This window comes from Schistocerca gregaria, chromosome 2, assembly GCF_023897955.1.
Source record: "Schistocerca gregaria isolate iqSchGreg1 chromosome 2, iqSchGreg1.2, whole genome shotgun sequence".
Classification (NCBI taxonomy): Eukaryota; Metazoa; Arthropoda; class Insecta; order Orthoptera; family Acrididae; genus Schistocerca; species Schistocerca gregaria.
In genome coordinates, this window is record NC_064921.1 from 12,325,976 (window position 1) to 12,394,189 (window position 68,214).

The 68,214-nt window shown below is 55.9% G+C and overlaps 6 protein-coding genes across 6 annotated transcripts; all 6 read left to right on the forward strand.

Annotated features, from left to right (window-relative positions):
* The first annotated feature begins 13,416 nt into the window (after positions 1-13,416).
* LOC126330310 (formin-2-like) lies at positions 13,417-28,833 on the forward strand. The gene is made up of 3 exons (XM_049996347.1): positions 13,417-13,601; positions 15,406-16,548; positions 28,170-28,833. Exons 1-3 carry the CDS (start codon positions 13,417-13,419, stop codon positions 28,831-28,833), a joined length of 1,992 nt encoding a protein of 663 aa, XP_049852304.1.
* A 303-nt stretch (positions 28,834-29,136) lies between these two features.
* LOC126330368 (uncharacterized) lies at positions 29,137-29,994 on the forward strand. Its single transcript, XM_049996352.1, has one exon. The coding sequence runs from the start codon at positions 29,137-29,139 to the stop codon at positions 29,992-29,994; it is 858 nt and encodes a 285-aa protein (XP_049852309.1).
* Positions 29,995-36,001: 6,007 nt separating this feature from the next.
* Positions 36,002-37,318, forward strand: LOC126330464 (polysialoglycoprotein-like). The gene has a single exon (XM_049996359.1). The coding sequence runs from the start codon at positions 36,002-36,004 to the stop codon at positions 37,316-37,318; it is 1,317 nt and encodes a 438-aa protein (XP_049852316.1).
* A 216-nt stretch (positions 37,319-37,534) lies between these two features.
* LOC126330481 (uncharacterized) lies at positions 37,535-40,380 on the forward strand. Its single transcript, XM_049996360.1, has 4 exons — positions 37,535-37,883; positions 37,990-38,271; positions 39,154-39,487; positions 39,570-40,380. Exons 1-4 carry the CDS (start codon positions 37,535-37,537, stop codon positions 40,378-40,380), a joined length of 1,776 nt encoding a protein of 591 aa, XP_049852317.1.
* A 6,024-nt stretch (positions 40,381-46,404) lies between these two features.
* LOC126330732 (uncharacterized) lies at positions 46,405-47,979 on the forward strand. Its single transcript, XM_049996393.1, has 2 exons — positions 46,405-46,620; positions 46,807-47,979. The coding sequence occupies exons 1-2, from the start codon at positions 46,405-46,407 to the stop codon at positions 47,977-47,979; spliced, it is 1,389 nt and encodes a 462-aa protein (XP_049852350.1).
* Positions 47,980-58,131: 10,152 nt separating this feature from the next.
* Positions 58,132-58,767, forward strand: LOC126331050 (seminal vesicle secretory protein 2-like). Its single transcript, XM_049996438.1, has one exon. The coding sequence runs from the start codon at positions 58,132-58,134 to the stop codon at positions 58,765-58,767; it is 636 nt and encodes a 211-aa protein (XP_049852395.1).
* The last annotated feature ends 9,447 nt before the right edge of the window (positions 58,768-68,214 follow it).

Sequence of the window (68,214 nt, forward strand, 5' to 3'; positions counted from 1 at the left end):
AGACGAAAGGAAAAATAATCTTATATAAACATTCTTCATCATTAGCATTATATACAGAGAGAGAGAGAGAGAGAACAGAAATTTGATGGATATCCATAGTATTTTCCACATTTCAAAGCCAGAAGCCACATCAAGCATGTGCCCAACTGTGCAGCTTTTCTTTGAAGGCAGATTATGACCAATCACATTCCTTAGTAGCTATTGTTGGTACATTGCATGCTGTCTGCATGTTAATAATTATGAATGATGCCATTTCTACAATTCACTCTTGGTTTCTACCTTGATCAACGAATTGTAGAGTTTGACAATATTATAATAGGAGTGTTGCTACACACTGCAACAGTGCATGGTGGGAGAAGCAAACTGTGTGATGTGTATAAGGGGGGGGAGGCTGGGGGGGGGGGGGGGGGGGATAGCAGGGTAGTGGTGGGGGATGTTAAAGTGCTGCTTGTGGGAACATTCAGGTACCAGGTGAGGAGATAGTAGGGCAGCTAGGTGGTGTCAAGAGATTAGACAGCGGGAAAGTGTGGGTGTATGTATCGAGGGGGGGGGGGGATGGGTGGAGGCAGCACAAAAGGGTAGAAGTATAAAGACTATGGGTCTGTTAGTGGAATAGAGGGCTGTGTGGGGCTGGAATTGGAAGAGGGAAGTGAATAGAAGTGCAAACAACAATGACTGTGGATGAAGCCCAGAGTTTTACAGGAACATGGGATGTATTGTAGGGAGAGTTCCAACTGATGCTGTTCAAAAAGGCTAGTGGTGGTCGGAGGGATCCAGGTGGCACAGGCAGTGAAGTATTGCAGCCACTGAAATGAAGAACATGGTTTTGGACAGCATACTCAACAACTGGGTGGCCCAGATAATATCTAGTCTCGGTTTTTTGTGAACAGACAACTTGTTGTCATGTCCACATAGACTGCAGGTAGAGGCTGCTATTTACCTTGTAGATCACACGACTGGTTTCACATGTAGCCCTGCCTTTGATGGGATATGTGATGCTTGTGACCAGATTGGAGTAGGTGGTGGTGGGAGGATGTATAGGACACGCCTTGCATATAGGTCTACTAGTGATGAGAGCCTTCAGGTAAGGGTTTGGGAGCAGGGGTTTTGTAGGGATGCAGATGACACATCTATATTAATTGAAAACCAGGAGCCAGAAAACATCCCTCTTTACATAATAAACACAATGAACAAACTAGAAACATGATTCCAACTGAATGGATTAAGACTGAACGTCCCCAAAACCCACATGGTCCAATTCAGAACAAAACAGCCAAAGCCCCAAGAAATTAAAATAACCCATAAAAATCAGGATATAGAAGAAGTGGATTCTGTGATGTTTTTCGGGTTAAACCTAGATAAAAATTTAAATTGGAATAAACATGTTGACCACCTGTTAAACAAATTATGTAGCTTTGCATTTGCTATGCAAATATTAACTGGTGCAACAGACATGAATACAAGGAAAATTGCATTCCACAGCTACTTTCAATCAGTTATAAGGTATGGTATTATTTTTTGGGAAAATTCAAGCAATATATTGCGCATACTAAAGTTACAGAAAAGAATAATAAGGAGCATGTGTACTGGCCATCCAAGGACATAATGTCACCCACTATTTGAAAAACAACAGTTATTAACAGTTCCCTCCTTATACATCTATGATATTATCATCTTTCTACACAGCAATTTAGAGTTATTAGAGAAAAACTGTTACAATCACATGTATAACATGAGAAAAAAATGACAATTTTATGCTTCCCACCCATCGCTTAAACCTATATGTGCAGTCTCCTCAGTATATGTCAATGAAAATTCATAACAAGCTAGAAGGGAAGAATGTTCTGAGTATGAACCTAGAGACACTGAAAACAAAGCTATATGATATACTTCTCAAATGCTGTTACTACACTGTTGAGGAGTTCATAAAGGATGAACTGAACATTTGAGCAGAATAAATTTACACATAGTCTAGTGTGTAAATGTAGCTGTCCTTCAAAATGGGAGGAAAGAAAAATAAAAGTTAATATTAATATTAAAATTCTTTGTACCAATTAGTCTTTAAGTTATGTTATCCATTTTTTTATGTGTCTCCTGTACACTAATTATATGATTACTAATGGTATGTTATGAGATGAATAAAACACTATTCACTACGTTCCAAGTTGCTCATGCCCATCCACCCCCACTTGCCCATTCTCTCACTCATTCAACCCAACTCACTGTCTATTATCTCTGTGTGTATCTCTAAATGTCAATGTCTCCTGTCTTACAATCACAGCCTCCTTCACTCTATCCTAAAACTACAGTTTTCCCTTGCTGTCACAGTATCCCTCTTGCTCTCTCTTACTACTGCTATTTCTTTCATTCCTTCCCACTGCTGCTGTATCTTTTCACTATCACTGTCTCATTTCCCTTTAGTGCCATTGTTGTAGACTATGTGTTGCATTATCACTGGCTCTTGATTAATGAAAAGAACTTTATGGGGCAGGAAAATTTTGGTTATTTACTTGTGTGAAACTGAATAACTCAAATAGTGGAGGTGCTGACTTGCAGATAGACAAGCAGGAGTCTGTCAAACAAGCTAGTTTTCAGTCAACAATGGTGTGTGTTTCCAATGAAGGTCTTTTGGCTGAAAACTTTCTGCTTTGACGATCTCTTTGTTATGCCTATCTGCAACTCACCATCTCCACTGCAAGGTGAGTAGTAATCTATCCTTTCCATAATATTGTTCTTATTCCATCCTGGATTTTCCATTGTTTGAAATAACTCAAAAGTAATTTTACACCATTAATTTCACTGGAATTTACCTACAGATAAATTCTGAATGTGCTTCAGTACAACACATGGTTCCCAGAACCCTTCCAATGATAACTGAGAATCTATGCAGCATATTTCTTGATGCTATGTCACTTTATAAATTACATTTTCAATTCATGCTTGATATTCTGTGGCTATTTAACATGCTCACGCAGGGTATCTGTGAAATTCTGTATGCCAGAAACTGATCAAAATTTGTGTGGCTATTTGACATCCCAAATAGCAAAACTCCTTTCCTACTTTAAGTGTCTCATTTCCTAATCTAATTATTGGTCTGTCACGTTATTTATACTTTACCATATAAATAGCATGACGGGCCATAATTCACAAAATACCAATATCAAACCCCTATCAGACTCACTACAAGCAAAAAGTTTTATGTTAGAAAATAGTTTCACAATTCATTCATATGTTCCAGTTTCTCATGCATGAGATTGAAAAGTAGAAGTATGAAATTTTTATATAAATGTGGAATTTTTTTATTCTTCTGTATTATTTGTTTAATGTTCCTGTTTCTTCTCCTTCCTCATTCCAACTGTGTCATCACTAATCCCTTAAATATTCCTGTCATTGTCAAAACTTATTCTCCTGTTAAATTCATTAATCCTGACAGAATCACAGGTTCAGTTATCCTGCCTTTATTCTCTGGTGAGGCATTATTGGGTGATCATGTGACCAGTTTTCCATACTATTTCTAGAATAAAACCTAAGCTTCTGCTAACCAGGGACTCACTCTTAGTAGTGTAGAGATCTGACAAAAATTTTCTGCCAAAATTACATTTTCTTGGATACACTGAAAAGATAATACCATGTATACTCGAAAATCCGGGCATGTTTTTCCTGAATTTTAGGTTGAGAAACTGGGGTGCACCGATTATTCAAGACATTGTTCGTACTGCTCCACATCCAAAAATACATCCCATTATACTATTGCATTGTTGTGGCCTCGGCCTGTGATGCATCAGTAGCACGTTAAGAGTGAAGCATTAACATCTTGTTAATTATGGCTACATGTTCTCATTATTGCTCAGACACTGCTGAAGAAGAAGTGAAAATTATTGAAGAAGCCAAGAATACTGGAAACCGTGCAGCAGGAAGAAAGTACGACATGAGTGAGAGTTGTATTCGCAACTGGTGAAAATATAAAACAGCTTCAAGAAACTAATAGTAAATGCTGGGTATTTTGCGGCCAAAAAGCAAAGCATCGGGACATCGAGAAAAGGCTCTGCGATTATGTAGATCAGAAGTGACAATACGGATGTGCAGCAATGAGTGAAATGGAACAACTTAAAACATTGTCTTTAGCCAAGGAACTAGGCATTACCAGTTTCAAAGCGAGCCAGGGCTGGCTATCAAGATTTTTCAACCAAACTGGTTTAGGATTCTGGATGAAAATTACTATTGCTCAGCGGCTTCCAGACGATTACAAGAGAAAAAAAGTGAATTTTCATTGTTATGTGATAAATCTAGACCATAAACAGTCCTATATATTATTGCAAATTGGTAATGCGGAACAAACACCAGTCTATTTCGAATAGCCGCTCAACAAGACAGTGAACAGGAAAGGAGAATCCAGCATCATAATATGAACTGGCGGCAGTGGGAAACAAAGATGTACAGTGATGATGTGTGTAACTGACAATGGACAAAAGCTACCACCTGCATGATATTTTAAAGGAAAACAATTCCAAAAATATCAATAAAATTCATACTGGTATAAGTGAGAGTGAATCCAAAACAATGGATGGACAATGAACTTATAATTGACTGGGTAACACATGTTTGGCAATGTCGTTCTGGTGCATTACGGAATTTACACAACATGTTGGTCCTGGACAGCTTCTGCAGACATACAACTAAGGAAGTGCAAGATAAATTACAAAAAGGGAAAACTTACTTGGTCATTATCCCAGGAGGCTTATCATCCATCCTACAATCACTAGATGCGTGTATAAACAGGCCATTCAAAGCTACACTTGAACAGTGATATACGCAACGGATGGCTGATGAAAACCATAAACTCACGCCTAGTGGAAAATTCAAATGGCCGGATTTGTCCCAGCTTTGTGAATGGGTGAAGAGTGCATGGGGCTCCATTCGCAACTACTGGTGGAAAAATCCTTCAAAAAATGTGGAATCGCAAATTCACTGGATGGAACAGATGAAGACACTCTATGGAAAGATGGTGAAGATGACAATCGTTCTCCCACTAGTGATGACGATGAAAGTGATGAATTGTGTTGTAAGAGAGGAAACGTACTGGTATTGACTAAAATAAGTTATTGCACATACCTTATTAACAAATTCTTAAACAAGATAATTCATCTTTTTTTTTTTTTTTTCTATTGTAGGTATGCGTAGAGTCCTGGCTGGCAGTGATAATATTCCCCGGCCACCCGCTCATCCAATGGGCCAGCCGGCCAGCTACACTCTGCTTGTCTCCCGCCTGCCGGCTGGCCAGCTGCATTTTAATGATGTATCAACCTGTACAGCAGCGTTGCTTCAAACCAGTAGATATTTTACACACTTTTGAACACATCGTAACCTTGGAACTAATTTTTTCCTTGTAAATAAAACAAACTAAAACAAAAAATAATTTTTTGTACTCTTCCTCAAAATTGGAGTATGCAGATTATTCGAGCGTGCGGATTATTTGTGTATATATGGTATGTAATCTTTGCTACCTGTTAGGCATTTGTTTCCACTCTGATAATCTGGTCCTATGAATTCTGCTAATAATTATGACAATGCTGATATCCACTCACCCTGTCAACCTTGTGAAACAAGGTTTTTTACCTTCAACAATATGAATATGTCGCACCCTGAAATTGCTGCATGCGGCAGATACCCCAGTCCACCTGCCCCCCACCCTCAACTTCCCCGTACATGCAGCTCTGATTACAGAAAACATATAATGCCAAAAGAACCGACTCTTGTGATTCATCATTACAGTGCATGACATTAGCACTTTGCTGAAAGCCAAAAAAAAACTTCTTCTAAAGGCACTTTCCAGACAGCAATAACAGACTGAATAGTACTGTAATGACTGTATAGTGAGTGCTTTTGGGGTTCCATTTTGTGAGAAATAGAACAACAACTGCTTTTGTTGATGTTTTATGTAATACATAATTGCAGCAATAATGCAAGGTGATAAGAGCGATGGCAGTGGTGAAAGAATCACAGTAAGCTTTAGAGAGAGCCTGTATGGGTGGACACTCAGGTGTGTGACCCTGTGGTAGGGTGAAGGAGGTCAGAAAACAGCTGGTTACATTAGTCTTAATGGTCTCTTCAGTGGATGGACGGGAGAAGGAAGTGAAACCATCAAAGGTTGATTAAGGCCCACATGCCACAATAAATTGAGTGGGAACACCAGTAATCAAGAGGCCATGATTGAGCTCTACAGTGAAGTTTTCAACAGCTTGACCATAGACAGTGATCATAGTTCCACCTCACAAGTCGAGATTATATGTGCAAACAACACCAAACATTCTTTTATAGTCAGTGCAATAGTTAAAATAGCTCTGATAGCTGCAGATGGAATTGACCCACATTGCCAAGAAAAATGTCTCCAGGAGGGCAATGAAAAAGACAGGGGAGATGCATAAGAGAGTTTGTAGTTCAGCCAGGTGGCAGAAAAGTGCTACACTTCCACTGGAGTACTACGCTATCAGTGTTCCATGGAGGCATGAAGGAACCAAGGAGACAGGTCATGTTGCAGGGCTGCCTGCTCCCTCTGGTTGTGAGGATGTGTCATCAATACACATTTGTTTTGAATCATGGTTTGTAGAGGTGTCCAGAAACACATAGTCCACCATGGACGCTATGAACATGCACAGTCTGGCTCCATGGTAGCCATCTGGATGTCCACTATTTATTGTCCTTGTCCTTGTCCTCACCCTCCTAATCCTCCTCATGGTACTCATGTTACTCATCCTCCTCATTCTCAGAAGGTTTTGCCTTCTTCAAGGGCTTGTATGCCCCAGTTTATGGGACAGAGGAGGAACACAAAGTCCTACAACCTGCAACATGTGGCTCCTTCAACCACTGACTGGCTTCTGGTTGCAGGTCAGGAGAGTCCTGGGAAGGGAGCATCCAAAGAGATCCCTCCCTTACAGGGAATGCTGGAGGAGAGTGTTGTTTATCCAGCCAAGGGTTGGAGACTGATGTTCACAGTGGGTAGGAAGTCAGCACTCCCAAACTTAGTGTGGGCAGCTGTAAGAGGAGGACCTCGAGCCTCATGGCGAAGTAGAAGACATGGAGAGTGAGAGTACGGGCATAACAGAGGATGAAGTTATAGTCCTAGCCTACAAGCTAATCACAGTCTTACATGTAGGATGTATAGCACCATATTTCTTCTTGGCATCTTGTCAGTTTGTAAGTAAATCTAAGGGCTCGTATTCTGGAATTTTCTTTTCCCACTGGACAAATATAGAGCCCAGTGAACAAAGGGAATCATGCTCCCCATAAGTGACACAGCCACAGTGATAGCACAAAGTGTGCTCGAATCTAACTTACATCGACGATCAGTATAGATGGAACTGCCACTGCAACACAAAAACATTTGTTCAAATTGCAAACATTTGTTCAAATTGCAAACATTTGTAGCACCTTGTGGGAGGAGGAACATACACCTTGTCACTGCAGTGATACACCATCAACTTTCTCAGGCAACAAATCGACTTCAAAAGCAAAGATGAAGTTTCCAGTATCCACTGTGTTGTCTTACATCCTCCACAACCAACATCATAGGTATACTGCAGTGAAGACTAGACATCAATATCAGTTTAATGTGTGGGCTGGAATCTTAGGTCTGGTAGGACTGTATGTTTTCCTAGTACAGCTTACAGTTGCTGCCTACTTGATGACAGGCCCTGGCTAATGAGGAACATTTGCCTTATGTCTGATGGAGCACCATTACATTCCAGTCTCAGTGTTCTGATTGTATTGAATGGATGGACAGGTGGAGAGAACCAGTTCTGTGGTCTGCACTTTCTTCAAACTGTAATCTTTTGCAGTATTATCTCTGGGGATAGCTTAAAAACTGGTTCATCCACCTGATCACAATGCACAAATGATACATCAAGTGACACAGAAGACCACAAAAGCATTCAAAACTATTTGAAATTGTGCAACAGTTCACTATTTGATGAGTACATACATGTTCAGAAAGAAGCAGATGATATTTAAGCATTTATTATAAGTCTCTATTTTGCTACAAAAATTTCGTTAGTAACTCAAAAACAACAGTTGTTTGATATGTGTATACATAACCTGTTTTATTTCTTTTTCCATAATACACCTTTCCCCAAAGTTTTTGGAAGTAGCTATGCAGGTAAGTTAAAGACATCAATACAAATATATTTTGCTGCAGATAGAGAATAGAATAATTTTTACTAAGTATGTAGGTAAACTGAATATATTTAAGTACTGAATTGGAATAGTGTAGTTTTTCATGTGGTGTTATGGTGTTGGGTAGTTGTACCAAGTTCCTGAGGTCATCAATACCATTTCTTTTCTTTGTAGGGTTTCTATATTGTATAATTTTCTGAGGGATGTTTATCATTCTTATGTTAGTTTGTCTCCATCCAAAACTCTCAGTCCCTTGTGGCAGTCTCATACATTAAATTAATGGATATTATGGACTGAAATGATTTTCAAGTGGACAATATTTGTTTCTTCATGCCATAACAGCGAGGGTGTGATGTACCTATCACAGTTTTTAATTTGTTTTCTCTTCCTTTGCGAAGTTTATGTGTCTGTATTCCTTACAGAAATGTGTCACATAGGTATCATATGACCTGTCAGAATGAGTTTAATGCTTAAGAACTAATTATGTGATTAAGAGGGTGTCCTATATGTAGGATGTCTGTCGTGTATCATAATTACATTTGTGGGACACACTTATAGGGAAATTGAAGACATTTCAAAGTAAATAGAAGTTAGCGATACATCAAACAAACGTTTCAGCAATCACGTAGTATTATATATCATGAACACTTTTACATGTACACCACGTTTCACTTTACATATCTTTTGGTTTTTGCATGGGAAAGGTTGCAGTCAGACTGTTTCTCGTGGACCATCACACAGTGATCTCTTCTGTGAATTCTGGAGTCTTGATGCTCTGTCTTTGATGGCTTCCTTTTACACATGCATATTTAGGCATTTGTTTCCAGGGAGGAAGTTACAATATGGCATCAAAATTCAAGATGCACCAGTTTCTCGTTATCTATGTACATGTCACGCATTTTGTTCAGCTGTATGACTGCAGTGCACTATTAAAGTGAAGTATCATTTTTTTCCCTCTGACAAATGTTCTGTACAGGCTTATGTTATCATCAGCACAATTAACTCCTCCTGCATTTTCATAGCAAAGATAAATCATTTGAGGTTGTTAGATCATTATTTTTTCTTTTCACTCTTCAAAAATATTTTTCACTATGTGAAGTGGTTTTACTGTTGTGGAGCTGGAAAAATTGTGACCACGCTATTGCAATTTCATCTGGTAACTACTATATTGCTTGGCTTGTGACTCTCGAAATTAATTGTTTCCAGAGCTGATTTCTTCATCTTCTTCTTGTTCAGTAGGGGCATCTGAGATCAGCTTCCATTCAATTGTCCATGCATCTTGGATTCCTTTATCATATAATTTAATAAGGAAGGAAAATGATGTGATGCAATTGTCAAAACCAGGGGAAAATAGTATTTCCCCAAACTCAGCAACACTGAATAATACTGACAAATGATACTTGCTCCTAAGCCCAAGTGTTTGTAGTTCTGCAGTATGGTGGTACTTTAATTTGGGCAAGGATACATATTTTTAAAGTATCAAGTCCTCGCAGCTTCAGTCCAAGTTTTGTAGCCACACTATACTTTTTTTTCTACAATGAACTGCCTGCACCAATTTTTACTGAAATATGGCACCATTCTTTTATCAGTGCTCTGATTTCCTTCATGGAATGTATTGATTGTTTTGGAATCATTTGACAAGCATGTGAAATAACTGCCTCATGTCAGTCAGCCTGTTTGGCTTATTTAGATCATCGCTGTCACGTAAGTAATAAGTCTACTTTAGTTACTATAATTTTGAATCCACAATGGGAAAAAAGATGCAGCAACTTGTTCTGCCGCAATTCTTCAGTATAACTGCTAACTGAAATTACTTCAATAAATGACCTAATTTCAATTGAAGTCACATCACTAAGTCTAATAAACTGGAAACATATTGGTATGTGACTGTAACAGTCATTATTAAGAAATGACCAGTCATTTGAAAAGGTCTTGAATTGTTGGGAACATAATATTGTTGACACCAATCTTAATTAAACTCAGCCAAGTTACCTTTCTCCCAGTACCACTATTTTCATTCTGTCTGCTTTCCCTTGCACTTACCATTTCTCCTCTTGCTCTGTTCATTCTCAGTGTGTTCACATTCAATGACTAGTTGTTCTCTTTTAACACATTCAATTACTCGATCTTCTTTACCAGTTCTCAATTGTTTCCCTTGAAAATTATCTAAATCTGCAATAGTTTCATCACCTGAATCATCACCAGTCACACCATTTCAGGAATAAGCCAGACAGAGTGCTGTTAGTGAAAGTTGCCTGATGCTGTTCATAGTGTCATCACTCTATACATCATTTCCAAGGATTCTCTCAAACTGATCCAAATTGAAACACATATATAACAAAAATTATAGTACATTAACATTTACTATAAATGAACTCCCTTTTTGTGACTGGCACACTATATATAGTAGGGCAATATATGACACTGAACGCTGTGTATCACTGTTGGCAACATACTGTTTTAACACAACATAATAAATTGTTTTGTTTTCAGGTTTTGGATATAAAACTAACAGATTCAAACAAATAAAGTGTTTATTACACAAATGTGTTTGTACAGAATGAGGTACGATTCTGCCTGTTTCGAAGCATGACACACACACACACACACACACACACACACACACACACACACACACACACGGAAATTACTCAAATATGATTTATGATGCCAGTGAACTCCACTGGAACAAAGCTACATGTAAAACATTGCTATGAAATAGAGGAACACAAAATACTAGATCCAAAGGGAATGACAAACTTACCTAAGATAACATGTAGCTTAAACAACAGATGTCCGTGCACTACAAGTTATCATCAGGTGCCACATTCATGCCACAGGTAAGGTCTGGTGGGTATGGTGGCAAAGCTGCGGGGCCAGCCGTACCAGGTGCGATCGGCCAGTCCACTCGGGTGCAAAAAACTACTGGGGTCATATTAATCCAAGTCAGAACTACGAAAAACAGACAAAGAGAGGAGTTAAACAACTATATGTCAGCCCCAAATGGTCAGAATAAGAGACCACTAGAAATGGACATGTAAAAAAGGCTAAAAAACACCATACAGAAATGTATGTCATAAACTAAAAATTAAATGGTCTTCGACTTATTGCTTTGCAGATAAAATGTAAAAGGCAGTTACAGCCCGCAAACAACGATGGCTAAAAAGGCATTAATGATATGCAGCTGAATTACAATAATCTCATCCCCACTGGTGAGATGGTGAGAAATCACCATCCATGATGCTGGGAGAGGCTTCATAAACTGAAGAGTGTTCCCATGAAGCGAGCACCATTTGTGATGGAAAAGGGACACCACTGCCCGACAAACGACAACAAACACCATCGGAGGGAATATAGTAACTAGTGGGCTGATGTATGAGGACTGCAGCTGCCACTAACACGTGCAATTAGCTGGGCGCAAGGCATTTCACTCGCAAGGACCTGTGTTCACAAGGCACAGTGCTCATGAGGTACTGCGCTCCCAAGGCAGTGCAGTTTGCCAGAACCATCAGGTGTGGTTGTGAGGCAGTGTACTCGGCCAGACACAAGAGATTCAGTGGAGATGCTGTGCAGGAAGCCATGACATTCAGGGTGGGTCGTGAGGCTGTGCAGTCGAAAGGCCTTACGGTGCGGTTGTGGCAGTGTGGTCAGCCCAGACAATGGGGTGGGGTCAAAGGCAGCGCAACGGCCATGCCCTTCCGGTGTGGTTGTGAAGCAGTGGAGTCCGCCAGTCCCTTCAGGTGCGGTCATGAGGCAGTGTGATCAGCCAGGCCCATCAGGTGAGCTTGTGAGGTGATGCACTCGACCAGCCCCATCAGGTGGGGTCGTGAGGCTGTGTGGTCATGTGGTCAGGCTAGGCCCATGTGGGGGAGCACAGTGAGATGGTGCACTCAGCACAGCGCATCATGTGGTGTATGAGTTAATGCAGTAAGCATGGCCCATCTGGTGGAGTCTAAGGCGGTGAAGCCAACACGGCCCATTAAGTGAGAATGTGGAGCAGTGGGGTTGTGAAGCAGTGGGCTCTGCCAAGCCCATAAAGTGAGGTTGTGAGGGGGGCATTTGGTGAGGCCCATCAGGTAAGGACATGATGATGCACAATTGGCCAGGTCCATCAGGTGGGATCATGACAAGGTGCAGTCGTCCAGACCCATTAGGTGGGGTCGTGAGGTGGCACGGTCGGCCAGGCAAATCAGGTAGGGACAAGAGGCAGTGCGGTCGGTGAGGCACATCTGGAAGGGTTGTGACGCAGTGTGACCAGCCAGCCCCATCAATTGGCATCATGCTTCAGTGCGGCACTGCAATCAAACAAGTATATAGGATGAAGTCATGAGGCGGTGCAGTACTGCACTCATCTAGGCCCATCAGTTGGGCCCGTCATGTGGTCTGGCAGTGTGGACGGCTGGGCCAATCATGTGGGGTCGTGAGGTGAAGAGTTGGCATGGCATATCAGGTGTGGACATGAGGCAGAGCAGTCAGCATCGCCCAACAGGTATAGTTGTGGGGCAGTACGGCAGTGTGGTCTGCAGGCACATCAATTGCGAAATGAGGCACAGTGGTCGGCCAGGCCCATCAGGTAGGGTTGTGCGACTGAGTGGTTGGCAAGGCAAACCCTGTGCAGTACTGTGGCAGAGTAGTGGGCCAGGCAAGTTCAGTGGGGGAACTAGGCATAACGGTTGGCCAGGCAAAGGAGATGTGGCCGCTAGGCAAAGTGTTCGGCAAAGACCATCAGGTGGGGTTGCGAGGACGTGCATTTGGCTTAGCCCATCGGGGGGGGGGGGGGGGGGGGGGGCGTGAGGCAGGGTGGTCAGCACGGCCCATTAAATAGGGTGGTTACATGGAATGGCAGTGCAGTCAGGAGACCCATCAAGAGTGGTCGTGAGCTGGTGACACAGTGTGCTTGGCCAGACCCATCAGGTGGGGCAGTGAGTCAGTGCTGCAGTGCAATCGGTCAGACCCATCGTTTGTGGTCTTGAGGTGGAGCAGCAGAGCGGTGTCACAGGCCCATCAGGTGTTGTCTTTATGTGCTACTGTGAACGAGGGAAAACCGGAGGTGCGCCAAGGCAGATCACTCCTACAGGACCATCAGGAGCGGTCGCAAGTAACAGTGATCAGCCATGCCCATCAGGTGAGGCAGAGAGACAGAGCAGTCAGCCAGTCTGATCGAGAGGCATTGTGATCAGCCAGGCTCATCAAATGTTGTCACAATCCAGACCAGTCAGCCTGGTCAATCAAGTACGATTCGGAGACATGGCGGTCAGCCAGGCCCAACAGTTGCTGTCAGGAAGCAGAATAGTCAGCCAGGCCCAACAGTTGCTGTCAGGAAGCAGAATAGTCAGCCAGGCCCAACAGTTGCTGTCAGGAAGCAGAATAGTCAGCCAGGCCCAACAGTTGCTGTCAGGAAGCAGAATAGTCAGCCAGGCCCAACAGTTGCTGTCAGGAAGCAGAATAGTCAGCCACGCCCAACAGTTGCTGTCAGGAAGCAGAATAGACAGCCAGGCCCAACAGATGCACTCATGAGGAGGTGCAACAGTGTGGTATGCAAGGTCCATCAGGTAAGGCCGTATGGCAAACCGTTCAGACAGTCAAATCCCACGAGTTGGGAGGCTGTACGGTCGGCGGGCCGTGTCCTGACGCAGTGCGGTCAGCGAGGCCCGTCGGGCCGTGTCCTGACGCAGTGCGTTCGGCGAGGCCCGTCGGGACGTGTCCTGATGCAGTGAGGTCGGCCAGGCCTGTCGGGCATCTGATTGTGGATGCCACCTGGCCCTTAGGCTGTATTGTTGCACTGTGGAGTTCCCACAGACTAAATGGGCGTTATACGCCTCAGGGCGGCGAGAAGCAAAAGAAAGCCGTTTTTCTATCGCACGGCGTTTTAGCGCGTGAAATTTAGGTGGGTAATGCCCCGATGCAGAGGCCCGAAAATAGTGCTGTGCAAAATGCTCGGCGATTGCATTGGCATCGGTAGATAGCGCCCCGTTGATGGTAAGCTCTGGAACACCTGTAGAGTGTTGCAATTCAAAGATGCATCCAATGTTCATCCACACCTGGGAGGCCTTTTGATCAGCTGCCGGGCCTGAGCACGGAGAAGTTTGAATAAAATGAGGTTCTCCAAAGATGGGTACCGCTTATGTTGCTGAAGAGCCTGCCGACGTTCTGTAATGGCTGCAGCGACCACCGGAGACCATGAAGGCACTGACTTTTGCTGGGGGCACCCTAACGAGCGAGCAATGGCATGTTCCACAGCGGAAACAATCGCAATCGCTGCAGTCAGTGCCCCAAGCGCCACATCGATGGTACCCTGGGGGAGAGATTCAACAGCGGCAGTAGAGGAGAATGTGTCCCAGTTTGCCTTGCTAAATACCCATCTAGACAAGCGTTCATGGGAGCGACGCTGGGGTAGTGAAAGGGAGTTGGGAAAAAGGTCACTACCACACAAGTCGTCATGGACTCTCCAGTGGACCGATGGTACAAGCCCTGGGCTGCACAAAGACAGGTCTATGGCCAAGAACATGCCACGCGCCACACTGAAATGTATGGCGGCGCCAGTTTTTAAGAGGTAGAGGTCGAGTTGGGAGATGAGATTCTCAACCTCTCTGCCTCGGGCAGTAACCTTTGTTCCAACCCAAGGGCGATTGTGGGCATTAAAATCCCCCAGGAGATGAAAAGGCGTGGGGAGTTGGTCGACAAGTGCAGCCAATACAGTCAGGGAGACTGTACCACCTGAAGGGAGATAGACACTGCAGACGGTTATGACCTGGGTAGTCTTTACGTGGATGGCCACAGCTTCCAATGATATTTCGAAGGCCCCAGAGCACTATATAAACAGGTAAGGACATACATGCAGGATCCACCTGACACACTATTGTAAGTGCTATGATTGCAGTAATAACCCCTTTATCCACGAGGACAGGGGTCCGCATTGCTGGGAACCATGTTTCATTGAGGGCAATGCAGAAAGCAGGTGTCATGCTTAGAAGCTGCCGTAGCTCAGAAAGATGGCTAAGATAACCGCCACAATTCCATTGGAGGATTGTACAAAGCGTGTGCTGTAGGGGCATCAAGGCACAGAAAAAGCAAATTACTTCACAGAGTCATATGTTGCCTCCGACTAAGTGACAGAGCAGGCTGTTGCCTCTCCAACCGAGCAGCCAGACAAGGTTGTTGCCCCTCCAGCCGAGCAGCCAGATGCGGCGGTTGCTCCTCCAGCCGAGCAGCCAGACGGGGCTGGTGCCCCTCCAGCCCAGCAGCCAGACGGGGGCTGGTGCCCCTCCAGCCCAGCAGCCAGACGGGGGCTGGTGCCCCTCCAGCCGAGCAGCCAGACGGGGGCTGGTGCCCCTCCAGCCGAGCAGCCAGACGGGGGCTGGTGCCCCTCCAGCCGAGCAGCCAGACGGGGGCTGGTGCCCCTCCAGCCGAGCAGCCACAGGGGGCTGGTGCCCCTCCAGCCGAGCAGCCACAGGGGGCTGGTGCCCCTCCAGCCGAGCAGCCACAGGGGGCTGGTGCCCCTCCAGCCGAGCAGCCACAGGGGGCTGGTGCCCCTCCAGCCGAGCAGCCACAGGGGGCTGGTGCCCCTCCAGCCGAGCAGCCACAGGGGGCTGGTGCCCCTCCAGCCGAGCAGCCACAGGGGGCTGGTGCCCCTCCAGCCGAGCAGCCACAGGGGGCTGGTGGCCCTCCAGCCGAGCAGCCACAGGGGGCTGGTGCCCCTCCAGCCGAGCAGCCACAGGGGGCTGGTGCCCCTGCAGCCGAGCAGCCACAGGGGGCTGGTGCCCCTCCAGCCGAGCAGCCACAGGGGGCTGGTGCCCCTCCAGCCGAGCAGCCACAGGGGGCTGGTGCCCCTCCAGCCGAGCAGCCACAGGGGGCTGGTGCCTCTCCAGCCGAGCAGCCACAGGGGGCTGGTGCCTCTCCAGCCGAGCAGCCACAGGGGGCTGGTGCCTCTCCAGCCGAGCAGCCACATGGGGCTGGTGCCTCTCCAGCCGAGCAGCCACAGGGGGCTGGTGCCTCTCCAGCCGAGCAGCCACAGGGGGCTGGTGCCTCTCCAGCCGAGCAGCCACAGGGGGCTGGTGCCTCTCCAGCCGAGCAGCCACAGGGGGCTGGTGCCTCTCCAGCCGAGCAGCCAGAGGGGGCTGGTGCCTCTCCAGAGGAGCAGCGCAATGGGCTGGTGCCTCTACAGAGGATCAGCCACAGGAGGCTGGTGCCTCTCCAGAGGATCAGCCACAGGGGGCTGGTGCCTCTCCAGCCGAGCAGCCACAGGGGGCTGGTGCCTCTCCAGCCGAGCAGCCAGAGGGGGCTGGTGCCTCTCCAGCCGAGCAGCCAGAGGGGGCTAGTGCCTCTCCAGCCGAGCAGCCAGAGGGGGCTAGTGCCTCTCCAGCCGAGCAGCCAGAGGGGGCTAGTGCCTCTCCAGCCAAGCAGCCAGAGGGGGCTGGTGCCTCTCAAGCTGAGAGGAGGGGATGGATGTCCATAGTTGTTCGGGATCCTCTGCTCCCAAATCGGGTGTTTTGGGAGCAGTGGAAGAGAGCGTTGCCCCTACCAGCAGTGGGGCTGGCGTAACTTTACTGTTCTGTGGGCCAACTGAGACGGGAGTCTTGCAGTAACTGGTGGCGGTACAGTTGCAGCAGCATAACTCCTCAACAGAGATGTGGGGTTGAGCTGTTCTAGCTTCTTCCTTGCCTCTTGGTAAGTTAAATGGTCCAGGGTCTTAATTTCTTGTATCTTCGGCTCTCTTTGGTTGTCAGCACAGTCTGGCGAGCAGTGAGAATGGTGCTTCCCGCAGTTAATGCAGGTGGGAGGCGGAGCACATGGAGCATTAGGATGTGAAGATCGTCCACAATCACGCCACGTGGGGCTGGCAGTACATCTGGAGGACATATGTCCTAACTTCCAGCACCGGAAGGATCGCATAGGGGGCGGGACATAGGGCTTGACATCGCACCGGTAAATCATGACCTTGACCTTCTCAGGCAAGCAGTCACCCTAAAATGCCAGGATGAAGGCACCCTATTATCCTTGGGCCCCATAAAGACACTACGGACGAAGTGCACACCTCGTCGTGCCAGGTTCTCCCGCAGCTCATCATCAGACTGTAGCAGAAGATCTCTATGAAAGGTAATCCCCTGGGCCAAACTTAAGGACTTATGGGGAGTGACGTTAATGGAGATGTCACCGAGCTTGTCACAGGCAAGTAACGCCTCTGACTGTGTAGATTATACGTCTTGTATCAGAATAGTCCAATTCCTCTTATTGGAAAAAGATGCCACTTTCCCAATCTTATCTTCAAAATGGTGAACAAAGAAGAGAGGCCTAGTTTTGGTTGTGGTGGTTGTTGGAATGTTTAAGGGGGACTAAACAGCTAAGGTCATCAGTCCCCCATTCCAAAAACAGGCGAGACGAAAATGTGCAGAGCAGGTAAAACCCCCAAGTTATAGGAGACTCCCACCCCCCCCCCCCCCCCCCCAGTCACTGAAAGATCGCAAATGCCGCAAAGAAAACTACAGACAAGAAGAGGACAGATGAACACCACACAGTAAGAAACAGAAGAAAAGAAGAGGGCCGGAGACTGGTTGACCGACCATGAGAACAAAACAAAGGGAAAGAGTCAACCATCCGACTACACACTAAAGTTTGCAACCAACGAAGAGTGACTCGAGGACAAGAGACACAGAAAAGGAAAGGTGCAAAAACCTCCTAAATGGAACCATAAAAAGGACTACCATGGATAAAATTTAAAACATCGTCAGCCATGGAGGCATCGTCGCATACAACCAAAGGCAAAGTGCCTGGGAGATTAAAAGACTGCTGGAGGGTACGCAATATGGGACACTCCAACAAGATGTGGGCGACCGTCAGCCGGGACCCACACCGGCACCGGGGGGGATGTGGGGGGGGGGATGCTCCTGACGCAGAAACAGCCGTGCGTCAGGTAGGTATGTCCGATGCGGAGCCGACACAGGACGACAGAGTCCTTGCGAAAAGCCTACAGGGAGGACCGCCACACATCGGTCGTCTCCTTAACAGAACAAAGTTTATTCCGCGATGTCAGGCTACGCCACTCATCATGCCACATCCCAACCACTTTATGGTGCAACAACAGCTGCAGATCACGAGTTGGGAGGCTGATCTCAAAAGCGGGGGCGTCAATCCCCCTTTTGTCCAGCCTGTCGACACATTCGTTCCCCGGGATGCCAACGTGACCTGGCGTCCAAACAAAGACCACTGAGCGACCAGAGCGAGTAATGGCTAAAACAGACTCCTGAATAAAGGATACCAGAGGAGAAGAGAGATAGCAGCAGTCGATAGCCTGGAGGCTGCTCAGAGTGTCACTGCAGATGACAATGGACGTACCTGAGCATGAACACATATGCTCAAGAGCGCGCAAATGGCCACCAGCTCTGCAGTAAAAATACTGCAGCCAGCTGGCAAGGAGCGCTGGTTCGTTGGTTTGTGGGGGTTAAAGGGACCAGACTACTTAGGTCATCGGTCCCTTGTTCCATGACCATAACGATACACGAAGAAAAGTCCAACAAGCAATAAACACATAACAGAGACGACAAGGGACGACACAGTACAAGAAAGACATAGACGAAGACCAGAGAAAAGAGATTGAAAGACACACAGAGTGCGACGGTCATTGGCCGACCATGAAAATAAAACTGGAAAGGCCAACAACCAAGGGACACATTAAAACACCACAAACTAAAACCCCAGGCCAAAAGCCACAGTCGACACTAAAAAAAATAAAAGGGGACTCTCATATTGAATGATAAAAACCCCCTGCTCGAATAAAACGGAGAACTGAGTCAGCCATAGTAGAGTCATCAGTTAAAAGAGCAGGGAGTGTATCAGGCAGCGCGAACGTCTGCCTGAGGGCAGTTAAAAGTGGGCAGTCGAGTAAGACGTGTACCACGGTCAGGGCCAATCCGCAGCGACAGAGAGGCGGGTCGTCACGGCACAAGAGATACGCGTGCGTGAGCCGGGTATGTCCTATGCGGAGCCGGCAGAGGACGACAGCGTCCTTGCGAGACCCCCGCATGGAGGAGCGCCACACACTGGTTGTCTCCTTGACTGCCCGAAGTTTGTTGGGAGAGGGCAGGGTGCGCCACTCATCACGCCAAGCAGCAAGGACCTTCTGCCGCAATACGGATCGGACGTCACTCTCTAAAAGACCGATCTCCATGGCCGGGGAACTGACCGCCTGTTTCGCCAGTTCGTCAACCCGCTCGTTACCCGGGATGCCGACGTGACCCGGGGACCAAACAAAGGTGACAGAGCGGCCGCAACGGACGAGAGTATGGAGGGACTCCTGGATGGCCATCACCAGACGGGAACGAGGGAAACACTGGTCAAGAGCTCGTAAACCGCTCAGGGAGTCACTACAGATGACAAAGGACTCACCTGAGCGGGAGCGGAGAAACTCTAGGGCACGATAGATGGCAACCAACTCGGCAGTGTATACACTGGAGCCAGCTGCCAATGACCGTTGCTCACAATAATCCCGTAGAGTGAGAGCGTAACCAGTGTGACCAGAGACTACCGAACCGTCGGTGTAGGCCACCGCCGCGTTCGGAAACTCGGCCAGGATGGAAAGAAAGCGGCGGCGGAGGGCCTCCGGAGGCACTGAGACCTTCGGACCCTGTGCCAAGTCGAGCCGAAGGCAGGGTCGGGGCACACTCCACGGGGGCAGACGGAGATTGGCCCGGAAAACAGGCGGCAGAGGAAAAAAGTCAAGGCCACGGAGAAGGTCCCGGAGGCGAACCGCAATGGGACACCCTGACCGGGGCCGCCTGTCTGGAACATGGACGATCGAGCGCGGGAACAGGAGACGGTAGTTTGGATGCCCTGGTATGCTATAAACGTGCGCGGCATAGGCGGCCAGAAGGCGGTCACGCCGGAACCGCAATGGAGGGACACCAGCCTCCACAAGTATGCTGTCGACGGGGCTTGTCCGGAACGCTCCCGTGGCGAGGCGGATCCCGCAGTGGTGTATGGGATCCAGCAATCGCAACGCCGAAGGCGAGGCAGAACCGTACGCCACACACCCATAATCAAGGCGGGACTGGATCAGCGCTTGATATAGGTGGAGGAGGGTGGACCGGTCGGCACCCCACCTGGTGTGGCTTAAGCAACGGAGAGCGTTTAAGTGCCGCCAGCATGTTTGCTTCAGCTGCCTAATATGGGGCAGCCAAGTCAACCGGGTATCGAACACCAGTCCCAAGAACCGATGCGTCGCGACCACAGCAAGAGGTTCACCGTCAAGGTAAAGGCGCGGCTCAGGGTGAACCGTGCGACGCCGGCAGAAATGCATAACGCAGGTCTTCGCGGCCGAAAACTGGAAGCCGTGCACTACAGCCCATGACTGCGCCTTGCGGATGGCACCTTGCAGCTGCCGTTCAGCAGCGGCGATGCCACTGGAGCTGTAATATAGGCAGAAGTCGTCCGCATATAAAGAAGCCGCGACGGACGACCCCACCGCCTCAACGAGCCCATTGATGGCAATTAAAAACAGGGACACACTGAGGACAGACCCCTGTGGGACCCCGTTCTCCTGGACCCGGGAGGAACTATGCGACGCAGCTACTTGCACGCGGAAGGAACGATACGAAAGAAAATTCTGAATAAAAATCGGGAGCGGGCCCCTAAGGCCCCACCCATGAGGAGTGGCCAGGATGTGATGGCGCCAAGTCGTATCGTATGCCTTCCGCATGTCGAAGAAGACGGCAACCAGATGTTGGCGGCGCGCAAAGGCTGTACGGATGGCAGACTCCAGGGAGACCAGATTATCGACGGCAGAGCGGCCTTTACGGAACCCACCCTGAGACGGAGCCAGAAGGCCCCGAGACTCGAGGAGCCAACTCAACCTCCGGCTCACCATACGTTCCAGCAACTTGCAAGGAACGTTGGTGAGGCTTATGGGGCGATAGCTGTCCACCTCCAGCGGGTTCTTGCCAGGTTTCAATACGGGGAGGACTATGCTTTCCCGCCATTGAGACGGGAAAACACCCTCGACCCAGACGCGATTGAAAAGATCTAGGAGGCGTCGCTGGCAAGGCACTGAGAGGTGTTTCAGCATCTGGCTGTGAATGCGGTCTGGTCCAGGAGCCGTATCAGGGCAAGCAGAAAGTGCGCTCTGGAATTCCCATTCGCTGAAAGGAGCATTGTACGACTCCGCGTGGCGCGTGTGAAAGGAAAGCCTCCGACTTTCCAACCGCTCTTTCCGGGAGCGGAAGGCCAACGGGTAGTTCGTTGACGCGGAACACTGAGCAAAATGCTCTGCTAACCGGTCCGCAATCGTGTCGGAGTCGGTGCACACTGCTCCATTCAGCGAAAGCCCAGGGACAGAGACAGGTGGCCGATAGCCTTGGAGTCGCCGAATCTTGGCCCAAACCTGCGATGCGGAGGTACGGACGCCAATGGTGGAAACACAACGTTCCCAGCACTCCTGCTTCCGTTGGCGAATAAAGCGTCGGGCTCGGGCGCGGAACTGTTTAAAAGCAATGAGGGTCTCCAACGACGGGTGCCGCTTATGGCGCTGAAGAGCCCGCCGGCGATCTCGAATCGCCTCTGCGATCTCGGGCGACCACCACGGCACAGTCCTCCGCCGAGGTGCCCCGGATGGACAGGGAATCGCAGATGCCGCCGCAGAAACGATGCTGGTGGTGACCGACTGAACCACCGCATCAATCGGATCAGTGGAAGGAGGTGCGATCACTGCGACAGATGTAAATAAGTCCCAATCAGCCTTATTCAGAGCCCATCTGGAGGGGCGTTCAGAAGAGTGACGCTGTGGCAGTGACAGAAAGATGGGGAAATGGTCACTACCACATAAGTCGTCATGGACCCTCCAGTGGATGGATGGTGAAAGTCCGGGGCTGCAAATAGAAAGGTCAATGGCCGAAAACGAGCCATGGACCGCACTAAAGTGGGTCGCCTCTCCCGTGTTTAAAAGGCAGAGGTCGAGCTGTGACAGAAGAGTCTCGACATCTCTGCCCCGGCCAGTAATCGCGGCGCTACCCCACAAGGGGTTATGGGCGTTAAAGTCGCCCAGCAACACAAAGGGAGGCGGCAGTTGTCCTATCAATGCAGCCAACACATGACGAGAGACATCACCATCCGACGGACAGCCTCTAAGGGTGTATGAAGAGGCACACACTCGCTGTAGATAGAGTTAAGGACGTAGACGCAGACTCCACCAGACACCCTCTCATAAGCTGCCCGGTTCTTATAATAACCCCGATACCCTCGTAGGGCAGGGGTCCGCATTGCCGGAAACCACGTTTCCTGGAGGGCAATGCAGAAGAAAGGGTGACTGCTGACGAGTTGGCGGAGCTCAGCAAGGTGGTGGAAAAAACCGCTGCAGTTCCACTGGAGAATCACTTTGTCCATGGGCGAAATAGGCGCGAAGGAGGCAGATCACGTCACTTGGTCACCTGCTGTCACCGATCGAGGACCAGTGCAATCGGCGTCCTTGGCGTCCGAGGGTATGGCGAGATCCAGGTCCTCAGCGGACGCCAGGATCTCCACCACATCCTCAGACGCAGAGCCTGTATGGAGCGGTGGGGTGGATGCCACCGCGCGTTCCTTGGCCTTAGAGGCCGTCTTCTTCTTCGTCTTCTCTCTCTGCTCCTTGGGCTTTACTGGCTGGGAGGGCTCCACCGAGTCAGTCTCCGGGACGGAGGAGGAGCGGGAAGCCCTGCGACCAGCCGCTGGCCTGCTTTTCAGCCATTGGCTGACGTCACCCTTCCCAGAGGTGGAAACCTGGGAAGGGAGGGACCCGAGGGATCCCTTGCGAGAGAGAGTCGCCGAAGAAGTCGGACGCTTCTCCGACTTAGAGTTTTGGACTTGTGTCCCCGATGGTTGGGGGGTCGTTGCTCCTGAGGTAGGTGGTGCAGGAGCAACAGATGGGGAAGTGCCCCCCACCATCAAGGGGGCAGGTGTAGTATTCCGGCTCAGAGTGTTCAGTGGAATCGGTGCAGCAGATGACAAAACTACTGTTTTGGCAGCGGTGGCATAGGAGCTGGTCAGAGCCACAGGATGTAGCCTCTCGTATTTCCGCTTAGCCTCAGTATAGGTCATGCGGTCCAGGGCCTTATATTCCATGATCCTTCGTTCTTTCAGTAGAACCTTGCAGTCTGGCGAGCAAGGGGAATGGTGTTCGCCGCAGTTCACACAGATGGGAGGCGGCGCACATGCAGTATTAGGATGTGAAGGGCGTCCACAATCTCTGCATGTCATGCTGGAAGTACACCGAGATGACATGTGGCCGAACTTCCAGCATTTGAAACACCTCATCGGGGAAGGGATATAGGGCTTCACATCACATCGGTAGACCATCACCCTGACCTTTTCGGGTAGGACGTCACCCTCGAAGGCCAAGATGAAGGCACCGGTGGCTACCTGATTATCCCTCGGACCCCGATGGACGCGCCGGACGAAGTGAACACCCCGCCGTTCTAAATTGGCACGTAGCTCGTCGTCCGACTGCAAGAGTAGGTCCCTATGGAATATAATGCCCTGGACCATGTTGAGACTCTTATGGGGTGTGATCGTGACGGAAACATCCCCCAACTTGTCACAAGCGAGTAACCGCCAGGACTGTGCAGAGGATGCCGTTTTGATCAATACTGCCCCAGAGCGCATTTTGGACAAGCCCTCCACCTCCCCAAACTTGTCCTCCAAGTGCTCGACAAAAAACTGAGGCTTGGTCGCCATAAACGATTCCCCATCGACTCGTGTACAGACTAAATAGCGAGGTGAATAAGGTTCGCTGCCAACCGTAGCCTTTCGTTCCTCCCATGGTGTGGCCAGGGAGGGGAACGATTGTGGATCATATGCCTGAGCGTTGTATTGAGGCCGAGAACGCTTAGAGACTGCTGGCGGCTGGCCGCCAGCAAGAGATGATGTACCACGCTTCATCGCGGGTCATCCGCCCTGATGCCACCTACTCCGACCAAGGGCCCTCCCCACGGGCGCCACCCAGCCTCAGCAACGACCACCTGGCGGGATGGCCATTGCCGGGAGTCCCGATGCCCCAAGGAGACAGGCATCTACTCCTTGGCATACGCGGGGAGTTAACGGCGCAGGCATCAGTAGAGCGATCCCTGTGTTGTCAGGGGGCTACAACCGACAGGGTACATGGCGGCCCCACCACAACGCACTGGCTACCGTGCTGGATTTCAGGTGAAATGTAGTCCATGATCGTCATTGGCGCATAAAGCGACACAGCAGAGCAGACTGCAAAAACCGCACCCAAGAACAAAGCCACGCCCTAGAGATGGTGAGTGGGCGGGACAGCTATGCGACGACGACCAACCAAGCTAGAGATGGTAATGAGCGATGGACACATTGCACCTTGTAAGGCGCCCTTCCCCAATCAGCCCGCTCTTCGGAAGAATTTAGAAGATGGAGGTCAAACCCGGTAGGGGACCATCACATAAGGCCGAAACGTTTGAGACTCCTTTTAGTCGTCTCTTACGACAGGCAGGAATACCGTGGGCCTATTCTTACCCCCGAACCCACAGGAGGGAGGAGCTTCCCTGAAGGAGTGGCGGAGGCTGACGACGACACAGAAGCCCTACGACCAGCAGGTGCCGAAACCTTCAGCCACTGGCTGACATCCGGCTGGGTAGGAGAAGAAGCGAAGGAAGGGAGAGCCCCCGAGGGACCCCTTCCGCGAGAGAGGAACCGGCAGAGGCAACGACTTCGGAGAATTCAGGGGAGGGATCCAGCCCCCCAGTTTTTGAGCAGATGTCACTCCCGAAGTATGTGCGGGGGGAGTGACAGAAGATGGTTTGCCCCAACTGCTAAGGGGGCAACAGAGGAAGGCTTGCCCCCAGACGCTGAGGGGGGGGGGGGGGGGTGGGGACACACAGAGATGCAAAGACCCGAGGGCCCATTGAAGGCAGCACAGAAGAGGCGACAACAGCCGCCCACGAGGGCGACGATAATGTGGCTGCAGCATAAGAAGTTCGAAGAGGGACAGTATGCAACCTTTCAAATTTCAGTTTTGCCACGCCCCCCAAGTAAGCCGGTCCAGGGTCTTAAATTCCATTATTTTCCGCTCCTTATGAAGAACAGGGCAGTCCGCCGAGCATGGAGAGTGGTGTTCCCCACAGTTGGCACATACAGGCGGAGGCACAAATGGAGAATCTGGATGAGAGGGGCGTCAATCTCGACATGTGGCGCTGCATGGGCAACGGGAGGACATATGCCCAAACTTCCAGCACTGGAAGCACCACATCGCGGGAGGGACATATGGCTTGATGTCACAATGGTAAACCATTACCTTGACTTTCTCTGGCAATACAGCACCATCGAAGGCCAAGATAAAGGCACCGGTGGCCACCCTGTTAGTCTTGGGTCCTCTATGTACACGACGGACAAAATGTACACCACGTCATTCCGAGTCTGCTCTCAGCTCGTCGTCGTATTGTAACAATAGGTCACGATGGTAAATAATCCCCTGAACCATATTTAAGCTACTGTGGGGAGTGACGGTAACAGGGACGTCACCCAGCTTATCACACAAGAGCAATGCCCGTGACTGTGCTGAGGAGGATGTCTTGAGCAGGATGGACCCATTCCTCATTTTAGACAACCCTGCCACTTCCCCAAACTTATCCTCCACATGTTCCACAAGAAACAGAGGCTTTGTCATAAGGAAGGAGTCTCCATCAGTCCTGCTGCAGACAAGGTATTGTGGTACGTAAGGCTCCGGCTTGGCACTAGATCTGCGTGCCTCCCACGGCGCAGCCAATGAGGGGAACGACTGAGGGTCGTATTGTGCAGCATCAAAGTCAACTATGTATCGCCTAGAGACGCTGGTGACCATGCGACCACCAGCTTAGTGTGATTTATTGCGCTTCATTGCGCCACATCTGCCCAGACGCCACCTACTCCAAACAAGGGCTCTCCCCAAGGACGCCACCCAGCCAAAGCAACGGGTACCTGGCTGATATCCCATTGACCGGAGTCCCCGTGCCCTGACAAAATGGGCATGCATGGAGAGGAAACGTCTCTGGCATCTGTAGTGCGATCCCTGCGTGCTCAGGGGGCTACAACCAAGAGGGTACATTACGACCCCACCACAACGGACTGGCTACTGTGCTGGATTTTAGGTGTTGAAATGGTCCACAGTTGTCGTGGGCGGTAAGAAGGGGATTGCGCACAAGACGAGAAGGAGGCAAGCCAGAAGACACTGGGTGTAAATCCCACCACACAACAATAGATAGCATGCAAGATTGTGGTGCACGATGGACCAATAGAAAAACGCCACGTAAGGCATCCTTCCCAAATGGCACGCACTAACAATTGAAATTTTGAAATTGGAGGTCAAACCTGAGAGCGGACAATCACATAGGGACGAAACTTTTGAGACTCCTTTTAGTCGCCTCTTACGACAGGCAGGAATACCGCGGGCCTATAATTACCCCCGAACCAACAGGGGGTGAGAGGCTTAGTCCCAAAAACGAACCCCCATTGGTATTGCGGTGAATCTGGCTAATGTCTGTCCGCAGCCCTGTATATCTCCCATGGCGTGGCTAGGGAATCTAACGATTTGGGGTTATATGTCACAGCATTAAATTCTGTCTTTCAACGTTTAGAGACGTTGGCGTTCATTCCCTCACTGGACTGAAACTTCACCCTCTTCATTGAGGGGCATCTGCGCTGATGCCACCCACTGCGACGAGGTGCTCTCCCATTTGCGTCACACAGCCACAGCAAAGGACACCTGGCAGGATGGCCATTGCCGGGAGTACTGATACCCCAGGGAGACGAGCATCTAGCCTTTGGCTTATGTGGGGAGGTGTCTGCTCAGGCATCGGCAGTAAGATCCCTGTGTTGTTAGGGGGCTAAAACATAGAGGGTACATGACAACACCACCAAAACGGACTGGTTACCGTGCTGGATTCTGGGTGCCATGTGTAGTCCATAGTGATTGTGGGTGCAGATGGTGACACACTAAGGGCGTTACGTACACAATCCAACAGCTGTGTATGTCCAAAATGAAGGATGGAGGGTGCAGCGACGACACCAAGACAATAAAGTGTGCCAAGGTCTTGCGGCACAGAGGACTCAAGGTGCACCACGTAAGGTGTCCTTCCTCAAAAGATTTGTAGTTCCGCTGAATTTGGAAAAATGGAGGTCAAACCCCAATGGGGACCATCACATTAAAAGCTAAATCAGTTGAGACTCCTTTTAGTCGCCTCTTACGACAGGCAGGAGTACCGTGGGACTATGCTTACCCCCGAACCTGCAGGGGGACAGGTTCATTTGTAATGCAGTGCTATCCACCAAGCCCATCTGATGCAGTCATAATACAATACTGTCCGCTAGGCCCATCAGGTGCGGTTGTAAGGCAACAATGTCAGCCAGGCCCGTGAGGCAGTGCTGTCGGCCAGGCCCATCGGGTGCAGACGAGAGGCAGTTGCGTTCGGCCAGGCCCATCGGGTGCAGACGAGAGGCAGTTGCGTTCGGCCAGGCCCATCGGGTGCAGACGAGAGGCAGTTGCGTTCGGCCAGGCCCATCGGGTGCAGACGAGAGGCAGTTGCGTTCGGCCAGGCCCATCGGGTGCAGACGAGAGGCAGTTGCGTTCGGCCAGGCCCATCGGGTGCAGACGAGAGGCAGTTGCGTTCGGCCAGGCCCATCGGGTGCAGACGAGAGGCAGTAGCGTTCGGCCAGGCCCATCGGGTGCAGACGAGAGGCAGTTGCGTTCGGCCAGGCCCATCGGGTGCAGACGAGAGGCAGTTGCGTTCGGCCAGGCCCATCGGGTGCAGACGAGAGGCAGTTGCGTTCGGCCAGGCCCATCGGGTGCAGACGAGAGGCGGTTGCGTTCGGCCAGGCCCATCGGGTGCAGACGAGAGGCAGTTGCGTTCGGCCAGGCCCATCGGGTGCAGACGAGAGGCAGTTGCGTTCGGCCAGGCCCATCGGGTGCAGACGAGAGGCAGTTGCGTTCGGCCAGGCCCATCGGGTGCAGACGAGAGGCAGTTGCGTTCGGCCAGGCCCATCGGTTGCAGACGAAAGGCAGTTGCGTACGGCCAGGCCAATCGGGTGCAGACGATAGGCAGTGCGTTCGGCCAGGCCCATCGGGTGCAGACGACAGGCAGTGCGTTCGGCCAGGCCCATCAAGAGCAGACGACAGGCAGTGCGTTCGGACAGGCCTATCAAGAGCAGATGACAGGCAGTGCGTTCGGCCATGCCCATCAAGTGCAGACGACTGGTAGTGCGTTCGGCCAGGCCCATCAAGTGCAGTCGACAGGTAGTGCATTCGGCCAGGCCCATCAAGTGCAGACGACAGGTAGTGCATTCGGCCAGGCCCATCAAGTGCAGACGACAGGTAGTGCGTTCGGCCAGGCCCATCAAGTGCTGTCGCGATCAGTGGTTTCGGCCAGCCCCATCAAGTGCAGTTGTGGGGGAGTGTGGTCGGCCATGCCCATCAAGTGCATTTGTGGGGCAGTGTGGTCGGCCATGCCCATCAAGTGCAGTTGTGGGGCAGTGTGGTCGGATCTGCCTATCAAGTGCAGTTGTAGGGCAGTGTGGTCGGCCATGCCCATCAAGTTCAGTGATGAGGTTATGCTTTCGGCCTGGTCCATCAGATCCGGTAGTGACACAGTTGAGTTGGCCAGGCCCATTAGATGTAGTCCTGTGGTTGGACAAGCCAGCCCCATCAGTTACATTTAGAAAGGCCAATCAGGCGATTCTGTGTAGTCATTTAGGCCAATGAGGTGTGGTCGTAATGAAGTGGGGTCATCTTAGCCCACCAGGTGCGGCCTTTAAGCATTACGGTCGGCCAGCCGCATGAGGTGCAGTCGTGTGGCAGTGCTGTCGGCAAGTCCCATCAGGTGCAGTCGTGAGGCACTGCTATCGGCAAGGCCCAACAGGTTCAGTTGTGAGGCAGTGCTGTCGGTAAGACAATGCTGTCTCCCTGGCCCATCACATTCAAGCGTGAAGCAGAGCTGTTGGCCAAGCACATCATGTGTGGACATGAGGATATGTGGTCGGCCAGGCCCATCGTGTGCTGCCATCAGGCAGTGTGGTCCACAGGCTCATCAAGTGCAGTCGGGAGGCAGTGCGTTCGCCCTAGCCTATCAAGTGCAGACGAGAGGCAGTGCGTTCGGCCAGGCCCATCAAGTGCAGACGAGAGGCAGTAAGTTTGGCCAGGCCCATCAAGTGCAGACGAGAGGCAGTGTGTTCGGCCACGCCCATCAAGTGCAGACGAGAGGCATTGCGTTCGGCCAGGCCCATCAAGTGCAGACGAGAGGCAGTGCGTTAGGCCAGGCCCATCAAGTGCAGACGAGAGGCAGTGCGTTAGGCCAGGCCAATCAAGTGCAGACGAGAGGCAGTGCCTTCGGCCAGGCCCATCAAGTGCAGACGAGAGGCAGTGCCTTCGGCCAGGCCCATCAAGTGCAGACGAGAGGCAGTGCCTTCGGCCAGGCCCATCAAGTGCAGACGAGAGGCAGTGCGTTCGGCCAGGCCCATCAAGTGCAGACGAGAGGCAGTGCCTTCGGCCAGGCCCATCAAGTGCAGACGAGAGGCAGTGCGTTCGGCCAGACCCATCAAGTGCAGACGAGAGGCAGTGCGTTCGGCCAGACCCATCAAGTGCAGACGAGAGGCAGTGCGTTCGGCCAGGCCCATCAAGTGGAGACGAGAGGCAGTGCGTTCGGCCAGGCCCATCAAGTGGAGACGAGAGGCAGTGCGTTCGGCCAGGCCCATCAAGTGGAGACGAGAGGCAGTGCGTTCTGCCAGGCCCATCAAGTGGAGACGAGAGGCAGTGCGTTCTGCCAGGCCCATCAAGTGGAGACGAGAGGCAGTGCGTTCAGCCATGTCCATCAAGTGCCGTGATGAGGCAATGCTTTCGGCCAGGTCCATCAGATCCGGTAGTGAAGCAGTGGAGTTGGCCAGGCCCATTAGATCTAGTCCTGTGGTTCGACAAGCCAGCCAGATCAGTTACAGTCAGAAAAGCCAATCAGGCGATTCCGTGTAATCATCCAGGCAAATGATGTGTGGTCGTAATGAAGTGGGGTCATCGTAGCCCACCAGGTGCGGCCTTGAGGCAGTATGGTCGCCCAGCCGCATGAGGTGCAGTCGTGTGGCAGTGCTGTCGGCAAGGCCTATCAGGTGCAGTCATGTGGCAGTGCTGTCGGCAAGGCCCATCAGGAGCTGTCTCGATGCACTGATGTTGGCAAGGACCATCAAGTGCAGACGAGAGGCAGTGCGTTCGGCCAGGCCCATCAAGTGCAGACGAGAAGCAGTGCGTTCGGCCAGGCCCATCAAGTGCAGACGAGAAGCAGTGCGTTCGGCCAGGCCCATCAAGTGCAGACGAGAGGCAGTGCGTTCGGCCAGGCCCATCAACTGCAGACGAGAGGCAGTGCGTTCGGCCAGGCCCATCAACTGCAGACGAGAGGCAGTGCGTTCGGCCAGACCCATCAACTGCAGACGAGAGGCAGTGCGTTCGGCCAGGCCCATCAACTGCAGACGAGAGGCAGTGCGTTCGGCCAGGCCCATCAACTGCAGACGAGAGGCAGTGCGTTCGGCCAGGCCCATCAAGTGCAGACGAGAGGCAGTGCGTTCGGCCAGGCCCATCAACTGCAGACGAGAGGCAGTGCGTTCGGCCAGGCCCATCAACTGCAGACGAGAAGCAGTGCGTTCGGCCAGGCCCATCAAGTGCAGACGAGAGGCAGTGCGTTCGTCCAGGCCCATCAAGTGCAGACGAGAGGCAGTGCGTTCGGCCAGGCGCATCAAGTGCAGACCAGAGGCAGTGCGTTCGGCCAGGCGCATCAAGTGCAGACCAGAGGCAGTGCGTTCGGCCAGGCGCATCAAGTGCAGACGAGAGGCAGTGCGTTCGGCCAGGCGCATCAAGTGCAGACGAGAGGCAGTGCGTTCGGCCAGGCGCATCAAGTGCAGACGAGAGGCAGTGCCTTCGGCCAGGCCCATCAAGTGCAGACCATAGGCTGTGCGTTCGGCCAGGCCCATCAAGTGGAGACCATAGGCAGTGCGTTCGGCCAGGCACATCAAGTGGAGACTATAGGCAGTGCGTTCGGCCAAGCCCATCAAGGTCAGACCATGGGCAGTGCTTTCGGCCAGGCCCATGAAGTGCAGACCATAGGCAGTGCTATCGGCCAGGCCCATCAAGTGCAGACGAGAGGCAGTGCTATCGGCCAGGCCCATCAAGTGCAGACGAGAGGCAGTGCCTTCGGCCAGGCCCATCAAGTGCAGACGAGAGGCAGTGCCTTCGGCCAGGCCCATCAAGTGCAGACGAGAGGCAGTGCGTTCGGCCAGGCCATCAAGTGCAGACGAGAGGCAGTGCGTTCGGCCAGGCCCATCAAGTGCAGACGAGAGGCAGTGCATTCGGCCAGGCCCATCAAGTGCAGACGAGAGGCAGTGCATTCGGACAGGCCCATCAAGTGCAGACGAGAGGCAGTGCGTTCGGCCAGGCCCATCAAGTGGAGACGAGAGGCAGTGCGTTCGGCCATGTCCATCAAGTGCCGTGATGAGGCAGTGCGTTCGGCCATGTCCATCAAGTGCCGTGATGAGGCAATGCTTTCGGCCAGGTCCATCAGATCCGGTAGTGAAGCAGTGGAGTTGGCCAGGCCCATTAGATGTAGTCCTGTGGTTCGACAAGCCAGCCAGATCAGTTACAGTCAAAAAAGCCAATCAGGCGATTCCGTGTAATCATCCAGGCAAATGATGTGTGGTCGTAATGAAGTGGGGTCATCTTAGCCCACCAGGTGCGGCCTTGAGGCAGTATGGTCGCCCAGCCGCATGAGGTGCAGTCGTGTGGCAGTGCTGTCGGAAAGGCCTATAAGGTGCAGTCGTGTGGCAGTGCTGTCGGCAAGGCCCATCGGGAGTTGTCTCGATGCACTGATGTTGGCAAGGACCATCAAGTGCAGACGAGAGGCAGTGCGTTCGGCCAGGCCCATCAAGTGCAGACGAGAAGCAGTGTGTTCGGCCAGGCCCATCAAGTGCAGACGAGAGGCAGTGCGTTCGGCCAGACCCATCAAGTGCAGACGAGAATCAGTGTGTTACGCCAGGACCATCAATTGCAGACGAGAGGCAGTGCGTTCGGCCAGGCCCATCAATTGCAGACGAGAGGCAGTGCGTTCGGCTAAGCCCATCTAGTGCAGACGCGAATCAGTGCGTTCGGCCAGGCCCATCAAGTGCAGACAAGAGGCAGTGCGTTCGGCCAGGCCCATCAAGTGCAGACGAGAGGCAGTGCGTTCGGCCAGGCCCATCAACTGCAGACGAGAGGCAGTGCGTTCGGCCAGGCCCATCAAGTGCAGACGAGAGGCAGTGCGTTCGGCCAGGCCCATCAAGTGCAGATGAGAGGCAGTGCGTTCGGCCAGGCCCATCTAGTGCAGACGAGAGGCAGTGCGTTCGGCCAGGCCCATCTAGTGCAGACGAGAGGCAGTGCGTTCGGCCAGGCCCATCAAGTGCAGACGAGAGGCAGTGCGTTCGGCCAGGCCCATCAAGTGCAGACGAGAGGCAGTGCGTTCGGCCAGGCCCATCAAGTGCAGACCGTAGGCAGTGCGTTCGGCCAGGCCCATCAAGTGCAGACCATAGGCAGTGCGTTCGGCCAGGCCCATCAAGTGAAGACCATAGGCAGTGCGTTCGGGCAAGCCCATCAAGGTCAGACCACAGGCAGTGCTTTCGGCCAGGCCCATCAAGTGTAGACCATAGGCAGTGCTATCGGCCAGGCCCATCAAGTGCAGACGAGAGGCAGTGCGTTCGGCCAGGCCCATCAAGTGCAGACGAGAGGCAGTGCGTTCGGCCAGGCCCATCAACTGCAGACGAGAGGCAGTGCGTTCGGCCAGGCCCATCAACTGCAGACGAGAGGCAGTGCGTTCGGCCAGGCCCATCAAGTGCAGACGAGAGGCAGTGCGTTCGGCCAGGCCCATCAACTGCAGACGAGTGGCAGTGCATTCGGCCAGGCCCATCAACTGCAGACGAGAGGCAGTGCGTTCGGCCAGGCCCATCAACTGCAGACGAGAGGCAGTGCGTTCGGCCAGGCGCATCAAGTGCAGACGAGAGGCAGTGCGTTCGGCCAGGCCCATCAAGTGCAGACCATAGGCAGTGCGTTCGGCCAGGCCCATCAAGTGCAGACCATAGGCAGTGCGTTCGGCCAGGTCCATCAAGTGCAGACCATAGGCAGTGCGTTCGGCCAAGCCCATCAAGGTCAGACCATAGGCAGTGATTTCGGCCAGGCCCATCAAGTGCAGACGAGAGGCAGTGCTATCGGCCAGGCCCATCAAGTGCTGACGAGAGGCAGTGCCTTCGGCCAGGCCCATCAAGTGCAGACGAGAGGCAGTGCGTTCGGCCAGGCCCATCAAGTGCAGACGAGAGGCAGTGCGTTCGGCCAGGCGCATCAAGTGCAGACGAGAGGCAGTGCGTTCGGCCAGGCCCATCAAGTGCAGACGAGAGGCAGTGCGTTCGGCCAGGCCCATCAAGTGGAGACGAGAGGCAGTGCGTTCGGCCATGTCCATCAAGTGCCGTGATGAGGCAATGCTTTCGGCCAGGTCCATCAGATCCGGTAGTGAAGCAGTGGAGTTGGCCAGGCCCATTAGATGTAGTCCTGTGGTTCGACAAGCCAGCCAGATCAGTTACAGTCAGAAAAGCCAATCAGGCGATTCCGTGTAATCATCCAGGCAAATGATGTGTGGTCGTAATGAAGTGGGGTCATCTTAGCCCACCAGGTGCGGCCTTGAGGCAGTATGGTCGCCCAGCCGCATGAGGTGCAGTCGTGTGGCAGTGCTGTCGGAAAGGCCTAAAAGGTGCAGTCGTGTGGCAGTGCTGTCGGCAAGGCCCATCAGGAGCTGTCTCGATGCACTGATTTTGGCAAGGACCATCAAGTGCAGACGAGAGGCAGTGCGTTCGGCCAGGCCCATCAAGTGCAGACGAGAAGCAGTGCGTTCGGCCAGGCCCATCAAGTGCAGACGAGAAGCAGTGCGTTCGGCCAGGCCCATCAAGTGCAGGCGAGATTCAGTGCGTTCGGCCAGACCCATCAAGTGCAGACGAGAATCAGTGTGTTAGGCCAGGACCATCAATTGCAGACGAGAGGCAGTGCGTTCGGCCAGGCCCATCAATTGCAGACCATAGGCAGTGCGTTCGGCCAGGCCCATCAAGTGCAGACCATAGGCAGTGCGTTCGGCCAAGCCCATCAAGGTCAGATCATAGGCAGTGCTTTCGGCCAGGCCCATCAAGTGTAGACCATAGGCAGTGCTATCGGCCAGGCCCATCAAGTGCAGATGAGACGCAGTGCCTTCGGCCAGGCCCATCAAGTGCAGACCATAGGCAGTGCGTTCGGCCAGGCCCATCAAGTGCAGACCATAGGCAGTGCCTTCGGCCAGGCCCATCAAGTGTAGACGAGAGGCAGTGCCTTCGGCCAGGCCCATCAAGTGCAGACGAGAGGCAGTGCGTTCGGCCAGGCCCATCAAGTGCAGACGAGAGGCAGTGCGTTCGGCCAGGCCATCAAGTGCAGACGAGAGGCAGTGTGTTCGGCCAGGCCATCAAGTGCAGACGAGATGCAGTGCGTTCGGCCAGGCCCATCAAGTGCAGACGAGAGGCAGTGCGTTCGGCCAGGCCCATCATGTGCAGACGAGAGGCAGTGCGTTCGGCCAGGCCCATCAAGTGCAGACGAGAGGCAGTGCGTTCGGCCAGGCCCATCAAGTGCAGACGAGAGGCAGTGCGTTCGGCCAGGCCCATCAAGTGCAGACGAGAGGCAGTGCATTCGGCCACGCCCATCAAGTGGAGACGAGAGGCAGTGCGTTCGGCCAGGCCATCAAGTGGAGACGAGAGGCAGTGCGTAAGGCCATGTCCATCAAGTGCCGTGATGAGGCAATGCTTTCGGCCAGGTCCATCAGATCCAGTAGTGAAGCAGTGGAGTTGGCCAGGCCCATTAGATGTAGTCCTGTGGTTGGAGAAGCCAGCCAGATCAGTTACAGTCAGAAAGGCCAATCAGCCGATTCCGTGTAGTCATCCAGGCAAATGAGGTGTGGAAGTAATGAAGTGGGGTCATCTTAGCCCACCAGGTGCGGCCTTGAGGCAGTATGGTCGCCCAGCCGCATGAGGTACAGTCATGTGGCAGTGCTGTCGGCAAGGCCTATCAGGTGCAGTCGTGTGGCAGTGCTGTCGCAAGGCCCTTCAGGAGCTGTCTCGATGCACTGATGTTGGCAAGGACCATCAAGTGCAGACGAGAGGCAGTGCGTTCGGCCATGCCCATCAAGTGCAGACGAGAAGCAGTGCGTTCGGCCAGGACCATTAAGTGCAGACGAGAGGCAGTGCGTTTGGCCAGACCCATCAAGTGCAGACGAGAATCAGTGTGTTAGGCCAGGACCATCAATTGCAGACGAGAGGCAGTGTGGTCGGCCATGCCCATCAAGTGCTGTTGTGGGGCAGTGTGGTCGGATATGCCCATCAAGTGCAGTTGTGTTGCAGTGTGGTCGGATCTGCCTATCAAGTGCAGTTGTAGGGCAGTGTGGTCGGCCATGCCCATCAAGTGCAGTGATGACGTAATGCTTTCGGCCTGGTCCATCAGATCCGGTAGTGACACAGTTGAGTTGGCCAGGCCCATTAGATGTAGTCCTGTGGTTGGACAAGCCAGCCCCATCAGTTACATTTAGAAAGGCCAATCAGGCGATTCCGTGTAGTCATTTAGGCCAATGAGGTGTGGTCGTAATGAAGTGGGGTCATTTTAGCCCACCAGGTGCGGCCTTGAAGCATTACGGTCGGCCAGCCGCATGAGGTGCAGTCGTGTGGCAGTGCTGTCGGCAAGTCCCATCAGGTGCAGTCGTGAGGCACTGCTAACGGCAAGGCCCAACAGGTTCAGTTGTGAGGCAGTGCTGTCGGTAAGACAATGCTGTCTCCCTGGCCCATCACATTCAAGCGTGAAGCAGAGCTGTTGGCCAAGCACATCATGTGTGGACATGAGGATATGTGGTCGGCCAGGCTCATCGTGTGCTGCCATCAGGCAGTGTGGTCAGCAGGCTCATCAAGTACAGTCGGGAGGCAGTGCGTTCGCCCTAGCCTATCAAGTGCAGACGAGAGGCAGTGCGTTCGGCTAGGCCCATCAACTGCAGACGAGAGGCAGTGCGTTCGGCCAGGCCCATCAAGTGCAGACGAGAAGCAGTGCGTTCGGCCAGGCCCATCAAGTGCAGACGAGAGGCAGTGCGTTCGGCCAGACCCATCAAGTGCAGACGAGAATCAGTGCGTTCGGCCAGGACCATCAATTGCAGACGAGAGGCAGTGCGTTCGGCTAGGCCCATCAAGTGCAGACGAGAGGCAGTGCGTTCGGCCAGGCCCATCAACTGCAGACGAGAGGCAGTGCGTTCGGCCAGGCCCATCAACTGCAGACGAGAGGCAGTGCGTTCGGCCAGGCCCATCAACTGCAGACGAGAGGCAGTGCGTTCGGCCAGGCCCATCAACTGCAGACGAGAGGCAGTGCGTTCGGCCAGGCCCATCAACTGCAGATGAGAGGCAGTGCGTTCGGCCAGGCCCATCAACTGCAGACGAGAGGCAGTGCGTTCGGCCAGGCCCATCAAGTGCAGACGAGAGGCAGTGCGTTCGGCCAGGCCCATCAAGTGCAGACGAGAGGCAGTGCCTTCGGCCAGGCCCATCAAGTGCAGACCATAGGCAGTGCGTTCGGCCAGGCCCATCAAGTGCAGACCATAGGCAGTGCGTTCGGCCAGGCCCATCAAGTGCAGACCATAGGCAGTGCGTTCGGCCAGGCCCATCAAGGTCAGACCATAGGCAGTGCCTTCGGCCAGGCCCATCAAGTGCAGACGAGAGGCAGTGCGTTCGGCCAGGCGCATCAAGTGCAGACCATAGGCAGTGCGTTCGGCCAGGCCCATCAAGTGCAGGCCATAGGCAGTGCCTTCGGCCAGACCCATCAAGCGCAGACGAGAGGCAGTGCCTTCGGCCAGGCCCATCAAGTGCAGACGAGAGGCAGTGCGTTCGGCCAGGCCATCAAGTGCAGACGAGAGGCAGTGCGTTCGGCCAGGCCCATCAAGTGCAGACGAGAGGCAGTGCGTTCGGCCAGGCCCATCAAGTGCAGACGAGAGGCAGTGTGTTCGGCCAGGCCCATCAAGTGCAGACGAGAGGCAGTGCGTTCGGCCAGGCCCATCAAGTGGAGACGAGAGGCAGTGCGTTCGGCCATGTCCATCAAGTGCCGTGATGAGGCAATGCTTTCGGCCAGGTCCATCAGGTCCGGTAGTGAAGCAGTGGAGTTGGCCAGGCCCATTAGATGTAGTCCTGTGGTTCGACAAGCCAGCCAGATCAGTTACAGTCAGAAAAGCCAATCAGGCGATTCCGTGTAATCATCCAGGCAAATGATGTGTGGTCGTAATGAAGTGGGGTTATCTTAGCCCACCAGGTGCGGCCTAGAGGCAGTATGGTCGCCCAGCCGCATGAGGTGCAGTCGTGTGGCAGTGCTGTCGGCAAGGCCTATCAGGTGCAGTCGTGTGGCAGTGCTGTCGGCAAGGCCCATCAGGAGCTGTCTCGATGCACTGATGTTGGCAAGGACCATCATGTGCAGACGAGAGGCAGTGCGTTCGGCCAGGCCCTTCAAGTGCAGACGAGAAGCAGTGCGTTCGGCCAGGCCCATCAAGTGCAGACGAGAGGGAGTGCGTTCGGCCAGACCCATCAAGTGCAGACGAGAATCAGTGTGTTAGGCCAGGACCATCAATTGCAGACGAGAGGCAGTGCGTTCGGCCAGGCCCATCAATTGCAGACGAGAGGCAGTGCGTTCGGCTAGGCCCATCAAGTGCAGACGAGAGGCAGTGCGTTCGGCCAGGCCCATCAACTGCAGACGAGAGGCAGTGCGTTCGGCCAGGCCATCAACTGCAGACGAGAGGCAGTGCGTTCGGCCAGGCCATCAACTGCAGACGAGAGGCAGTGCGTTCGGCCAGGCCCATCAACTGCAGACGAGAGGCAGTGCGTTCGGCCAGGCCCATCAACTGCAGACGAGAGGCAGTGCGTTCGGCCAGGCCCATCAACTGCAGACGAGAGGCAGTGCGTTCGGCCAGGCCCATCAACTGCAGACGAGAGGCAGTGCGTTCGGCCAGGAGCATCAACTGCAGACGAGAGGCAGTGCGTTCGGCCAGGCCCATCAAGTGCAGACGAGAGGCAGTGCGTTCGGCCAGCCCATCAAGTGCAGACCGTAGGCAGTGCGTTCGGCCAGGCCCATCAAGTGCAGACCATAGGCAGTGCGTTCGGCCAGGCCCATCAAGTGCAGACCATAGGCAGTGCGTTCGGCCAAGCCCATCAAGGTCAGACCATAGGCAGTGCTTTCGGCCAGGCCCATCAAGTGTAAACCATAGGCAGTGCTATCGGCCAGGCCCATCAAGTGCAGACGAGAGGCAAAGCCTTCGGCCAGGCCCATCAATTGCAGACCATAGGCAGTGCGTTCGGCCAGGCCCATCAAGTGCAGACCATAGGCAGTGCCTTCGGCCAGGCCCATCAAGTGTAGACGATTTGCAGTGCCATCGGCCAGCCCATCAAGTGCAGACGAGAGGCAGTGCGTTCAGCCAGGCCCATCAAGTGCAGACGAGAGGCAGTGCGTTCGGCCAGGCCCATCAAGTGCAGACGAGAGGCAGTGCGTTCGGCCAGGCCCATCAAGTGGAGACGAGAGGCAGTGCGTTCGGCCATGTCCATCAAGTGCCGTGATGAGGCAATGCTTTTGGCCAGGTCCATCAGATCCGGTAGTGAAGCAGTGGAGTTGGCCAGGCCCATTAGATGTAGTCCTGTGGTTGGAGAAGCCAGCCAGATCAGTTACAGTCAGAAAGGCCAATCAGCCGATTCCGTGTAGTCATCCAGGCAAATGAGGTGTGGAAGTAATGAAGTGGGGTCATCTTAGCCCACCAGGTGCGGCCTTGGAACAGTTTGGTCGCTCAGCCGCATGAGGTGCAGTCGTGTGGCAGTGCTGTCGGGAAGGCCTATCAGGTGCAGTCGTGTGGCAGTGCTGTCGGCAAGGCCCATCAGGAGCTGTCTCGATGCACTGATGTTGGCAAGGACCATCAAGTGCAGACGAGAGGCAGTGCGTTCGGCCAGGCCCATCAAGTGCCGACGAGAAGCAGTGCGTCCGGCCAGGACCATCAAGTGCAGACGAGAGGCAGTGCGTTTGGCCAGACCCATCGAGTGCAGACGAGAATCAGTGTGTTAGGCCAGGACCATCAATTGCAGACGAGAGGCAGTGCGTTCGGCCAGGCCCATCAAGTGCAGATGAGAGGCAGTGCGTTCGGCCAGGCCCATCAAGTGCAGACGAGAGGCAGTGCGTTCGGCTAGGCCCATCAAGTGCAGACGAGAGGCAGTGCGTTCGGCCAGGCCCATCAAGTGCAGACGAGAGGTAGTGCGTTCAGCCAGGCGCATCAAGTGCAGACGAGAGGCAGTGCGTTCAGCCAGGCGCATCAAGTGCAGACTTGAGGCAGTGCGTTCGGCCAGGCCCATCAAGTGCAGACGAGAGGCAGTGCGTTCGGACAGGCCCATCAGGAGCTGTCTCGATGCACTGATGTTGGCAAGGACCATCAAGTGCAGACGAGAGGCAGTGCGTTCGGCCAGGCCCATCAAGTGCAGACGAGAAGCAGTGCGTTCGGCCAGGCCCATCAAGTGCAGACGAGAGGCAGTGCGTTCGGACAGGCCCATCAAGTGCAGACCATAGGCAGTGCGTTCGGCCAGGACCATCAAGTGCAGACCATAGGCAGTGCGTTCTGCCAGGACCATCAAGTGCAGACCATAGGCAGTGCGTTCGGCCAGGACCATCAAGTGCTGACCATAGGCAGTGCGTTCGGCCAGGCCCATCAAGTGCAGACCATAATCAGTGCGTTCGGCCAGGCCCATCAAGTGCAGACCATAGGCAGTGCGTTCGGCCAGGCCCATCAAGTGCAGACCATAGGCAGTGCGTTCGGCCAGGCCCATCAAGTGCAGACCATAGGCAGTGCATTCGGCCAGGCGCATCAAGTGCAGACCATAGGCAGTGCGTTCGGCCAGGCCCATCAAGTGCAGACCATAGGCAGTGCGTTCGGCCAGGCCCATCAAGTGCAGACCATAGGCAGTGCTATCGGCCAGGCCCATCCAGTGCAGACGAGAGGCAGTGCCTTCGGCCAGGCCCATCCAGTGCAGACGAGAGGCAGTGCCTTCGGCCAGGCCCATCAAGTGCAGACGGGAGACAGTGCCTTCTGCCAGGCCCATCAAGTGCAGTTGTGGGGCAGTGTGGTCGGCCATGTCTATCAAGTGCAGTGATGATGCAATGCTTTCGGCCAGGTCCATCAGAACCAGTAGTAAGTCAGTGGAGTTGGCCAGACCCATTAGAAGTAGTCCTGCGGTTGGACAAGCCAGCCAGATCAGTTACAGTCAGAGAGGCCAATCAGGCGATTCCGTGTAGTCATCCAGGCCATTGAAGTGTGGTCGTAATGAAGTGGGTTCATCTAAGCCCACCAGGTGCGGCCTTGAGGCAGTATGGTTGCCCAGCCGTATGAGGTGCAGTCGTGTGGCGGTGCTGTCGGCCAGCGGCATGAGGTGCAGTCATGTGGCGGTGCTGTCGGCCAGCGGCACGAGCTGCAGTCGTGTGGCAGTGGTGTCGGCAAGGCCCATCAGGTGCTGTCTCGAGGCAGTGATGTTGGCAAGGACCATCAAGTGCAGACGAGAGGCAGTGCTGTCGGCAAGGCAGTGCTGTCGGGAAGGCAGTGCTGTCGGCAAGGCAGTGCTGTCGGCAAGGCAGTGCTGTCGGCAAGGCAGTGCTGTCGGCAAGGCAGTGCTGTCGGCAAGGCAGTGCTGTCGGCAAGGCAGTGCTGTCGGCAAGGCAGTGCTGTCGGCAAGGCAGTGCTGTCGGCAAGGCAGTGCTGTCGGCAAGGCAGTGCTGTCGGCAAGGCAGTGCTGTCGGCAAGGCAGTGCTGTCGGCAAGGCAGTGCTGTCGGCAAGGCAGTGCTGTCGGCAAGGCAGTGCTGTCGGCAAGGCAGTGCTGTCGGCAAGGCAGAGCTGTCGGCAAGGCAGAGCTGTCGGCAAGGCAGAGCTGTCGGCAAGGCAGTGCTGTCGGCAAGGCAGTGCTGTCGGCAAGGCAGTGCTGTCGGCGAGGCAGTGCTGTCGGCGAGGCAGTGCTGTCGGCAAGGCAGTGCTGTCGGCGAGGCAGTGCTGTCGGCAAGGCAGTGCTGTCGGCAAGGCAGTGCTGTCGGCAAGGCAGTGCTGTCTCGCTGGTCCATCACATTCAAGCGTGAAGCAGAGCTGTTGGCCAAGCACATCATGTGCGGACATGAGGCAATGTGGTCGGATAGGCCAATCGTGTGCTGCCATCAGGCAGTGTGGTCCGCCAGACCCAGTAAGTGCAGTCGGAAGGCAGTGGCTTCGGCCAGGCTCATGAAGTGCAGACGAGAGGCAGTGCCTTCGGCCCGGACCATCAATTGCAGTCGTGTGGCAGTGCTGTCGGGAAGGCCCATCAGGTGCAGTCGTGAGGCAGTGCTGTCGGGAAGGCCCATCAGGTGCAGTCGTGAGGCAGTGCTTTCAGGAAGGCCCATCAGGTGCAGTCGTGAGGCAGTGCTGTCGGGAAGGCTTATCAGGTGCAGTCGGGAGGCAGTGCTGTCAGCTAGGCACATCAGGTGCAGTCGGGAGGCTGTGCTGTCAGCAAGGCACATCAGGTGCAGTCGGGATGCTGTGATGTCAGCAAGGCCCATCAGGTGCTGTCTCGAGGCGGTGATGTCGGAAAGGACCATCAAGTGCAGTTGTGTGGCAGTGTGGTCGGCCATGCCCATCAAGTGCAGTGATGAGGCAATGCTTTCGGCCAGGTCCATCAGATCCGGTAGTGACACAGTGGAGTTGGCCAGGCCTATTAGATGTAGTCCTGTGGTTGGACAAGCCAGCCCCATCAGTTACAGTCAGAAAGGATAATCAGGCGAATCCTTGTAGTCATTTAAGCCAATGAGGTGTGGTTGTAATGAAGTGGGGTCATCTTAGCCCACCAGGAACGGCCTTGAGGTAGTACGGTCGGAAAGCTGCATGAAGTGCAGCCGTGTGGCAGTGCTGTCGGCCAGCCTCATTTGGTGCAGTCGTGTGGCAGTGCTGTCGGCAAGGCCCATCAGGTGCAGTTGTGAGGCAGTGCGGCCGGCGAGGCACATCAGGTGCGGACAGGAGGCAGTGCTGTCGGCAAGGCCCATCAGTTGCAGACGTGAGGCAGTGCTGTCATCAAGGCCCATCATTTGCAGACGTGAGGCAGTGCAGTCATCAAGGCCCATCATTTGCAGACGTGAGGCAGTGCTGTCATCAAGGCCCATCATTTGCAGACGTGAGGCAGTGCTGTCATCAAGGCCCATCAGGTGCAGATGTGAGGCAGTGCCTTCGGCCAGGCCCATCAAGTGCAGACCATAGGCAGTGCGTTCGGCCAGGCCCATCAAGTGCAGACCATAGGCAGTGCGTTCGGCCAGGCCCATCAAGTGCAGACCATAGGCAGTGCCTTCGGCCAGGCCCATCAAGTGTAGACGAGATGCAGTGCCATCGGCCAGCCCATCAAGTGCAGACGAGAGGCAGTGCGTTCAGCCAGGCCCATCAAGTGCAGACGAGAGGCAGTGCGTTCGGCCAGGCCCATCAAGTGCAGACGAGAGGCAGTGCGTTCGGCCAGGCCCATCAAGTGCAGACGAGAGGCAGTGCATTCGGCCAGGCCCATCAAGTGGAGACGAGAGGCAGTGCGTAAGGCCATGTCCATCAAGTGCCGTGATGAGGCAATGCTTTCGGCCAGGTCCATCAGATCCGGTAGTGAAGCAGTGGAGTTGGCCAGGCCCATTAGATGTAGTCCTGTGGTTGGACAAGCCAGCCAGATCAGTTACAGTCAGAAAGGCCAATCAGCCGATTCCGTGTAGTCATCCAGGCAAATGAGGTGTGGAAGTAATGAAGTGGGGTCATCTTAGCCCACCAGGTGCGGCCTTGGAACAGTATGGTCGCCCAGCCGCATGAGGTGCAGTTGTGTGGCAGTGCTGTCGGGAAGGCCTATCAGGTGCAGTCGTGTGGCAGTGCTGTCGGCAAGGCCCATCAGGAGCTGTCTCGATGCACTGATGTTGGCAAGGACCATCAAGTGGAGACGAGAGGCAGTGCGTTCGGCCAGGCCCATCAAGTGCAGACGAGAGGCAGTGCGTTCGGCCAGGACCATCAAGTGGAGACGAGAGGCAGTGCGTTCGGCCATGTCCATCAAGTGCCGTGATGAGGCAATGCTTACGGCCAGGTCCATCAGATCCGGTAGTGAAGCAAAGGAGTTGGTCAGGCCCATTAGATGTAGTCCTGTGGTTCGACAAGCCAGCCAGATCAGTTACAGTCAGAAAAGCCAATCAGGTGATTCCGTGTAATCATCCAGGCAAATGATGTGTGGTCGTAATGAAGTGGGGTCATCTTAGCCCACCAGGTGCGGCCTTGAGGCAGTATGGTCGCCCAGCCGCATGAGGTGCAGTCGTGTGGCAGTGCTGTCGGCAAGGCCCATCAGGTGCAGTCGTGTGGCAGTGCCGTCGGCAAGGCCCATCAGGTGCAGTCGTGTGGCAGTGATGTCGGCAAGGCCCATCAGGAGCTGTCTCGATGCACTGATGTTGGCAAGGACCATCAAGTGCAGACGAGAGGCAGTGCGTTCGGCCAGGCCCATCAAGTGCAGACGAGAAGCAGTGCGTTCGGCCAGGCCCATCAAGTGCAGACGTGAGGCAGTGCGTTCGGCCAGACCCATCAAGTGCAGACGAGAATCAGTGCGTTCGGCCAGGCCCATCAACTGCAGACGAGAGGCAGTGCGTTCGGCCAGGCCCATCAACTGCAGACGAGAGGCAGTGCGTTCGGCCAGGCCCATCAACTGCAGACGAGAGGCAGTGCGTTCGGCCAGGCCCATCAACTGCAGACGAGAGGCAGTGCGTTCGGCCAGGCCCATCAAGTGCAGACGAGAGGCAGTGCGTTCGGCCAGGCCCATCAAGTGCAGACGAGAGGCAGTGCCTTCGGCCAGGCCCATCAAGTGCAGACCATAGGCAGTGCCTTCGGCCAGGCCCATCAAGTGCAGTCCATAGGCAGTGCGTTCGGCCAGGCCCATCAAGTGCAGACCATAGGCAGTGCGTTCGGCCAGGCCCATCAAGTGCAGACGAGAGGCAGTGCGTTCGGCCAGGCCCATCAAGTGCAGACGAGAGGCAGTGCGTTCGGCCAGGCGCATCAAGTGCAGACCATAGGCAGTGCGTTCGGCCAGGCCCATCAAGTGCAGGCCATAGGCAGTGCCTTCGGCCAGACCCATCAAGCGCAGACGAGAGGCAGTGCCTTCGGCCAGGCCCATCAAGTGCAGACGAGAGGCAGTGCGTTCGGCCAGGCCATCAAGTGCAGACGAGAGGCAGTGCGTTCGGCCAGGCCCATCAAGTGCAGACGAGAGGCAGTGCGTTCGGCCAGGCCCATCAAGTGCAGACGAGAGGCAGTGTGTTCGGCCAGGCCCATCAAGTGCAGACGAGAGGCAGTGCGTTCGGCCAGGCCCATCAAGTGGAGACGAGAGGCAGTGCGTTCGGCCATGTCCATCAAGTGCCGTGATGAGGCAATGCTTTCGGCCAGGTCCATCAGATCCGGTAGTGAAGCAGTGGAGTTGGCCAGGCCCATTAGATGTAGTCCTGTGGTTCGACAAGCCAGCCAGATCAGTTACAGTCAGAAAAGCCAATCAGGCGATTCCGTGTAATCATCCAGGCAAATGATGTGTGGTCGTAATGAAGTGGTGTCATCTTAGCCCACCAGGTGCGGCCTTGAGGCAGTATGGTCGCCCAGCCGCATGAGGTGCAGTCGTGTGGCAGTGCGGTCTGCAAGGCCTATCATGTGCAGTCGTGTGGCAGTGCTGTCGGCAAGGCCCATCAGGAGCTGTCTCGATGCACTGATGTTGGCAAGGACCATCATGTGCAGACGAGAGGCAGTGCGTTCGGCCAGGCCCTTCAAGTGCAGACGAGAAGCAGTGCGTTCGGCCAGGCCCATCAAGTGCAGACGAGAGGGAGTGCGTTCGGCCAGACCCATCAAGTGCAGACGAGAATCAGTGTGTTAGGCCAGGACCATCAATTGCAGACGAGAGGCAGTGCGTTCGGCCAGGCCCATCAATTGCAGACGAGAGGCAGTGCGTTCGGCTAGGCCCATCAAGTGCAGACGAGAGGCAGTGCGTTCGGCCAGGCCCATCAACTGCAGACGAGAGGCAGTGCGTTCGGCCAGGCCATCAACTGCAGACGAGAGGCAGTGCGTTCGGCCAGGCCCATCAACTGCAGACGAGAGGCAGTGCGTTCGGCCAGGAGCATCAACTGCAGACGAGAGGCAGTGCGTTCGGCCAGGCCCATCAAGTGCAGACGAGAGGCAGTGCGTTCGGCCAGGCCCATCAAGTGCAGACGAGAGGCAGTGCGTTCGGCCAGGCCCATCAAGTGCAGACGAGAGGCATTGCGTTCGAACAGGCCCATCAAGTGCAGACGAGAGGCATTGCGTTCGTCCAGGCCCATCAAGTGCAGACGAGAGGCAGTGCGTTCGGCCAGCCCATCAAGTGCAGACCGTAGGCAGTGCGTTCGGCCAGGCCCATCAAGTGCAGACCATAGGCAGTGCGTTCGGCCAGGCCCATCAAGTGCAGACCATAGGCAGTGCGTTCGGCCAAGCCCATCAAGGTCAGACCATAGGCAGTGCTTTCGGCCAGGCCCATCAAGTGCAGACGAGAGGCAGTGCCTTCGGCCAGGCCCATCAAGTGCAGACCATAGGCAGTGCGTTCGGCCAGGCCCATCAAGTGCAGACCATAGGCAGTGCGTTCGGCCAGGCCCATCAAGTGCAGACCATAGGCAGTGCCTTCGGCCAGGCCCATCAAGTGTAGACGAGATGCAGTGCCATCGGCCAGCCCATCAAGTGCAGACGAGAGGCAGTGCGTTCAGCCAGGCCCATCAAGTGCAGAGGAGAGGCAGTGCGTTCGGCCAGGCCCATCAAGTATAGACGAGAGGCAGTGCGTTCGGCCAGGCCCATCAAGTGCAGACGAGAGGCAGTGCATTCAGCCAGGCCCATCAAGTGGAGACGAGAGGCAGTGCGTAAGGCCATGTCCATCAAGTGCCGTGATGAGGCAATGCTTTCGGCCAGGTCCATCAGATCCGGTAGTGAAGCAGTGGAGTTGGCCAGGCCCATTAGATGTAGTCCTGTGGTTGGACAAGCCAGCCAGATCAGTTACAGTCAGAAAGGCCAATCAGCCGATTCCGTGTAGTCATCCATTCAAATGAGGTGTGGAAGTAATGAAGTGGGGTCATCTTAGCCCACCAGGTGCGGCCTTGGAACAGTATGGTCGCCCAGCCGCATGAGGTGCAGTTGTGTGGCAGTGCTGTCGGGAAGGCCTATCAGGTGCAGTCGTGTGGCAGTGCTGTCGGCAAGGCCCATCAGGAGCTGTCTCGATGCACTGATGTTGGCAAGGACCATCAAGTGCAGACGAGAGGCAGTGCGTTCGGCCAGGCCCATCAAGTGCAGACGAGAAGCAGTGCGTCCGGCCAGGACCATCAAGTGCAGACGAGAGGCAGTGCGTTTGGCCAGACCCATCGAGTGCAGACGAGAATCAGTGTGTTAGGCCAGGACCATCAATTGCAGACGAGAGGCAGTGCGTTCGGCCAGGCCCATCAAGTGCAGACGAGAGGCAGTGCGTTCAGCCAGGCGCATCAAGTGCAGAATTGAGGCAGTGCGTTCGGCCAGGCCCATCAAGTGCAGACCATAGGCAGTGCGTTCGGCCAGGCCCATCAAGTGCAGACCATAGGCAGTGCGTTCGGCCAGGACCATCAAGTGCAGACCATAGGCAGTGCGTTCGGCCAGGACCATCAAGTGCAGACGAGAGGCAGTGCGTTCGGCCAGGCCCATCAACTGCAGACGAGAGGCAGTGCGTTCGGCCAGGCCCATCAACTGCAGACGAGAGGCAGTGCGTTCGGCCAGGCCCATCAACTGCAGACGAGAGGCAGTGCGTTCGGCCAGGCCCATCAACTGCAGACGAGAGGCAGTGCGTTCGGCCAGGCCCATCAACTGCAGACGAGAGGCAGTGCGTTCGGCCAGGCCCATCAACTGCAGACGAGAGGCAGTGCGTTCGGCCAGGCCCATCAAGTGCAGACGAGAGGCAGTGCGTTCGGCCAGGCCCATCAAGTGCAGACGAGAGGCAGTGCCTTCGGCCAGGCCCATCAAGTGCAGACCATAGGCAGTGCCTTCGGCCAGGCCCATCAAGTGCAGTCCATAGGCAGTGCGTTCGGCCAGGCCCATCAAGTGCAGACCATAGGCAGTGCGTTCGGCCAAGCCCATCAAGGTCAGACCATAGGCAGTGCCTTCGGCCAGGCCCATCAAGTGCAGACGAGAGGCAGTGCGTTCGGCCAGGCGCATCAAGTGCAGACCATAGGCAGTGCGTTCGGCCAGGCCCATCAAGTGCAGGCCATAGGCAGTGCCTTCGGCCAGACCCATCAAGCGCAGACGAGAGGCAGTGCCTTCGGCCAGGCCCATCAAGTGCAGACGAGAGGCAGTGCGTTCGGCCAGGCCATCAAGTGCAGACGAGAGGCAGTGCGTTCGGCCAGGCCCATCAAGTGCAGACGAGAGGCAGTGCGTTCGGCCAGGCCCATCAAGTGCAGACGAGAGGCAGTGTGTTCGGCCAGGCCCATCAAGTGCAGACGAGAGGCAGTGCGTTCGGCCAGGCCCATCAAGTGGAGACGAGAGGCAGTGCGTTCGGCCATGTCCATCAAGTGCCGTGATGAGGCAATGCTTTCGGCCAGGTCCATCAGATCCGGTAGTGAAGCAGTGGAGTTGGCCAGGCCCATTAGATGTAGTCCTGTGGTTCGACAAGCCAGCCAGATCAGTTACAGTCAGAAAAGCCAATCAGGCGATTCCGTGTAATCATCCAGGCAAATGATGTGTGGTCGTAATGAAGTGGGGTCATCTTAGCCCACCAGGTGCGGCCTTGAGGCAGTATGGTCGCCCAGCCGCATGAGGTGCAGTCGTGTGGCAGTGCGGTCTGCAAGGCCTATCATGTGCAGTCGTGTGGCAGTGCTGTCGGCAAGGCCCATCAGGAGCTGTCTCGATGCACTGATGTTGGCAAGGACCATCATGTGCAGACGAGAGGCAGTGCGTTCGGCCAGGCCCTTCAAGTGCAGACGAGAAGCAGTGCGTTCGGCCAGGCCCATCAAGTGCAGACGAGAGGGAGTGCGTTCGGCCAGACCCATCAAGTGCAGACGAGAATCAGTGTGTTAGGCCAGGACCATCAATTGCAGACGAGAGGCAGTGCGTTCGGCCAGGCCCATCAATTGCAGACGAGAGGCAGTGCGTTCGGCTAGGCCCATCAAGTGCAGACGAGAGGCAGTGCGTTCGGCCAGGCCCATCAACTGCAGACGAGAGGCAGTGCGTTCGGCCAGGCCATCAACTGCAGACGAGAGGCAGTGCGTTCGGCCAGGCCCATCAACTGCAGACGAGAGGCAGTGCGTTCGGCCAGGAGCATCAACTGCAGACGAGAGGCAGTGCGTTCGGCCAGGCCCATCAAGTGCAGACGAGAGGCAGTGCGTTCGGCCAGGCCCATCAAGTGCAGACGAGAGGCAGTGCGTTCGGCCAGGCCCATCAAGTGCAGACGAGAGGCATTGCGTTCGAACAGGCCCATCAAGTGCAGACGAGAGGCATTGCGTTCGTCCAGGCCCATCAAGTGCAGACGAGAGGCAGTGCGTTCGGCCAGCCCATCAAGTGCAGACCGTAGGCAGTGCGTTCGGCCAGGCCCATCAAGTGCAGACCATAGGCAGTGCGTTCGGCCAGGCCCATCAAGTGCAGACCATAGGCAGTGCGTTCGGCCAAGCCCATCAAGGTCAGACCATAGGCAGTGCTTTCGGCCAGGCCCATCAAGTGCAGACGAGAGGCAGTGCCTTCGGCCAGGCCCATCAAGTGCAGACCATAGGCAGTGCGTTCGGCCAGGCCCATCAAGTGCAGACCATAGGCAGTGCGTTCGGCCAGGCCCATCAAGTGCAGACCATAGGCAGTGCCTTCGGCCAGGCCCATCAAGTGTAGACGAGATGCAGTGCCATCGGCCAGCCCATCAAGTGCAGACGAGAGGCAGTGCGTTCAGCCAGGCCCATCAAGTGCAGAGGAGAGGCAGTGCGTTCGGCCAGGCCCATCAAGTATAGACGAGAGGCAGTGCGTTCGGCCAGGCCCATCAAGTGCAGACGAGAGGCAGTGCATTCAGCCAGGCCCATCAAGTGGAGACGAGAGGCAGTGCGTAAGGCCATGTCCATCAAGTGCCGTGATGAGGCAATGCTTTCGGCCAGGTCCATCAGATCCGGTAGTGAAGCAGTGGAGTTGGCCAGGCCCATTAGATGTAGTCCTGTGGTTGGACAAGCCAGCCAGATCAGTTACAGTCAGAAAGGCCAATCAGCCGATTCCGTGTAGTCATCCATTCAAATGAGGTGTGGAAGTAATGAAGTGGGGTCATCTTAGCCCACCAGGTGCGGCCTTGGAACAGTATGGTCGCCCAGCCGCATGAGGTGCAGTTGTGTGGCAGTGCTGTCGGGAAGGCCTATCAGGTGCAGTCGTGTGGCAGTGCTGTCGGCAAGGCCCATCAGGAGCTGTCTCGATGCACTGATGTTGGCAAGGACCATCAAGTGCAGACGAGAGGCAGTGCGTTCGGCCAGGCCCATCAAGTGCAGACGAGAAGCAGTGCGTCCGGCCAGGACCATCAAGTGCAGACGAGAGGCAGTGCGTTTGGCCAGACCCATCGAGTGCAGACGAGAATCAGTGTGTTAGGCCAGGACCATCAATTGCAGACGAGAGGCAGTGCGTTCGGCCAGGCCCATCAAGTGCAGACGAGAGGCAGTGCGTTCAGCCAGGCGCATCAAGTGCAGAATTGAGGCAGTGCGTTCGGCCAGGCCCATCAAGTGCAGACCATAGGCAGTGCGTTCGGCCAGGCCCATCAAGTGCAGACCATAGGCAGTGCGTTCGGCCAGGACCATCAAGTGCAGACCATAGGCAGTGCGTTCGGCCAGGACCATCAAGTGCTGACCATAGGCAGTGCGTTCGGCCAGGACCATCAAGTGCAGACCATAGGCAGTGCGTTCGGCCAGGCCCATCAAGTGCAGACCATAGGCAGTGCGTTCGGCCAGGCCCATCAAGGTCAGACCATAGGCAGTGCGTTCGGCCAGGCCCATCAAGTGCAGACGAGAGGCAGTGCCTTTGGCCAGGCCCATCAAGTGCAGACGAGAGGCAGTGCCTTCGGCCAGGCCCATCAAGTGCAGACGAGAGGCAGTGCCTTCGGCCAGGCCCATCAAGTGCAGACGAGAGGCAGTGCCTTCGGCCAGGCCCATCAAGTGCAGACGAGAGGCAGTGCCTTCGGCCAGGCCCATCAAGTGCAGACGAGAGGCAGTGCCTTCGGCCTGGCCCATCAAGTGCAGACGAGAGTCAGTGCCTTCGGCCAGGCCCATCAAGTGCAGACGAGAGGCAGTGCCTTCGGCCAGGCCCATCAAGTGCAGACGAGAGGCAGTGCCTTCGGCCAGGCCCATCAAGTGCAGACGAGAGGCAGTGCCTTCGGCCAGGCTAATCAAGTGCAGACGAGAGGCAGTGCCTTCGGCCAGGCCCATCAAGTGCAGACGAGAGGCAGTGCCTTCGGCCAGGCCCATCAAGTGCAGACGAGAGGCAGTGCCTTCGGCCAGGCCCATCAAGTGCACACGAGAGGCAGTGCCTTCGGCCAGGCCCTTCAAGTGCAGACGAGAGGCAGTGCCTTCGGACAGGCCCATCAAGTGCAGACGAGAGGCAGTGCCTTCGGACAGGCCCATCAAGTGCAGACGAGAGGCAGTGCCTTCGGCCAGGCCCATCAAGTGCAGACGAGAGGCAGTGCCTTCGGCCAGGCCCATCAAGTGCAGACGAGAGGAAGTGCCTTCGGCCAGGCCCATCAAGTGCAGACGAGAGGTAGTGCCTTCGGGCAGGCCCATCTAGTGCAGACGAGAGGCAGTGCCTTCGGCCAGGCCCATCAAGTGCAGACGAGAGGCAGTGCCTTCGGCCAGGCCCATCAAGTGCAGACGAGAGGCAGTGCGTTCGGCCAGGCCCATCAAGTGCAGACCATAGGCAGTGCGTTCGGCCAGGCCCATCAAGTGCAGACCATAGGCAGTGCGTTCGGCCAGGCCCATCAAGTGCAGACCATAGGCAGTGCGTTCGGAGAGGCCCATCAAGGTCAGACCATAGGCAGTGCTTTCGGCCAGGCCCATCAAGTGTAGACCATAGGCAGTGCCTTCGGCCAGGCCCATCAAGTGCAGACCATAGGCAGTGCGTTCGGCCAGGCCCATCAAGTGCAGACCATAGGCAGTGCGATCGGCCAGGCCCATCAAGTGCAGACCATAGGCAGCGCCTTCGGCCAGGCCCATCAAGTGCAGACGACAGGCAGCGCCTTCGGCCATTCCCATCAAGTGCAGACGAGAGGCAGTGCGTTCGGCCAGGCCATCAAGTGCAGACGAGAGGCAGTGCGTTCGGCCAGGCCCATCAAGTGGAGACGAGAGGCAGTGTGTTCGGCCAGGCCCATCAAGTGGAGACGAGAGGCAGTGCGTAAGGCCATGTCCATCAAGTGCCGTGATGAGGCAATGCTTTCGGCCAGGTCCATCAGATCCGGTGGTGAAGCAGTGGAGTTGGCCAGGCCCATTAGATGTAGTCCTGTGGTTGGACAAGCCAGCCAGATCAGTTACAGTCAGAAAGGCCAATCAGCCGATTCCGTGTAGTCATCCAGGCAAATGAGGTGTGGAAGTAATGAAGTGGCGTCATCTTAGCCCACCAGGTGCGGCCTTGAGGCAGTATGGTCGCCCAGCCGTATGAGGTGCAGTCGTGTGGCAGTGCTGTCGGCAAGGCCCATCAGGTGCAGTCGTGTGGCAGTGCTGTCGGCAAGGCCCATCAGGAGCTGTCTCGATGCACTGATGTTGGCAAGGACCATCAAGTGCAGACGAGAGGCAGTGCGTTCGGCCAGGCCCATCAAGTGCAGACGAGAGGCAGTGCGTTCGGCCAGACCCATCAAGTGCAGACGAGAGGCAGTGCGTTCGGCCAGGCCCATCAATTGCAGACGAGAGGCAGTGCGTTCGGCCAGGAGCGTCAAGTGCAGACGAGAGGCAGTGCGTTCGGCCAGGCGCATCTAGTGCAGACGAGAGGCAGTGCGTTCGGCCTGGCCCATCAAGTGCAGACCATAGGCAGTGCGTTTGGCCAGGCCCATCAAATGCAGACCATAGGCAGTGCGTTCGGCCAGGCCCATCAAGTGCAGACCATATGCAGTGCGTTCGGCCATTCCCATCATGTGCAGACCATAGGCAGTGCGTTCGGCCAGGCCCATCAAGTGCAGACCATAGGCAGTGCGTTCGGCCAGGCCCATCAAGTGCAGACCATATGCAGTGCGTTCGGCCATTCCCATCAAGTGCAGACCATAGGCAGTACGTTCGGCCAGACCCGTCAAGTGCAGACGAGAATCAGTGCGTTCGGCCAGGCCCGTCAATTGCAGACGAGAGGCAGTCCGTTCGGCCAGGCCCGTCAAGTGCAGACGAGAGGCAGTGCGTTCGGCCAGGCCCGTCAAGTGCAGACTTGAGGCAGTGCGTTCGGCCAGGCCCGTCAACTGCAGACGAGAGGCAGTGCGTTCGGCCAGGCCCGTCAACTGCAGACGAGAGGCAGTGCGTTCGGCCAGGCCCGTCAAGTGCAGACGAGAGGCAGTGCGTTCGGCCAGGCGCATCTAGTGCAGACGAGAGGCAGTGCGTTCGGCCAGGCCCATCAAGTGCAGACCATAGGCAGTGCGTTCGGCCAGGCCCATCAAGTGCAGACCATAGGCAGTGCGTTCGGCCAGGCCCATCAAGTGCAGACCATAGGCAGTGCGTTCGGCCAGGCCCATCAAGTGCAGACCATAGGCAGTGCGTTCGGCCAAGTCCATCAAGTGCAGACCATAGGCAGTGCGTTCGGCCAGGCCCATCAACTGCAGACCATAGGCAGTGCGTTCGGCCAGGCCCATCAAATGCAGACCATAGGCAGTGCGTTCGCCCAGGCCCATCAAGTGCAGACCATAGGCAGTGCGTTCGGCCAGGCCCATCAAGTGCAGACCATAGGCAGTGCGTTCGGCCAGGATCATCAAGTGCAGACCATAGGCAGTGCGTTCGGCCAGGCCCATCAAGTGCAGACCATAGGCAGTGCGTTCGGCCAGGCCCATCAAGTGCAGACCATAGGCAGTGCGTTCGGCCAGGCCCATCAAGGTCAGACCACAGGCAGTGCTTTCGGCCAGGCCCATCAAGGTCAGACCACAGGCAGTGCTTTCGGCCAGGCCCATCAAGTGCAGACCATAGGCAGTGCTATCGGCCAGGCCCATCCAGTGCAGACGAGAGGCAGTGCCTTCGGCCAGGCCCATCCAGTGCAGACGAGAGGCAGTGCCTTCGGCCAGGCCCATCAAGTGCAGACGAGAGGCAGTGCCTTCGGCCAGGCCCATCAAGTGCAGACGAGAGGCAGTGCCTTCGGCCAGGCCCATCAAGTGCAGACGAGAGGCAGTGCCTTCGGCCAGGCCCATCAAGTGCAGACGAGAGGCAGTGCCTTCGGCCAGGCCCATCAAGTGCAGACGAGAGGCAGTGCCTTCGGCGAGGCCCATCAAGTGCAGACGAGAGGCAGTGCCTTCGGCCAGGCCCATCAAGTGCAGACGAGAGGCAGTGCCTTCGGCCAGGCCAATCAAGTGCAGACGAGAGGCAGTGCCTTCGGCCAGGCCCATCAAGTGCAGACGAGAGGCAGTGCCTTCGGCCAGGCCCATCAAGTGCAGACGAGAGGCAGTGCCTTCGGCCAGGCCCATCAAGTGCAGACGAGAGGCAGTGCCTTCGGCCAGGCCCATCAAGTGCAGCCGAGAGGCAGTGCGTTCGGCCAGGCCCATCAAGTGCAGCCGAGAGGCAGTGCGTTCGGCCAGGCCCATCAAGTGCAGCCGAGAGGCAGTGCGTTCGGCCAGGCCCATCAAGTGCAGCCGAGAGGCAGTGCGTTCGGCCAGGCCCATCAAGTGCAGCCGAGAGGCAGTGCGTTCGGCCAGGCCCATCAAGTGCTGACGAGAGGCAGTGCGTTCGGCCAGGCCCATCAAGTGCAGACGAGAGGCAGTGCGTTCGGCCAGGCCCATCAAGTGCAGACGAGAGGCAGTGCGTTCGGCCAGGCCCATCAAGTGCAGACCATAGGCAGTGCGTTCGGCCAGGCCCATCTAGTGCAGACCATAGGCAGTGCGTTCGGAGAGGCCCATCAAGGTCAGACCATAGGCAGTTTGTTCGGCCAAGCCCATCAAGGTCAGACCATAGGCAGTGCTTTCGGCCAGGCCCATCAAGTGTAGACCATAGCAAGTGCTATCGGCCAGACCCATCAAGTGCAGACGAGAGGCAGTGCCTTCGGCCAGGCCCATCAAGTGCAGACCATAGGCAGTGCGTTCGGCCAGGCCCATCAAGTGCAGACCATAGGCAGTGCGTTCGGCCAGGCCCATCAAGTGCAGACCATAGGCAGCGCCTTCTGCCATGCCCATCAAGTGCAGACAACAGGCAGCGCCTTCGGCCATTCCCATCAAGTGCAGACGAGAGGCAGTGCGTTCGGCCAGGCCATCAAGTGCAGACGAGAGGCAGTGCGTTCGGCCAGGCCATCAAGTGCAGACGAGAGGCAGTGCGTTCGGCCAGGCCCATCAAGTGGAGACGAGAGGCAGTGCGTAAGGCCATGTCCATCAAGTGCTGTGATGAGGCAATGCTTTCGGCCAGGTCCATCAGATCCGGTGGTGAAGCAGTGGAGTTGGCCAGGCCCATTAGATGTAGTCCTGTGGTTGGACAAGCCAGCCAGATCAGTTACAGTCAGAAAGGCCAATCAGCCGATTCCGTGTAGTCATCCAGGCAAATGAGGTGTGGAAGTAATGAAGTGGCGTCATCTTAGCCCACCAGGTGCGGCCTTGAGGCAGTATGGTCACCCAGCCGTATGAGGTGCATGTCGTGTGGCAGTGCTGTCGGCAAGGCCCATCAGGTGCAGTCGTGTGGCAGTGCTGTCGGCAAGGCCCATCAGGAGGTGTCTCGATGCACTGATGTTGGCAAGGACCATCAAGTGCAGACGAGAGGCCGTGCGTTCGGCCAGACCCATCAAGTGCAGACGAGAGGCAGTGCGTTCGGCCAGGCCCATCAATTGCAGACGAGAGGCAGTGCGTTCGGCCAGGAGCGTCAAGTGCAGACGAGAGGCAGTGCGTTCGGCCAGGCGCATCTAGTGCAGACGAGAGGCAGTGCGTTCGGCCTGGCCCATCAAGTGCAGACCATAGGCAGTGCGTTTGGCCAGGCCCATCAAATGCAGACCATAGGCAGTGCGTTCGGCCAGGCCCATCAAGTGCAGACCATAGGCAGTGCGTTCGGGAAGGGCCATCAAGTGCAGACCATATGCAGTGCGTTCGGCCATTCCCATCAAGTGCAGACCATAGGCAGTGCGTTCGGCCAGGCCCATCAAGTGCAGACCATAGGCAGTGCGTTCGGCCAGGCCCATCAAGTGCAGACCATATGCAGTGCGTTCGGCCATTCCCATCAAGTGCAGACCATAGGCAGTACGTTCGGCCAGACCCGTCAAGTGCAGACGAGAATCAGTGCGTTCGGCCAGGCCCGTCAATTGCAGACGAGAGGCAGTCCGTTCGGCCAGGCCCGTCAAGTGCAGACGAGAGGCAGTGCGTTCGGCCAGGCCCGTCAAGTGCAGACTAGAGGCAGTGCGTTCGGCCAGGCCCGTCAACTGCAGACGAGAGGCAGTGCGTTCGGCCAGGCCCGTCAACTGCAGACGAGAGGCAGTGCGTTCGGCCAGGCCCGTCAAGTGCAGACGAGAGGCAGTGCGTTCGGCCAGGCGCATCTAGTGCAGACGAGAGGCAGTGCGTTCGGCCAGGCCCATCAAGTGCAGACCATAGGCAGTGCGTTCGGCCAGGCCCATCAAGTGCAGACCATAGGCAGTGCGTTCGGCCAGGCCCATCAAGTGCAGACCATAGGCAGTGCGTTCGGCCAGGCCCATCAAGTGCAGACCATAGGCAGTGCGTTCGGCCAAGTCCATCAAGTGCAGACCATAGGCAGTGCGTTCGGCCAGGCCCATCAACTGCAGACCATAGGCAGTGCGTTCGGCCAGGCCCATCAAATGCAGACCATAGGCAGTGCGTTCGCCCAGGCCCATCAAGTGCAGACCATAGGCAGTGCGTTCGGCCAGGCCCATCAAGTGCAGACCATAGGCAGTGCGTTCGGCCAGGATCATCAAGTGCAGACCATAGGCAGTGCGTTCGGCCAGGCCCATCAAGTGCAGACCATAGGCAGTGCGTTCGGCCAGGCCCATCAAGTGCAGACCATAGGCAGTGCGTTCGGCCAGGCCCATCAAGGTCAGACCACAGGCAGTGCTTTCGGCCAGGCCCATCAAGGTCAGACCACAGGCAGTGCTTTCGGCCAGGCCCATCAAGTGCAGACCATAGGCAGTGCTATCGGCCAGGCCCATCCAGTGCAGACGAGAGGCAGTGCCTTCGGCCAGGCCCATCCAGTGCAGACGAGAGGCAGTGCCTTCGGCCAGGCCCATCAAGTGCAGACGAGAGGCAGTGCCTTCGGCCAGGCCCATCAAGTGCAGACGAGAGGCAGTGCCTTCGGCCAGGCCCATCAAGTGCAGACGAGAGGCAGTGCCTTCGGCCAGGCCCATCAAGTGCAGACGAGAGGCAGTGCCTTCGGCCAGGCCCATCAAGTGCAGACGAGAGGCAGTGCCTTCGGCCAGGCCCATCAAGTGCAGACGAGAGGCAGTGCCTTCGGCCAGGCCCATCAAGTGCAGACGAGAGGCAGTGCCTTCGGCCAGGCCAATCAAGTGCAGACGAGAGGCAGTGCCTTCGGCCAGGCCCATCAAGTGCAGACGAGAGGCAGTGCCTTCGGCCAGGCCCATCAAGTGCAGACGAGAGGCAGTGCCTTCGGCCAGGCCCATCAAGTGCAGCCGAGAGGCAGTGCGTTCGGCCAGGCCCATCAAGTGCAGCCGAGAGGCAGTGCGTTCGGCCAGGCCCATCAAGTGCAGCCGAGAGGCAGTGCGTTCGGCCAGGCCCATCAAGTGCAGCCGAGAGGCAGTGCGTTCGGCCAGGCCCACAAGTGCAGCCGAGAGGCAGTGCGTTCGGCCAGGCCCATCAAGTGCTGACGAGAGGCAGTGCGTTCGGCCAGGCCCATCAAGTGCAGACGAGAGGCAGTGCGTTCGGCCAGGCCCATCAAGTGCAGACGAGAGGCAGTGCGTTCGGCCAGGCCCATCAAGTGCAGACCATAGGCAGTGCGTTCGGCCAGGCCCATCTAGTGCAGACCATAGGCAGTGCGTTCGGAGAGGCCCATCAAGGTCAGACCATAGGCAGTTTGTTCGGCCAAGCCCATCAAGGTCAGACCATAGGCAGTGCTTTCGGCCAGGCCCATCAAGTGTAGACCATAGCAAGTGCTATCGGCCAGACCCATCAAGTGCAGACGAGAGGCAGTGCCTTCGGCCAGGCCCATCAAGTGCAGACCATAGGCAGTGCGTTCGGCCAGGCCCATCAAGTGCAGACCATAGGCAGTGCGTTCGGCCAGGCCCATCAAGTGCAGACCATAGGCAGCGCCTTCGGCCATGCCCATCAAGTGCAGACAACAGGCAGCGCCTTCGGCCATTCCCATCAAGTGCAGACGAGAGGCAGTGCGTTCGGCCAGGCCATCAAGTGCAGACGAGAGGCAGTGCGTTCGGCCAGGCCATCAAGTGCAGACGAGAGGCAGTGCGTTCGGCCAGGCCATCAAGTGCAGACGAGAGGCAGTGCGTAAGGCCATGTCCATCAAGTGCTGTGATGAGGCAATGCTTTCGGCCAGGTCCATCAGATCCGGTGGTGAAGCAGTGGAGTTGGCCAGGCCCATTAGATGTAGTCCTGTGGTTGGACAAGCCAGCCAGATCAGTTACAGTCAGAAAGGCCAATCAGCCGATTCCGTGTAGTCATCCAGGCAAATGAGGTGTGGAAGTAATGAAGTGGCGTCATCTTAGCCCACCAGGTGCGGCCTTGAGGCAGTATGGTCACCCAGCCGTATGAGGTGCTTGTCGTGTGGCAGTGCTGTCGGCAAGGCCCATCAGGTGCAGTCGTGTGGCAGTGCTGTCGGCAAGGCCCATCAGGAGGTGTCTCGATGCACTGATGTTGGCAAGGACCATCAAGTGCAGACGAGAGGCCGTGCGTTCGGCCAGACCCGTCAAGTGCAGACGAGAGGCAGTGCGTTCGGCCAGGCCCGTCAATTGCAGACGAGAGGCAGTGCGTTCGGCCAGGCCCGTCAATTGCAGACGAGAGGCAGTGCGTTCGGCCAGGCCCGTCAAGTGCAGAAGAGAGGCAGTGCGTTCGGCCAGGCCCGTCAAGTGCAGACTAGAGGCAGTGCGTTCGGCCAGGCCCGTCAACTGCAGACGACAGGCAGTGCGTTCGGCCAGGCCCGTCAACTGCAGACAAGAGGCAGTGCGTTCGGCCAGGCCCGTCAAGTGCAGACGAGAGGCAGTGAGTTCGGCCAGGCCCGTCAAGTGCAGACCATAGGCAGTGCGATCGCCCAGGCCCATCAAGGTCAGACCATAGGCAGTGCGTTCGGCCAAGCCCATCAAGGTGAGACCATAGGCAGTGCGTTCGGCCAAGCCCATCAAGGTGAGACCATAGGCAGTGCGTTCGGCCAGGCCCATCAAGTGTAGACCATAGGCAGTGCGTTCGGCCAGGCCCATCAAGTGCAGACCATAGGCAGTGCGATCGGCCAGGCCCATCAAGTGCAGACCATAGGCAGCGCCTTCGGCCAGGCCCATCAAGTGCAGACCATAGGCAGCGCCTTCGGCCAGGCCCATCAAGTGCAGACGACAGGCAGCGCCTTCGGCCATTCCCATCAAGTGCAGACGAGAGGCAGTGCGTTCGGCCAGGCCATCAAGTGCAGACGAGAGGCAGTGCGTTCGGCCAGGCCCATCAAGTGGAGACGAGAGGCAGTGTGTTCGGCCAGGCCCATCAAGTGGAGACGAGAGGCAGTGCGTAAGGCCATGTCCATCAAGTGCCGTGATGAGGCAATGCTTTCGGCCAGGTCCATCAGATCCGGTGGTGAAGCAGTGGAGTTGGCCAGGCCCATTAGATGTAGTCCTGTGGTTGGACAAGCCAGCCAGATCAGTTACAGTCAGAAAGGCCAATCAGCCGATTCCGTGTAGTCATCCAGGGAAATGAGGTGTGGAAGTAATGAAGTGGCGTCATCTTAGCCCACCAGGTGCGTCCTTGAGGCAGTATGGTCGCCCAGCCGTATGAGGTGCAGTCATGTGGCAGTGCTGTCGGCAAGGCCCATCAGGTGCAGTCGTGTGGCAGTGCTGTCGGCAAGGCCCATCAGGAGCTGTCTCGATGCACTGATGTTGGCAAGGACCATCAAGTGCAGACGAGAGGCAGTGCGTTCGGCCAGGCCCATCAAGTGCAGACGAGAGGCAGTGCGTTCGGCCAGACCCATCAAGTGCAGACGAGAGGCAGTGCGTTCGGCCAGGCCCATCAATTGCAGACGAGAGGCAGTGCGTTCGGCCAGGAGCGTCAAGTGCAGACGAGAGGCAGTGCGTTCGGCCAGGCGCATCTAGTGCAGACGAGAGGCAGTGCGTTCGGCCAGGCCCATCAAGTGCAGACCATAGGCAGTGCGTTTGGCCAGGCCCATCAAATGCAGACCATAGGCAGTGCGTTCGGCCATTCCCATCAAGTGCAGACCATAGGCAGTGCGTTCGGCCAGGCCCATCAAGTGAAGACCATAGGCAGTGCGTTCGGCCAGGCCCATCAAGTGCAGACCATATGCAGTGCGTTCGGCCATTCCCGTCAAGTGCAGACCATAGGCAGTGCGTTCGGCCAGACCCGTCAAGTGCAGACGAGAATCAGTGCGTTCGGCCAGGCCCGTCAATTGCAGACGAGAGGCAGTCCGTTCGGCCAGGCCCGTCAAGTGCAGACGAGAGGCAGTGCGTTCGGCCAGGCCCGTCAAGTGCAGACTAGAGGCAGTGCGTTCGGCCAGCCCGTCAACTGCAGACGAGAGGCAGTGCCTTCGGCCAGGCCCGTCAAGTGCAGACGAGAGGCAGTGCGTTCGGCCAGGCGCATCTAGTGCAGACGAGAGGCAGTGCGTTCGGCCAGGCCCATCAAGTGCAGACCATAGGCAGTGCGTTCGGCCAGGCCCATCAAGTGCAGACCATAGGCAGTGCGTTCGGCCAGGCCCATCAAGTGCAGACCATAGGCAGTGCGTTCGGCCAGGCCCATCAAGTGCAGACCATAGGCAGTGCGTTCGGCCAGGTCCATCAAGTGCAGACCATAGGCAGTGCGTTCGGCCAGGCCCATCAAGTGCAGACCATAGGCAGTGCGTTCGCCCAGGCCCATCAAGTGCAGACCATAGGCAGTGCGTTCGGCCAGGCCCATCAAGTGCAGACCATAGGCAGTGCGTTCGGCCAGGATCATCAAGTGCAGACCATAGGCAGTGCGTTCGGCCAGGCCCATCAAGTGCAGACCATAGGCAGTGCGTTCGGCCAGGCCCATCAAGTGCAGACCATAGGCAGTGCGTTCGGCCAGGCCCATCAAGGTCAGACCATAGGCAGTGCTTTCGGCCAGGCCCATCAAGTGCAGACCATAGGCAGTGCTATCGGCCAGGCCCATCCAGTGCAGACGAGAGGCAGTGCTATCGGCCAGGCCCATCCAGTGCAGACGAGAGGCAGTGCCTTCGGCCAGGCCCATCAAGTGCAGACGAGAGGCAGTGCCTTCGGCCAGGCCCATCAAGTGCAGACGAGAGGCAGTGCCTTCGGCCAGGCCCATCAAGTGCAGACGAGAGGCAGTGCCTTCGGCCAGGCCCATCAAGTGCAGACGAGAGGCAGTGCCTTCGGCCAGGCCCATCAAGTGCAGACGAGAGGCAGTGCCTTCGGCCAGGCCCATCAAGTGCAGACGAGAGGCAGTGCCTTCGGCAAGGCCCATCAAGTGCAGACGAGAGGCAGTGCTTTCGGCCAGGCCAATCAAGTGCAGACGAGAGGCAGTGCCTTCGGCCAGGCCCATCAAGTGCAGCCGAGAGGCAGTGCGTTCGGCCAGGCCCATCAAGTGCAGCCGAAAGGCAGTGCGTTCGGCCAGGCCCATCAAGTGCAGCCGAGAGGCAGTGCGTTCGGCCAGGCCCATCAAGTGCAGCCGAGAGGCAGTGCGTTCAGCCAGGCCCATCAAGTGCAGCCGAGAGGCAGTGCGTTCGGCCAGGCCCATTAAGTGCAGCCGAGAGGCAGTGCGTCGGCCAGGCCCATCAAGTGCTGACGAGAGGCAGTGCGTTCGGCCAGGCCCATCAAGTGCAGACGAGAGGCAGTGCGTTCGGCCAGGCCCATCAAGTGCAGACCATAGGCAGTGCGTTCGGCCAGGCCCATCAAGTGCAGACCATAGGCAGTGCGTTCGGAGAGGCCCATCAAGGTCAGACCATAGGCAGTGCTTTCTACCAGGCCCATCAAGTGTAGACCATAGCAAGTGCTATCGGCCAGACCCATCAATTGCAGACGAGAGGCAGTGCCTTCGGCCAGGCCCATCAAGTGCAGACCATAGGCAGTGCGTTCGGCCAGGCCCATCAAGTGCAGACCATAGGCAGTGCGTTCGGCCAGGCCCATCAAGTGCAGACCATAGGCAGCGCCTTCGGCCAGGCCCATCAAGTGCAGACAACAGGCAGCGCCTTCGGCCATTCCCATCAAGTGCAGACGAGAGGCAGTGCGTTCGGCCAGGCCATCAAGTGCAGACGAGAGGCAGTGCGTTCGGCCAGGCCCGTCAATTGCAGACGAGAGGCAGTGCGTTCGGCCAGGCCCGTCAAGTGCAGACTAGAGGCAGTGCGTTCGGCCAGGCCCGTCAACTGCAGACGAGAGGCAGTGCGTTCGGCCAGGCCCGTCAACTGCAGACGAGAGGCAGTGCGTTCGGCCAGGCCCGTCAAGTGCAGACGAGAGGCAGTGCGTTCGGCCAGGCCCGTCAAGTGCAGACGAGAGGCAGTGCGTTCGGCCAGGCCCGTCAAGTGCAGACGAGAGGCAGTGCGTTCGGCCAGGCGCATCTAGTGCAGACGAGAGGCAGTGCGTTCGGCCAGGCCCATCAAGTCCAGACCATAGGCAGTGCGTTCGGCCAGGCCCATCAAGTGCAGACCATAGGCAGTGCGTTCGGCCAGGCCCATCAAGTGCAGACCATAGGCAGTGCGTTCGGCCAGGCCCATCAAGTGCAGACCATAGGCAGTGCGTTCGGCCAGGCCCATCAAGTGCAGACCATAGGCAGTGCGTTCGGCCAGGCCCATCAAGTGCAGACCATAGGCAGTGCGTTCGGCCAGGCCCATCAAGTGCAGACCATAGGCAGTGCGTTCGGCCCGGCCCATCAAGTGCAGACCATAGGCAGTGCGTTCGGCCAGGCCCATCAAGTGCAGACCATAGGCAGTGCGTTCGGCCAGGCCCATCAAGTGCAGACCATAGGCAGTTCGTTCGGCCAGGCCCATCAAGGTCAGACCATAGGCAGTGCTTTCGGCCAGGCCCATCAAGTGCAGACCATAGGCAGTGCTATCGGCCAGGCCCATCCAGTGCAGACGAGAGGCAGTGCCTTCGGCCAGGCCCATCAAGTGCAGACGAGAGGCAGTGCCTTCGTCCAGGCCCATCAAGTGCAGACTAGAGGCAGTGCCTTCGGCCAGGCCCATCAAGTGCAGACGAGAGGCAGTGCCTTCGGCCAGGCCCATCAAGTGCAGACGAGAGGCAGTGCCTTCGGCCAGGCCCATCAAGTGCAGACGAGAGGCAGTGCCTTAGGATAGGCCTATCAAGTGCAGACGGGAGACAGTGCCTTCTGCCAGGCCCATCAAGTGCAGTTGTGGGGCAGTGTGGTCGGCCATGTCTCTCAAGTGCAGTGATGATGCAATGCTTTCGGCCAGGTCCATCAGAACCAGTAGTAAGTCAGTGGAGTTGGCCAGACCCATTAGAAGTAGTCCTGCGGTTGGACAAGCCAGCCAGATCAGTTACAGTCAGAAAGGCCAATCAGGCGATTCCGTGTAGTCATCCAGGCCATTGAAGTGTGGTCGTAATGAAGTGGGTTCATCTTAGCCCACCAGGTGCGGCCTTGAGGCAGTATGGTTGCCCAGCCGTATGAGGTGCAGTCGTGTGGCGGTGCTGTCGGCCAGCGGCATGAGGTGCAGTCGTGTGGCGGTGCTGTCGGCCAGCGGCATGAGCTGCAGTCGTGTGGCAGTGGTGTCGGCAAGGCCCATCAGGTGCTGTCTCGAGGCAGTGATGTTGGCAAGGACCATCAAGTGCAGACGAGAGGCAGTGCGTTCTGCCAGGCCCATCAGGTTCAGTCGAGAGGCAGTGCTGTCGGCAAGGCAGTGCTGTCGGCAAGGCAGTGCTGTCGGCAAGGCAGTGCTGTCGGCAAGGCAGTGCTGTCGGCAAGGCAGTGCTGTCGGCAAGGCAGTGCTGTCGGCAAGGCAGTGCTGTCGGCAAGGCAGTGCTGTCGGCAAGGCAGTGCTGTCGGCAAGGCAGTGCTGTCGGCGAGGCAGTGCTGTCGGCGAGGCAGTGCTGTCGGCGAGGCAGTGCTGTCGGCGAGGCAGTGCTGTCGGCGAGGCAGTGCTGTCGGCGAGGCAGTGCTGTCGGCAAGGCAGTGCTGTTGGCAAGGCAGTGCTGTCGGCAAGGCAGTGCTGTCTCGCTGGTCCATCACATTCAAGCGTGAAGCAGAGCTGTTGGCCAAGCACATCATGTGCGGACATGAGGCAATGTGGTCGGATAGGCCCATCGTGTGCTGCCATCAGGCAGTGTGGTCCGCCAGACCCAGTAAGTGCAGTCGGAAGGCAGTGGCTTCGGCCAGGCTCATGAAGTGCAGACGAGAGGCAGTGCCTTCGGCCCGGCCCATCAATTGCAGTCGTGTGGCAGTGCTGTCGGCAAGGCCCATCAGGTGCAGTCGTGAGGCAGTGCTGTCGGGAAGGCCCATCAGCTGCAGTCGTGAGGCAGTGCTGTCGGGAAGGCCCATCAGGTGCAGTCGTGAGGCAGTGCTGTCGGGAAGGCCCATCAGGTGCAGTCGTGAGGCAGTGCTGTCGGGAAGGCACATCAGGTGCAGTCGGGAGGCAGTGCTGTCAGCAAGGCACATCAGGTGCAGTCGGGAGGCTATGCTGTCAGCAAGGCACATCTGGTGCAGTCGGGATGCTGTGATGTCAGCAAGGCCCATCAGGTGCTGTCTCGAGGCGGTGATGTCGGAAAGGACCATCAAGTGCAGTTGTGTGGCAGTGTGGTCGGCCATGCCCATCATGTGCAGTGATGAGGCAATGCTTTCGGCCAGGTCCATCAGATCCGGTAGTGACACAGTGGAGTTGGCCAGGCCCATTAGATGTAGTCCTGTGGTTGGTCAAGCCAGCCCCATCAGTTACAGTCAGAAAGGATAATCAGGCGAATCCTTGTAGTCATTTAAGCCAATGAGGTGTGGTTGTAATGAGGTGTGGTTGTAATGAAGTGGGGTCATCTTAGCCCACCAGGAACGGCCTTGAGGCAGTACGGTCGGAAAGCTGCATGAAGTGCAGCCGTGTGGCAGTGCTGTCGGCCAGCCTCATTTGGTGCAGTCGTGTGGCAGTGCTGTCGGCAAGGCCCATCAGGTGCAGTTGTGAGGCAGTGCGGCCGGCGAGGCACATCAGGTGCGGACAGGAGGCAGTGCTGTCGGCAAGGCCCATCAGTTGCAGACGTGAGGCAGTGCTGTCATCAAGGCCCATCATTTGCAGACGTGAGGCAGTGCTGTCATCAAGGCCCATCAGGTGCAGACGTGAGGCAGTGCTGTCATCAAGGCCCATCAGGTGCAGACGTGAGGCAGTGCTGTCATCAAGGCCCATCAGGTGCAGACGTGAGGCAGTGCTGTCATCAAGGCCCATCAGGTGCAGACGTGAGGCAGTGCTGTCATCAAGGCCCATCAGGTGCAGACGTGAGGCAGTGCTGTCATCAAGGCCCATCAGGTGCAGTCGTGAGGCAGTGCTGTCATCAAGGCCCATCAGGTGCAGTCGTGAGGCAGTGCTGTCGGCAAGGCCCATCAGGTGAAGACGTGGGGCAGTGCTGTCGTCAAGGAACATCACGTGCAGACATGAGGCATGAAGGTCGTGAGGCTGTGCTGTCACCCTATCCCATCAGATTCAATCGTGAGGCAGTGACGTCGTCCAGATCCATGAGGTGCGATTCTGAGTCAGTGCGGTCAGGTAGGCACCTCGTGTGCCTTCATCAGGTTGTGCAGTCTGCCAGAACCCTTGTGTGCTGTCTTCAGGCTGTGTGATTGGCCAGCCCCATCGTGTGTTCTCATCATTAAGTGCATCGGCCTGCCCATCAAGTGCAGTCGTGAGGCCGTGCGTTCGGCCAGGCCCATCAAGTGCAGCCGAGAGGCCGTGCGTTCGGCCAGGCCCATCAAGTGCAGCCGAGAGGCAGTGCGTGCGGCCAGGCCCATCAAGTGCAGCCGAGAGGCAGTGCGTTCGGCCAGGCCCATCAAGTGCAGCCGAGAGGCAGTGCGTTCGGCCAGGCCCATCAAGTGCAGCCGAGAGGCAGTGCGTTCGGCCAGGCCCATCAAGTGCAGCCGAGAGGCAGTGCGTTCGGCCAGGCCCATCAAGTGCAGCCGAGAGGCAGTGCGTTCGGCCAGGCCCATCAAGTGCAGCCGAGAGGCAGTGCGTTCGGCCAGGCCCATCAAGTGCAGCCGAGAGGCAGTGCGTTCGGCCAGGCCCATCAAGTGCAGCCGAGAGGCAGTGCGTTCGGCCAGGCCCATCAAGTGCAGCCGAGAGGCAGTGCGTTCGGCCAGGCCCATCAAGTGCAGCCGAGAGGCAGTGCGTTCGGCCAGGCCCATCAAGTGCAGCCGAGAGGCAGTGCGTTCGGCCAGGCCCATCAAGTGCAGCCGAGAGGCAGTGCGTTCGGCCAGGCCCATCAAGTGCAGCCGAAAGGCAGTGCGTTCGGCCAGGCCCATCAAGTGCAGCCGGGAGGCAGTGCGTTCGGCCAGGCCCATCAAGTGCAGCCGAGAGGCAGTGCGTTCGGCCAGGCCCATCAAGTGCAGCCGAGAGGCAGTGCGTTCGGCCAGGCCCATCAAGTGCAGCCGAGAGGCAGGGCGTTCGGCCAGGCAATTCAAGTGCAGCCGAGAGGCAGTGCGTTCGGCCAGGCCCATCAAGTGCAGCCGAGAGGCAGTGCGTTCGGCCAGGCCCATCAAGTGCAGCCGATAGGCAGTGCGATTGGAGCGGCGCATCTTGTGTGGTTGTGAGGGAGTGTGGTCATCCAGGCAAATTAGGTGGGGTCGTAAAGTAGCGGTAAGCCAATCATTATTATGTGCAGTCGAGAGGCAGTGCAGTCGGCCAGGCCCATCAGGTGCAGTAGTGAGGCAGTGCTGTCAGCAAGGTCCATCAGGTGCAGCAGTGAGGCAGTGCTGTCAGCAAGGTCCATCAGGTGCAGCAGTGAGGCAGTGCTGTCAGCAAGGTCCATCAGGTGCAGCAGTGAGGCAGTGCTGTCAGCAAGGTCCATCAGGTGCAGCAGTGAGGCAGTGCTGTCAGCAAGGTCCATCAGGTGCAGCAGTGAGGCAGTGCTGTCAGCAAGGTCCATCAGGTGCAGCAGTGAGGCAGTGCTGTCAGCAAGGTCCATCAGGTGCAGCAGTGAGGCAGTGCTGTCAGCAAGGTCCATCAGGTGCAGCAGTGAGGCAGTGCTGTCAGCAAGGTCCATCAGGTGCAGCAGTGAGGCAGTGCTGTCAGCAAGGTCCATCAGGTGCAGCAGTGAGGCAGTGCTGTCAGCAAGGTCCATCAGGTGCAGCAGTGAGGCAGTGCTGTCAGCAAGGTCCATCAGGTGCAGCAGTGAGGCAGTGCTGTCAGCAAGGTCCATCAGGTGCAGCAGTGAGGCAGTGCTGTCAGCAAGGTCCATCAGGTGCAGCAGTGAGGCAGTGCTGTCAGCAAGGTCCATCAGGTGCAGCAGTGAGGCAGTGCTGTCAGCAAGGTCCATCAGGTGCAGCAGTGAGGCAGTGCTGTCAGCAAGGTCCATCAGGTGCAGCAGTGAGGCAGTGCTGTCAGCAAGGTCCATCAGGTGCAGCAGTGAGGCAGTGCTGTCAGCAAGGTCCATCAGGTGCAGCAGTGAGGCAGTGCTGTCAGCAAGGTCCATCAGGTGCAGCAGTGAGGCAGTGCTGTCAGCAAGGTCCATCAGGTGCAGCAGTGAGGCAGTGCTGTCAGCAAGGTCCATCAGGTGCAGCAGTGAGGCAGTGCTGTCAGCAAGGTCCATCAGGTGCAGCAGTGAGGCAGTGCTGTCAGCAAGGTCCATCAGGTGCAGCAGTGAGGCAGTGCTGTCAGCAAGGTCCATCAGGTGCAGCAGTGAGGCAGTGCTGTCAGCAAGGTCCATCAGGTGCAGCAGTGAGGCAGTGCTGTCAGCAAGGTCCATCAGGTGCAGCAGTGAGGCAGTGCTGTCAGCAAGGTCCATCAGGTGCAGCAGTGAGGCAGTGCTGTCAGCAAGGTCCATCAGGTGCAGCAGTGAGGCAGTGCTGTCAGCAAGGTCCATCAGGTGCAGCAGTGAGGCAGTGCTGTCAGCAAGGTCCATCAGGTGCAGCAGTGAGGCAGTGCTGTCAGCAAGGTCCATCAGGTGCAGCAGTGAGGCAGTGCTGTCAGCAAGGTCCATCAGGTGCAGCAGTGAGGCAGTGCTGTCAGCAAGGTCCATCAGGTGCAGCAGTGAGGCAGTGCTGTCAGCAAGGTCCATCAGGTGCAGCAGTGAGGCAGTGCTGTCAGCAAGGTCCATCAGGTGCAGCAGTGAGGCAGTGCTGTCAGCAAGGTCCATCAGGTGCAGCAGTGAGGCAGTGCTGTCAGCAAGGTCCATCAGGTGCAGCAGTGAGGCAGTGCTGTCAGCAAGGTCCATCAGGTGCAGCAGTGAGGCAGTGCTGTCAGCAAGGTCCATCAGGTGCAGCAGTGAGGCAGTGCTGTCAGCAAGGTCCATCAGGTGCAGCAGTGAGGCAGTGCTGTCAGCAAGGTCCATCAGGTGCAGCAGTGAGGCAGTGCTGTCAGCAAGGTCCATCAGGTGCAGTAGTGAGGCACTGCTGTCAGCAAAGCCCATCAGGTGCAGTAGTGAGGCAGTGCTGTCAGTAAGGCCCATCAGGTGCTGTCTCGAGGCAGTGTTGTTGGCAAGGACCATCAGGTGCAGTCGTGAGGCAGTGCT

Coding starts and splice junctions, on each gene's coding strand:
- LOC126330310 (XM_049996347.1), top strand. CDS start 13,417: ATGGCGGTCAGCCAGGCCCAACAGTTGCTGTCAGGAAGCAGAATAGTC. Junction 13,602..15,405: donor AGCCAGGCCCAACAGTTGCT/GTCAGGAAGCAG, acceptor GTGCCCCTCCAG/CCCAGCAGCCAGACGGGGGC. Junction 16,549..28,169: donor CAGCCGAGCAGCCAGAGGGG/GCTAGTGCCTCT, acceptor CATCGGTTGCAG/ACGAAAGGCAGTTGCGTACG.
- LOC126330368 (XM_049996352.1), top strand. CDS start 29,137: ATGAGGATATGTGGTCGGCCAGGCCCATCGTGTGCTGCCATCAGGCAG.
- LOC126330464 (XM_049996359.1), top strand. CDS start 36,002: ATGCTGTCTCCCTGGCCCATCACATTCAAGCGTGAAGCAGAGCTGTTG.
- LOC126330481 (XM_049996360.1), top strand. CDS start 37,535: ATGGTCGCCCAGCCGCATGAGGTGCAGTCGTGTGGCAGTGCTGTCGGC. Junction 38,272..39,153: donor TCAAGTGCAGACGAGAGGCA/GTGCGTTCGGCC, acceptor GATGTTGGCAAG/GACCATCAAGTGCAGACGAG. Junction 39,488..39,569: donor CCATCAAGTGCAGACGAGAG/GTAGTGCGTTCA, acceptor GACTTGAGGCAG/TGCGTTCGGCCAGGCCCATC.
- LOC126330732 (XM_049996393.1), top strand. CDS start 46,405: ATGGTCGCCCAGCCGCATGAGGTGCAGTTGTGTGGCAGTGCTGTCGGG. Junction 46,621..46,806: donor CGTCCGGCCAGGACCATCAA/GTGCAGACGAGA, acceptor GCGTTCGGCCAG/GCCCATCAAGTGCAGACCAT.
- LOC126331050 (XM_049996438.1), top strand. CDS start 58,132: ATGAGGTGCTTGTCGTGTGGCAGTGCTGTCGGCAAGGCCCATCAGGTG.